Source organism: Geotrypetes seraphini, chromosome 10, assembly GCF_902459505.1.
Source record: "Geotrypetes seraphini chromosome 10, aGeoSer1.1, whole genome shotgun sequence".
Classification (NCBI taxonomy): Eukaryota; Metazoa; Chordata; class Amphibia; order Gymnophiona; family Dermophiidae; genus Geotrypetes; species Geotrypetes seraphini.
Genome location: NC_047093.1, coordinates 122,719,684 through 122,791,772, shown reverse-complemented (window position 1 = coordinate 122,791,772; position 72,089 = coordinate 122,719,684). Strand labels below are relative to the sequence as shown.

Sequence of the window (72,089 nt, the reverse complement as noted above, 5' to 3'; positions counted from 1 at the left end):
CAGCCAATCAGTCATGGTCTTGGTTGTAATCTTGAAACTCAGATTCACAGATCTGTTCTTCATCGATCATGAGGTTAAGATCAACAGCGCATACTACCAGGATGTCTCCATCAGATGTCGGGAGAATACTTTATCTTCCAACAGGACGATGCCCCAGCACATCAGACAAAGGACACCATAGAACTGCTACATTGGGAGACCCCAGACCTCTGGCCTGCATATTCACCAAAAAACCTAGCTGACTATCGGATTTGGGGGGCTGATACAGGAACCTGCCTACCTAACAGCAATATCTGATGTTGAAGACCTTAAACAGCACCTCACCTCTGGGCTGAGCTGAAGCAAAGTTTTGTTGACAAGTCTATAGATCAGTAGCTGTGAAGGCTGAGAGTGTGCCTTCGTGCAAAGGGAGCGCATTTTGAACATCTGCTTAATTGAAACATTTCTTTTTGACCTTACATTTTTCTGCGAGATACACCCAAGAACCTTTTGATAAGGTAGTGGTGTGGTGTGAAATATTTATGTTTTACATCAATTTCATTCAGGACACGATATACTACTACATTTCATAAGAATCAACCAAGTTTTGTGGAAGATACAACAAAAAATATTTTGGTGTGGGTTTTTTAATTTGGGGGGGGTTAACAGTGTATTTAGGTTTCTGCCAGGTACTTGTGACCTGGATTCATCACTGTTGGAAACATGGTTTAATCCAGCATTGATGTTCTCATGTGTTACTTTTGGTCTTACTATTGGGTTAAAGCAGGGATCTCAAAGTCTCTCCTCGAGGGCCGCAATTCAGTCGGGTTTTCAGGATTTCCCCAATGAATCTGCACTGAAAGCAGTGCATGTACATAGATCTCATGCATATTCATTGAGGAAATCCTGAAAACCCGACTGGATTGCGGCCCTCAAGGAGAGACTTTGAGACCCCTGGGTTAAAGACTACTTATATGACATCAAAAGACACATAAACTTAGGGCCTGTTTTACAAAGCCGCGCTAGCGGCTGCAGTGTGGTAACGGCCCGAAGCCCATAGAGATTTAAAGGGCTTCGGGGCTGTTGCCGCACGGCTTTGTAAAACAGGCCCTTAATTTAATGGAGCTTTGACTGGGACATTCTTTCATTTGCCAAAAACAACAACCCCTGATCAGCTGCTGTTTTGGCCAAATATCTCTATTCTGTGCTACAGGTAAAGTGAGTTGAATTCATAAGTAAGCAGATGTACTCAATTAGATAGTTACATGCTGGTCTTGGTTAGATTAATTGATTAGGTAGTTAATTATTAATTTTCCTGAAGTCGTTTAATCAGCATTCGCTAATGTGTAAAACATTAATCATTAAAACAGGGCTTTTCTGTACAGAGTTACAGCCATTTGGATTTCATGACTGCATATATAATTTTTATTTTCTTCGAGCATTCAGATTAGAAAATAATGAGGGCAATTTTTGAACCGACAAGATAAATGGATAAAGCCAACCTACTAGGTGTGTAATAATGAGAGTTGTGCGTTAACTTTCTTTTTACAAATTGCCTCTGACATAAGTTTCTAATGGTCGTGTGCACACATATTTTTGACCACCAACTCTCACCCACACATGCTCAGGGTTTTTGAGAAGGTGAAGGCACAGAAAATGACCTACTGTGCCTGAATGTACACTGTTTCTGTTTCTTTCAGGCTTGCAGGTGAAAAGAAAAATTAGGGTTGATAAAGATCATATGGCCTATCCAGTCTACCCATCCATACCATCTACTATCCATTCCTCTCCCTTAGATATCCTATGTATTTATTCCAAGCTTTCTTGACTTCAGATCCAGTCTTCATCTCAACCACCTCCACCAGAAGGCTACTTCACACATCCACCATCCTTTCTATGAAGAACTATGGTATTTCCTGAGCCTAATACCTGTCACCTTCATTTAATTCCTCCCTCCTCACATCTCACAGGGTGGTTTCCACCACCTCCTACTATCTGTGCCAATTAAGAAGGATCAAACCATACATCTCTAGACCAGACCTGACCTGACTCAACTCCTCTACGCCTACATACTCTCCAGGATGGATTAACCTAACTCCATATTGAATGGAATAACCACCAAAGAACTCGTACGTCTCCAGTGAGTCCAAAACTCTGCAATCCACTTCCTATATGATCTCAACTACCACGACCCCATCTCCCCAGCCCTTCACGTAGAACACTGGCTACCTGTCAACAAACGCTGCACATTCAAAGCCCTTGTAATGGCATACAAAAGATTCCACGCCATCACCCCCCCCCCCCCGCCTACATCACATCCAAGATATATTAGCACACCCCCACCCACCCTCTCCGCTCCGAAGCTGAAAGTCGATTATGCACCCCCCAGGAAGATCTCTCCAACTGGAGTGAGTTTTTGCGGAGATTCCAGTAGATGGAACCTATGCACAGTAGCGCACAAAGCTCTGGGTTTCTGGCCCAGAAATATCTAAGAAAAGGACATTTTAAATTAAATCATTAATTTATAGAGCATGTACAGTTGGGCAGACTGGATGGACCATTCGGGTCTTTATCTGCAGTCATTCACTATGGCCTAGATTCAGTAAGCAAACCAATTATGTACCGATCGGTTTGTGACCCCTTTGTGACCCGATTTTACTCTTGCCCGATTCACTTACCTTTCTGCCGATCTGATTCTGATCTGCGCATGCAACTGAGCGGAACGGCATGCAAAGTAGGCAGGAATGCGATTCATAAAACAAATTTTGCAAACCGGCTGGGCTGGCCGATCAACCCAAGAAGCGACTGCTGGGAACCAGTCGCAAACATCCTTTCCGACTCTATATTCATTGGGGAAATCCTGAAAACCCAACTGGATTGCAGCCCTCAAGGAGGGACTTTGAGATCCCTGATCTACAGGGAAAGGAGATGGTCTGCGCATGCGTCTGGATTGCACACTAGCAATCCATGTCGGCGCATGGGGGCATTCCTCCAGTCACCCCCATTAGAAAATTGTTGATTGAAGAATCCATCGGACCTGCCCGGATCGGACACGGATCGGTCACAATCGGGCAGGTTAGTGAATCTAGCCCTATGGTACTATGTGCTTTTTGGCTTTGTCCACATTGTAGTACTGGGATATATATAGTTAAGCAAACAAGTTAGCTTTGCATTCATTTCTTCTTGCCTTTGAAGTCTGCTAAGCAAAAAGGAAATGGAAATGTAGAATGATTGCTGTTATTTCTGCCTCAGGATGAAAGAGAATGATGTTTGATACCCTTGTAGGAGGTGATAATTAAGTATTTGTGCTGTTGTCCTTTCTTAGCAGTTCTGTGGTTGTCAGCTCAGCTTTTTAACCTGCAAGAACATGTACCACAGTAAGAACAATATAAAAAATGGAGGAGCCTAAGCTATCAAATTCAATGCGCGTGTTAAGACAATTTAGAATGTGATAAATATAGCATGCTATGAAGTACGGTTCTAAAGGGCATATGACGATGACTTCCCATCACTTTCTTTTATAAGCACTAAGTTTAGCAGTGATGTACCTCTAGAGGTTTCACTTGCTAGTAGCTTCAGTAGAGCTTAGATGTTTCTTCCCTCCCTTTCCACAATTCTGTCCCTGCAGACGGATGCACAAGATGCAGGCAAAGTTTATTTTAAACAAATGGACCACTTTATATAAAATATGGGACCCAACACGGTCCGTGTTTCGAACAACACGTCTTCTTCAGCGGTCCCAAAAAGTGGTGGTAACAAAGGACACACAACAAATGCCATGTGACCCATGACATCTGACCCCCATGACATCTGCAAACGTTCACCTTTATAGCCACACATTTTTAGGCTCCCTGCCTTCTACTGCTTCAGTTCTTCAGCAGTATATCATCCCCGCCTAAGTACACACAACACAGATCAGGCATTTGTTGTGAGACAATCCCTGCTCAATAGAGTTTACAATCTAATTAAAAGAAACTGGACAAATAAGGGTTAGGGAATTACAGAGAGAATGGGAGTTAAGAGTTAAAAGTAGCCTCAAAAAAGTGGGCTTTTAGCCTCGATTTGAATGCTGCCAAAGATGGAGCTTGACATAGGAGAGACTTACCCAATGAACAGAGTTCACAAGGAAGAGTATGAGGAAATATACTGTAAGAGAGGAGATATATTGAGGAGTGCAGAGTAAATGCACTTGTAAGTCAATAAAATGAGTTTTAACTATATGCGGAAATAGAAGGGGAGCCAGTGAAGTGACTTCAGAGGAGGGGTAATATGAGCATAGTGACTCTGGTGGAAAACAAAAGTCTTTCTGTAGAATTTTGAACAGATTGAAGGGTAGAGAGATGTCTTATAGAAAGACACGGGAGAAGCCACTGTTTGCCCTGGATTGGTGGCATGGAATGTTGCTACTTCTTGGGTTTTGGCCAGGTACTGGGGACCTGGATTGGCCACCGTGAGAACAAGCTAATGGGCTTGATGGACCATTGGTCTGACCCAGTAAGGCTATTCTTAAGTGGAAGACCTTTTGAGAAACAAGTTGCCATAGTCTAGACAAGAGGTAATAAGGGTATCAATAAGGTTTTTGGTAGTGTGCTCAGAAAGGAAAGGTTGGATTTTGGTGATATTATAGAGAAATAAACAACAGGTATTGGTAGGTTGTTAGATTGTGCAGATAATGAGAGAGAAGTGTCAAAAATGGCCTATGAAGTTGTGAGCTGATAAGACAGGGAGGATGAGAGTAGTATCCACTGTGATAGAGAAGGGGTGAGAGGAGAGGTAGGTTTAGGTGGAAGGATAAGTATCTCAGTTTTGGCTATGTTCATTATTAAGTGGCGGTGAGACATCCAGGCAAGCTGAGACTCGTGCCTGGATTCCTGTAGAGATTTAGGGTGTAGATAGGGAGATCTGGGAGTCATCAGCATAGCTATGACACTGAAAACCATGGGAGGAGATCAGAACACCAAGGAATGAGTACAGATGGAGAAAAGAAGAGGTCACAGGACAGAGCCCTGGGGTACACCAACAGATAGTGGGATAGCAGTGGAGGAAGATCCACCACTGCATACATTAAAGGTGCGATGTGAGAGAAAAGAAGCAAACCAAGAAAGAACAGAGCCCTGAAATTCAAGTGAGGACAGCGTATTAAAGAGAAGGTGGTGGTCTACAGTGTCAAAAGCAGAAAATAGATCAAGAAGCATGAGGAAAGAATAGAGACCTATGGATTTGGCCAAGAACAGGTCATTGGAGTCTTTAGCAAGGGCACTTTCTATGGAGTGCAAGGGGCAAAAGCCTGATTGAAGTGAGTCAAGATTAGCTAGGGATGACAAAGTCAAGGCAATGGTGGTGAACTACACATTCAAGTAGCTTGGATAAGAAAGGGAGAAGGAAGATGGGGCAATAGTTGGAGGGGTAGGTAGGATTCAGTGAAGGATTTTGGTGCAATTAAAGGCATGTTTGAAGACTTCAGGGACAGTTGCAGTGGAAAGTGGTAGATTGAGGATGTGACAGATGGGATGACAGTAGGAGAGACAGTCCTGAGTAGATGGGTGGAAACAAGATCAGAAGAGCAGGTAGTTAGCTTGGAGGAGGAAATAAAATGTGCAGTTTCCTCTTCAGTGATTTTAGGAAAGGGAAGCAGGGGTTGAAGGAAGGTTGACAGAGTGGGTTGGGGAGGAAAAACTGGAGGTGCATAAGAACAGCCTTACTGGCTCAGACCAATAGTCCATCAAGCCCAGTAGCCCGTTCTCATGGTTGCCAATCCAGGTCACTAGTACCTGGCCAAAACCCAAGGAGTAGCAATATTCCATACAGAATCCCCAAAGAGTAGCAAGATTCCGGAATCCCAGAGAGTAACAAGATTCTAGAATCCCAAGGAGTAGCAACATTCCATGCTACCAATCCAGGGCAAGCAGAGGATTCCCCCATGTCTTTCTCAATAACAGAACTATGGACTTTTCCTCCAGGAACTTGTCCAAACCTTTCTTAAAACCAGCTACGCTATCCGCTCTTACCACATCCTCTGAGCTATGTGCAGGGAGTTCAGCTGCACAGGGCACAAAGGAGGCAGGGGACTCCAAATTGTGTCTTGTCCATTTCTTTGTTGTGATGCAGTGGGTAGGATCGGAGCTCCAAGGGGTGTGTCGCATGGGGTATGTTTTCGATTTGGGACGGTCCTGCAATTTTGACATTGTTTAATTGTCTTATTTTGTTTCTTGCTTTTACTTTGTTATAGGGTTTGTTTTGATAAGTATGAAGGTTGTTAAACTCGTTCCAAACTATTTATAGTAGTCCCTTCCCTACTTTTAAAATGTAAACCATTTAGACTTTTCAGCTGGATTTGGCAGAATAGGAAATTTTAGCAAAATCTAAACGATAATGCCATTATAAACAGTTATTCTCAGTGCTGTGAAGACAGCTTTATTTCATGGCATTTTACATAGGCCCAGTAAAGCCACATTTCTCTCTCCGCCCTTTTTTCTAAGCTCAATGCTCGATGCTGCTCCAATGCTCATAGAATTCCTCAGAGAATAGGAGCATTTAGTGCCATGGGCCGCAGTAGAAACCTCTACTATGGTTTAATAAAAGAGGGCCTTAATTCTGATGTAGGTAATTTCTATTTTTAGCATTTACATGATATGATTGCAAACCATCTTAACATGCATTGTAAAGCCATACTGCACAGCACACTAATTTTTTGCACGTGTAAATGGTCTTTGCACACATTTATTAAATAGGCCTCTGTATTTCATATTTTGCAATGTCATCTGTAGCTTTTGTAATTTTTATTCTTCAAGATGTAAATTTATCGTAGTTTAAAGATCCCCAAATGCTTCCAACAGCACAAAAGAGAGATGTGATGTATAAAAATACATTTTATGATCCGTATTCAGCTGACAGCGGTCAGTGTTTCTTATGTGCTGACTGTAGTATAATCGATGTTAGTCAATATATACCCATAAGAGTAGTGGGAAATCAATATGCTTATCAATTTAGAGGGAAACTGAAGAACCATGGGGTGGACGTAGATGTACTTAGATGGATCAGAAACTGTTTGGCGGGTAGGAAACAGAAGGTAGGAGTGAAGGTCCACTACTCGGACTGGAGGAGGCTCACGAGTGGGGTCCCGCAGGGCTCGGTGCTCAGGCCGCTACTATTTAATATATTCATAAATGATCTAGAAACAGGGACGACATGTGAGATAATAAAATTTGTGGATGACACCAAACTATTTAGTGGAGCTCGGACTAAAGAGGACTGCGAAGAATTGCAAAGAGACCGGAACAAACTAGGGGAATGGGCAACGAGATGGCAGATGAAGTTCAACGTTGAGAAATGTAAAGTATTGCATATGGGAAGCAGAAACCCGAGGTACAACTATACGATGGGAGGGATTCTATTGAATGAGAGTACTCAAGAGAGAGACTTGGGAGTAATGGTGGACACGTCAATGAAGCCGACTGCACAGTGCGCAGCGGCCGCTAAGAGAGAAAATAGAATGCTAGGTATAATCAAGAAGGGTATTACAACCAGGACGAAAGAAGTTATCCTGCCGTTGTATCGGGCGATGGTGCGCCTGTATCTGGAATACTGCGTCCAATATTGGTCGCCATACCTTAAGAAGGATATGGCGTTACTCAAGAGGGTTCAGATGAGAGCGACACGTCTGATAAAAGGGATGGAAAACCTTTCATATGCTGAGAGATTGGATAAATTGGGTCTCTTTTCCCTGGAGAAGAGGAGACTTAGAGGGGATATGATAGAAACTTATAAGATCATGAAGGGCATAGAGAGCGTAGAGAAGGAAAGATTCTTCAAACTTTCAAATAATAAAAGAATAAGAGGGCATTCGGAAAAGTTGAAAGGGGACAGATTCAAAACAAATGCTAGGAAGTTCTTCTTTACCCAACGTGTGCCAGAGAACGTCAGGGTACGGTACTGGGGTTTAAGAAAGGATTGGACAGTTTCCTGCTGGAAAAGGGGATAGAGGGGTATAGATAGAGGATTACTGCACAGTTCCTGGACCTGTTGGGCTGCCGCATGAGTGGACTGCTGGGCATGATGGACCTCAGGTCTGACCCGGCAGAGGCATTGCTTATATTCTTATGTTATTTTCATCTCTTAGATTGTTCTGATTTGTAACGTGCTATCCCTACTATTCAGGGTAATGGCAAGTATAAACGCTTCACTAGATCTCCCTCTGCAAGTAAAAAAGCTATATCGTATTCTTATGCCATAGTTATGAACTTAGGAGAGTTTTCCTATACATCTATACTGTGTTATTATATGAATTGTTCTTCACTTATCAACAAAACAGATATTATTAGGGAGTTTTTAGCAGAACATCAGCCAGGTTTTATATACAGCAACATTGCAAGTAACTTGGTTTGCAGGTGTTTTGCAAGACAAGCAAAACATTTTATTAAATTTTAACTTGATATACAAGCAATGTCTTGCAATACAAGTATATACAGTATACACACGTCACATCATCAGAACTGAGCCGATGGTTCCTCTGTCTCTGACGCTGCGGGAGTGTCATGACTGTTCAAAAATAAAAGATAGACAATGGTATTGAAACTACTGGTCATTAATTTGTGACATCTTGCATCTTTTGTTTTTGATTTTTTATTAATGGAGTCAGTATTATATTCCCCAATAACACTGATTCCAATAATAAAAAATTAAAGTTGTTTAAAAAGATGCCGCGGCCATCTTTACACAAAAGGTATGAAGGGGAATGAACCGTGGAGGCAAGAGAGAGTTATTTAAAGATTATTCAAACAGGTTGAGAATAGAACAAAATTTAAATCTTGAAGTCAAGGAGGAATTGAACTCATTGGTTTACTTGCCTTTAATCGATACAATGATTGATTGTGTCATTTAAAAGCAATTAAAATGTCATTAAAAAAGATGGTGCCTCCACAAGGTGCTGGAACCATGACTACAGAGGCATCTACCGGCACCTAAGCATAAAATAAGCATGCGTAATGCTGGAAGTACCCGCCCAATGTGCGGCAGTGGCCAAGGTGGCAAACAGAATGCTAGCAATTATTAGAAAAGGGATGGCTAACAAGACTAGGAATGTTATAATGCCTCTGTATTGCTCAATGGTGCGACCTCACCTTGAGTATTGCGTTCAGTTCTGGTCTCCTTATCTGAAAAAAGATATAGCGGCACTAGAAAAAGTTCAAAGAAGAGCGACCAAGATGATAAAGGGGATGAGACTCGTCTCGTATGAAGAAAGACTAAAAAGGTTAGAACTCTTCAGCTTGGAAAAGAGACAGTTGAGAGGAGATAAGATTAAGGTTTGTTACCAGATAAGAACATAAGAAATGCCAAACTGGGACAAACCGAAAGTCCATCAAGCCCAGGCTCCACCTTGGGGGACAGCGCCCATGAAAATGATCTGGATGACATTGTAGACAATAAACTGAAACCTTTCATCCAATATGCGATAGTGGCCAAAAAAGCAAACAAGATGCTAAGAAATATTAGACAAAGAATGGTAAGCAAGACTAAAGAATGTTATAATGCCTCACTTTGAGTATTGTATTCAGTTCTGATAGACTTATCTCAAAAAAGAATTAGAAAAGATTCAAAGAAGAGCGACCAAGATGATAAAGGTGATGGAACTCCTCTCATATGAGGAAAGATTAAAGAGGTTAGGGCTTTTCACTTGGTAAAGAGTCAGCTGAGGGGAGATATGATTGAACTGAAAACCTGGCTTTTCTCAAAAATGTAACACTCCCTCCTCCTTTGATATCCTAGTCCTCTAAACATTCTTCTTTCCTCCGATCTTCATCCTTTCCTTGGAGTTCCTTTCTCATCCCAATTCCTGTAAACCGTGCCGAGCTCTACGATTGTGGAGATGGTGCAGTATACAAACCTAAGGTTTAGTTTAGTTTAGTTTAGTTTAGTTTAACTCTACAAAATCCTGACTAGTATGGAATGGGTACAAGTGGATCGATTATTATTATTTTTTTTTAACTGCATCAAGATTTACAAAGACTAGGGGACACTCAATTAAGTTACAGAGCAATACTTTTAAAACCAATTATAGGAAATATTGTTTCACTCAGAAAATAGTTAAGCTCTGGAACGCATTGCCAGAGGATGTGTTAAGAACAGTTAATATAGCTGGTTTTAAAAAAGGCTTGGACAAATTTCTGGAGGAAAAGTCCATAGTCTGCTGTGGAGACTGACCTGGGACAGTAGCATGGAATGCTGCTACTATTTGGATTTTTGCCAGGTACTTGTGACTTGTATTGGCCTCCACGAAGAAGGGATATTGGTCTGACTGAGTAAGGCTATTCTTATGTTCTTCCCCTTAGGTGTCAATAGGCACCTTCTTAGTCACAATTCTTATCACTGATAGGCAACGGAAATATAGGCCTTAAAAACCCTGAACTAAATTTCCAATGCCAATCAGTTATGTAGCTGCAATTCTATAAATGGCACTGTGATTGGCCATTTTTGTGGGCAGCTGCTGATCACAGCATCATTTGTAGAATCTGGGCCTTAATGTCTAGTTTTGGTTCAAAAAATTTATGTTTATAAAATTTGCATACTAAATCAAATTTATGCACATAAAATCATTGACTTCTTATATGTAACATTGGTTTACATCAGTGGTCTCAAACTCGCGGCCCGGGGGCACATGCGGCCCGCCAGGTACTATTTTGAGGCCCTCAGTATGTTTATCATAATCACAAAAGCAAAATAAAAGTTTCTTGATCCTATGTCTCTAGCTATAAATTACAATATTATTATTAGGACTTAGCCAAAAGGAAAGATTTATAAACTATAAACCTTGTAACCCATTCTGAGCTACTGGGAGAATGGGATAGAAATTGAATTAAATAAAATAAAGAGTTTTACCTCATGCAAAATTGTCATTTCTTTAATAAGACATTAACTATTTTTTTTCTGAGGCCCTCCAAGTACCTACAAATCCAAAATGTGGCCCTGCAAAGGGTTTGAGTTTGAGACCACTGGTTTACATATATTTAAAACATTTTACTTACAGTAATTACATTTTACACTTGTTAATTTGTACAATAAACTGACAAATGTCTAAAATTCTTCCAAGATATTCTGAAAACAAGCTGAACACTTTTCCAAGCATATCTCTAAGCCTTGGAAGAGGTCTTGCAATCTGTGTGTATGCGCTACAGTATTTGCATTTGAGTTAGCACCATCTTGGACTAACTCTGACAGCACTCCAGTCTTTCTACGTTTAATCATTGCATACTAGAAACAGATTACTATATTGGGGGGAGGGTTGCCTTTAACTGCATCCACTCAGTTCTGCTTCTATCATTGCAAAGTGCTGTGTGGATGCTGCTGAAAACAAGTCATTGAACAAATGCATCACTTATTTGGGTTCATCAGAAATTGCACGATAGGCAATTTAGTGATCCACCAATGTAGTTCCTCATTGACACAATGATATTATTGATTGCTTGGCTAAAGGTCAGATCTATCATAAATACATGCTTGAATTTATGAAATATTTAAGAGTGCTTTCCTCCATATTAAAGATGTGACATTTCTCTCCCAAACAGCTGCTCAATAGAAGCAGATATTAGATGAGCCAGCTCTGCTGTTTAATTTTAATTTTTTTTTTTTGAGATTAAGGGCTCCTTATACTTAAGCTTTGCTAGCGTTTTTAGCGCACACTACAATGCCACGTGCTAGACGCTAACGCCTCCATTAAGCTGGCATTAGTTTTTCTGCGTAGCGTGGGAGTTAGAGCGCGCTAATTGCAGCGTGTGCTAAAAACGCTACTTAGTAAAAGGAGCCCTAAGTCACACTAATTGGGAGCTTGTGAATGTATAATCAGAGCAAAATGGCTCGTTAGCATGGTTTTCCTTTTGCAACAAAAACTGTAGAACTTAAATAGATGTGTTATAGCATCCCACAAATAATTATGGTAGGCACAAACAAATACTGTAATAGGTTCTTTAAGAAATAAAAATCCCTACTGTTTGATGCATTTTTCCTCAGTGATTTTGATCTCATTTTTCAAAAGTGTATTTCTTTTCTCAGAATGGTTCTATGAATTACACTTATCTTGGATGCTACACCACACATCATCCCAAAGTCTTTTGAAGTTGGAACATTTATAAAACATTCGAGACAGTGTGCCTTTAACTGAGGAAAGTTGGCCAATTCTAAAAAGCTTGACAGGCGTACAAATTGCCCAGTGAACAATACAAAACAGTGTCTAGGCCAATGATGTTGACATGGACCCTTGAAGGCCTTGTTTCAGTATTTGTCCTATATATCTTGTGATTATGTACAAACCTCATTTTCCAATCAAATCTATGTATTTAAATTCTGCCAAATTCCCTCAATAGTTTCAAAGAGGCTTACAATTTTTGCAGCTACAAAAGAACAAAGGCAGTTAGATTAATGGGGGAGTCAGTTGAAACCCTATGAAACTGTGCAGTCAGTGTCCTGGACACCTGTTCCCATGTTGGACACTGTTAGGCCCTTTACCACTTAAAAGGTGATCCTGTTCACGGAACGCGGGCATGTGCCTTAAAGGGCTTGATCAAAAGGGCAGATCCCACCCTTTCATAGCTCCTTTCATAGCTATTGAGGAGCGAGGAGTGTGGGATTCTTCTCCGTTCCTAAGGAGAAGCGTAAAGCTGGAAGAAGGGACCAATGGTGGTTCCTGTGATTAGAGGTCCAATGGATCACCTGGTTCTAACTACACCATCAGCTCCTATATCGGAAGCAAATTTATCATGAACACCAGAGATATTATTTTCATCAGTGGGTTCTTACCCTCCCCCTCAACCTGGCAATGAACTTGGAGAACAATACTCTCTTTCAGTTGGAGTAACTGCAACATGAGTTTGTGTTTCTCCTGATACTACTGCAACTCGCGACTCTTCACTGAATTCAGCTTCTGAAAAAGTACTTTCACCAATCTCTTTGTCCTGCACTCCTCTGATTAACATATCCAAATCAAGAGATATTTCAATAAAAGATGTTTATGAAGAAATTATAACGGTTGGATAAAAATCAAGGATAATTTTCAGTAATTTGGTAAATATATGGAGGAAGTTGCTGCTAAAGTGACTTATCATGACTCAAGGTTGATTAAGTGGAAAAAAAATTGGAAGCTTGAAGATGTTAAATTTTTGTATTACCTTCCTAGAGCTGTTAGACAATCTAATCAGGAAGGGGAGATGGATAATATGAGCTCCCCAGACAGTTTGGATATAACAAAATTTTTAGAGACCTCCAAGGAAGGAATTTCAAAATGAGCCATTTTATTAATAACATTGTGTTTGGTGGGAAAAAAACATCATTAATGAAGAAAGAATTTTTCAGAAGAAAAGTACTCTTTTTTTGGTCAGAAAGTGTTAATGTTTCCAGATGTTGCTCGGGCAACTCGATTTCATCGAAAAGCATTCCTTTCTTCAAAATATACCATTATTTTCTGGGAAAGCAATTTTCATTCCCTCCTATGATTAACTGGAATTAATAGAACATCCTGTTAACTGAATCTTATGTATGTTTAACACATAACCTGTTCTGAGCTAATAGAGATAGAACTTGTGTCTTGTTCTTTAGAATTTAGTATACTATGGTCTGTCTGCTTCTACTGAGCAGGTTTGTATTGTGTCAATTATAATAGAACTATGTCTATTCAAACCTGCTCAATAGAAGCAAACTGTTACAATACATACAACAGGTTATACTGTATGGATAGAAAATATATAGGTGTTATTTACTGCCATCACTTCTTTTGAAAGCAGGTCTTTTCAAGTGTTCTGGGAACAGCACAGAGTTTCCAGCAACCTTTTGCCCACAGAATTTAATTGACTCATTTTGCAGTGAGGGTATCAAAAGGTTCAGGTTTCTATGGACCTAATACACAATTTGCTCTGTAGATATTATATGGAGTATTGGATTGCACTTAAAAAAAAAGTGGCCTTTAGTTTTACTAGTCAACTTGCCAGTGGATCACTTAAGTTGTACAAACATTAGACTGGACTTTAAGAAATAGATTTGCTTTGCAATTATTACATAAACTCCATTGATTTCATTTCCTATTCAGTCATAATTATTTCCATTAACCTTGAATTATTTGCTACTTCTGATAGCTTGCTGTTAAACTCGCAGAGACAAGCATCTAGATGTTTTAAGCTCTAGTCCATTTATTAAAAACAAAAATCTATTGTAATGTTGATTGGTAATGTTATATAGCCCAGTGCAGTACAAAATAGCTCCGAAGGAAAAACCGCTACATGAAAGAAGTAGAGGTGGATCAAAAGACTTCCAGCAGCCAGGCATGAATAAATCAAAAGTTAATTTCCAAAGGATTCAAAATTGAAAATATCCTACACAGGGCTGTGTTTCAATGCGCTTGACTTACCTGTCAGAGTTAGAAGCAGTTGCATTTTCGAGTATTCCTTTGTGGCTTTCCATCATTGGAACTGCATGTTTCTTCGTTGAAGATATAGTCATAAAATCCACATAATAAAATGTCTAGGAACCATAAGATGGGAACTGTGGACCCAACACGGTCCGTGTTTTGACGACCCTGTCTTCCTCAAGGGTCCCTAAGAGTCCTAAGGCAAAGAGCTCTCGAGCAGGACTGTTCTCAGCCTTTGATCCATGTTCTTTGACGTAAGGACTCTTGAGGAAAACAGGGCGTCAAAACACGGACCGTGTTGGGTCCACAGTTCCCATCTTATGGGTCCTAGACATTTTATTATGTGGATTTTATGACTGTATCTTCTATAAAGCCTGCATCTTGGACATCTTCTCCACAGCGTTTTTGTTTTTGGTTGCTCTTTGATTCTGTGGAGAACCAGGGTCAATTTCTGTTTGGTTGTACTGTAGGTTTCCTCAGCATTTCCCTTTACAGTTTTACAGAGTTCCTGAAGCAGGCAGCTCACTGCTGAAACACAGCCCCATGTCGGGTCCTTTCAATTTTGAGTGCTTTGGAATGGCTGCTGGAAGTCTTTTGGTTCACCTCTTCTTTCAAATATAGCCCAGTTCTTCATTCATGGATCTGGAAAACTTTTGAGATTTGTATTTCCAGGGACCAGGTTTCCTTGAATCTACAATTCATGTAGTTGAAGTAGGGTTCACATTTGGGTTGGGTTTTTTAAAACATTTTTTTCCAAGTGCCTGCATTAAAGTGCTACAAATATTCCAAGTACCCAGAAAATAGTAAGGTCAATCAGATGAATGAGCTGTATATTATCTACGTAGGCAAAAGATGTAAAGCCTTTCGATTGGCAAAGTATCAAGAGGGGAGTATTGTTAAACAACAAAGGTGAGAGTATTGACCCTTGAGGAATGCCGAAAAGACTGGAGTAGGGATTCGGTATAGAGTCATTGTAGGTCACAGTAGAGGTGCAATTTATAAAGTAGGAACGAAACCAGTCTGGTACCTGGTTTTTGATCCCGATTGAAGATAGTCTGTTCAAGAGCAGAGCATGGTCGACAGTATCAAAAGCTGCGGATAGATCCAAAGAGATTAGGATGACAGATTTATGATGATCTAAGAAGTACTGGACTGAGGTGGTCAGGCTAAAAAGGAATGTTCTGTGGAATGATGCTGTTGAAAGCCAATTTGATTGGGGTGTAAAATATTGGTTTTTTCCCACAAAATTTGATAGTTGATTGTAGACCACTTTTCCTGTCAATTGGGCCAAAAATGGAAGGTTAGCAATGGGACAGAAATTATTACAGTCTTGTAATGGTAATTTATGATTTTTTTTTTTTTTAAATTATTGGGTGAATGATAGAGTGTTTCTAAGACATAGGCATGGTAGATGTATTTAGACTTTGGATGACAAATTTAGAGATAAAGGGAACAAAACTATGGAAGAATTTTTTAAGAATGAACGTAGGAATTGAATCAGTATTTGACCCTTTGGGGTTGAGGGAATGAATGAGTCGTTATAGCTCATTGTCAAAAGGAACTCATCAACTCAAACTGGCCTTTCTTTCTCCCCAACAAGTTCAATGGAAAAAGCTACCTTTGAATTTAAAGGACCTACAGTCTGGAATAGCTTACCACTAGGTCTGCGCCAGCTCCCCACCTACTTCACTGTCAGGAAAAGACTAAAGTTGTATTTCTTCTCTCTGTAATTAACATGAACCCTACACATATAAGATTCAAAAAATCTTACTATAATTCCAACCCAATGTTTTTGTAATTTTATTGTGAACCACAATGATTCCTAGTAGAAAATTGTGGGATATAAGAAATTATATGCTTTGGGTTTTAACCTTATCCTCTGTTTTCTGTCTGATAACCAAGTCCTAATCCATAACTGAACATTGCCTCCTATCCCATGACTTTTTAAAATTGTTTTCAGGAACCTCTCATGAATAACTTTATCAACAATTTTCTGAAAATCTAGATACACTACATCAACAGGCTCACCTTTATCTATATATTTATTCACACCTTGAAAGAAGTCAAGCAAATTGGTGAAGCAAGACCTCCCTTGGCTGTACCTATGTTGACTCTGACCCTATAAATCATGCTTGCCTATGTGTTTCACAATTTTATTTTTTATAATTGTTTCCACTGAAGTCAGGCTTATTGGTCTATAATTTCCTGAACCTCTGAATACCACTAAAGCTTCTGACTTCACTGTTGTTGGAACTTTTGAACTCTAGCTGGGGGTGGGGGGGGTCAAAAATCATAATGCAGTCAAGGCTGAACAGTTTAGATCAGTGATTTTCAACCGCTGTTCCGCGGCACACTAGTGTGCCGCGAGATGTTGCCTGGTGTGCCGCAGGGCCGCCATCAGGGCAGTACTACCAGTCCTGCATTCAGGGGCCCGGAGCTGACAGGGGGCCCGAGGCAGGGGCGCCAGTAGCTCGCCAAGGCAAAGTGAGTCGATCACCCAGGACTCACTTTGTCTTGGCGATCTAATCTATCGAGCCGATAAGTCTTCTTCTCCCCGACGTCAATTCTGCAGTCGGAGAGGAAGTTCGGGCCAGCCAATCGCTGCCTGGCTGGGCGGAACTTCCTCTCCGATTGCAGAATTGACGTCAGGGAGAGCATGCGTCGGCGTCGGCTTTGGGGCCTGTTATCCATTGGTGGGTCCTGTTCCCCGATGGCAGCGGCAGTGGCAGTAGCTTGGGGAACGGCAGGGAGAAAGAAAGAAAGGGGGCAGGCAGGGAAACAGAAGGAAAGAAGAGAAACAGAAAAAAAGAAAGAAAGGTCAGGGAGAGAGGAAGAAAAAGTTGGGGGAGGGAATGAGGTATGGAGGAGAGAAAGCATACAGGCTGATAGAAGGGAAGAAAGATTGGATGCACAGTCAGAAGAAGAAAGTGCAACCAGAAATCACCAGACAAGGTAGGAAAAATGATTTTATTTTAAATTTAGCAAAGTGGAGGCAGTATTACCACAGTTTTCAAAGGAATTTGCCCAAATAACTTAATAGTTAACTGGGTAAATTCCCAGAGATGAAAACTTCCCTTCACTTACTATGCACAGTTCTGAATTTATATCTGCTGTCTATATTTTACAATATGGTCACCTTTTACTAAACCGCAATAGTGGTTTTTAGCGCAGGGAGCCTATGAGCGTCAAGAGCAGCGCTGGGCATTCAGCGCAGCTCCCTGCGCTAAAAACTGCTATTGTGGTTTAATAAAAAGGATGGAGGGTATATTTGTCTATTTTTGTATGCTATAAAAACCAAATACAGAGAGAGACTGAGAGCTGTTGATGAAGAGCTACGTGTGTGTCTTTCTTCGATTCCAGCCAGAATATCAGCTTTGTGTTCAGTCAAACAGGCCCAGGTTTCGCACTGAATAAAGTATTTTATAATTTTTATAATTTTTATTTCGTAATAAAGTAATTATAAAATACTTTCTTTGTGTTTATTTGATTCCTATTCAAGAGAATTACTTTATATATAGTCAATATAGGCACAGAGTTAAATTTTTTAACATTTTCTAATGGTGGTGTGCCTCGTGATTTTTTTCATGAAACAAGTGTGCCTTTGCCCAAAAAAGGTTGAAAAACACTGGTTTAGATGACTTGATCTGAGAAACTGGCCCTGAATTCACTGCCAGTAAGTATCCTTAACTTGAACTCAGGATATTTTTGGTGACTCCATTCTGAATCATGAAAGAAATAAGTTCTAATGTAATGATTTTCTCCAAAGCTGACACTGGACAACAGGAGGGCAGTAACTAATGACAGCTGCTCCTTAAAGGATTATACGACATTCTAATTTGTTTCTAGCAAAGAGTAACTGAATAAGTAGAAGAAAAAGAAATCAATTTTTAACCAATAAACTGAGCAGGTCTGTGCTGGAAGGCACAACAGTTTCAAGTAAACATCATAGGGTTTGCTTCCTGTGAAATGACTTAGCTCCAAATATTTACTTTGCACCTCCTTGGATGTTTAGTCTTGCTTAAAGTCATATCCAGCAATTCCCTTTGGTCTGCAAAAGCTTTTCATAACTATAAGCCAAGCAGATGTTTGTGAACCCTAATTCTGTCAACAGATGTGTGACCTTCTGGTGCTAAATGTTTTGTAAGTACAGGGCTCTTCATATGGGCTCTGTGACATTACTATGACTAACCCCCTCTTTTACAAAGGTGCGCTATGCTTTTTAATGCGCACTAAATATTAGCATGCTAAAATGCTTAGTGCACCTTTGTATAAGAAGGCCTAAGTAATCCCTTCAAGGTAGATTTGAATTAGAGATGTGCCAACTTTCCCACAGTAAAAGTGGAGTTCTTTTCTGTGAGCAATTTCTGGACATTTTGATTTATTAGGAGTTCATCTATTGTCTTTTTGAAGAAATTCACACAAGTAGTATAAATTCAATGTTGCTGCATCACATGCAATCCTCCGCCTCCAATACTGCCCATCTGTTGCTGCCCAGATGGGTGGTGCATCGTTAGTCTGACATATCCACTGAAACCTGTCCAACTTGGGAGGCCCTGCTGGTAGTGAAACTACCGAAGGCATAGCTTTCAACTTCTCAGATGTGTGCAAGCCCCAGTGGCACAACAAGCCCATGTACCATGACTGGGAAAGGACAGAGAATCCCTGTATATGACCTGGAAACGGGGACAAAATGTGAAGTTATAAAATTTGCGGATGACACTAAACTCTGTAGAAGGGTCAGAACTATGGAAGAGTGTGAGGACCTACAAAGGGACCTAAGCAAACTGGAAGAGTGGGCGAATAAATGGCAGATGAAATTCAATGTAGGGAAATGCAAGGTCATGCATATAGGGAGAAAGAACCCGATGTTCAGCTACCAAATGGGGGGACTAGTATTAGAGGGAAGTAACCTTGAAAGAGATTTGGGTGTACTGGTGGATACAACAATGAAGTCAACGACGCAATGCGCAGCAGCCGCGAAGAAGGCGAACAGAATGTTGGGTATTATTAAAAATGGTATTACGACCAGAACAAAAGAAGTCATCCTGCCGTTGTATCGGGCAATGGTGCGCCCGCACCTGGAGTACTGTGTTCAGTATTGGTTACCGCACCTTAAGAAGGATATGGCAATACTTGAGAGGGTCCAGAGGAGAGCAACACGAATGATTAAGGGCATGGAAAACCTTTCATACACTAAAAGATTGGAGAAGCTGGAGCTCTTCTCCCTGGAAAAGCGGAGACTCAGAGGAGACATGATAGAGACCTACAAGATCATGAAGGGCATAGAGAAAGTGGAGAGAGACAGATTCTTCAAACTTTCAAAACATAAAAGAACAAGAGGGCACTCGGAAAAATTAGAAGGGGATAGATTCAAAACAAATGCTAGGAAGTTTTTCTTTACTCAGCGGGTGGTGGACACCTGGAATGCGCTTCCAGAGGATGTAATAGGGCAGAGTACGGTACTGGGGTTTAAGAAAGGATTGGACAATTTCCTGTTGGAAAAGGGGATAGAGGGGTATAGATAGAGGATTATTACGCAGGTTCTGGACCTGTTGGGCCGCCGCGTGAGCGGACTGCTGGGCACGATGGACCTCAGGTCTGACCCGGCAGAGGCATTGCTTATGTGCTTATGTGCTTATATAATAAATGTAAACCACTTTGGTTGTACCACAGAATGATGGTATATCAAATCCACGACCCTTTACCATATTTTTACTGTTCTGTTTCCCTAGTGTTTTTATAAACATGATACTTGAATTTCTGTGATTCTCAAATTAGAAAAGTTACCAAATAATCTTATCTTTTGTCTTAGATTTAAGACAAACTGCCCTACCACGTCCTCTCCCCATGATATTTGCTACTGTGTCCTCAAATTCCACTACTTATTCAATCACTGAAGAATTTCCATAGTCACTGTCCTATCTATTACCCCATGCACCATAGTCAGTCCAGATCTTACTGCTATCCCTTTATGGCTCATGTTGCCAGTCATTTGACTTTGTTCACTTGCTAGGAGCTGTATTGCCTTGCAGTATCTCCTTTCTCACAAATATGTTTGTGACAGAACAGCTCTAAATTGGCAAACAAAGCCGTTTAGCCAAGCTGTGCCGGCGCTAGGGGTTCAAGCATTAGGGAAGGGAAAAACTAGTGGCGGGTGAGAGATCTTGGGAGACTATAGCAGATGCTATGGGGAGGGGGATATGTCACAGAAGTTAGATGTCAGATGTTAAGTAATCTACGCTGATCTTCTGAGCCCCACACACAATACAAGATTTATTTAATTTTGACCTGCCCCTAACCCCACCCATGCTCTGTCCACAATCTCCAGCATCTCCCCTTTCCTTTTCTATCATCCCATTGTCACCCCCTACTATGGCGTCCAGTATCCTTGCCTCTGAACCCCCCAACTATGGTGTTCAACATTTCTCTCCTCCCCTCTCCCATAGTCATCAGCACTTCACTCCCTCCCTAAGCCCCCATGGTTTCCAGTACTTCTCTCCACCACCAGGCCCCCTTACCCCTTTGGAGCCATACTTACCTTCCATGGGACAATGACACTCCAGCCAGCACAGCACCAAAACTATAGAGGGTGACGATCATGGGTTTTTGAGCATGCTCAATGCCTGTTCGCTCCCTTCCACTCCCAAATTCCTATTTCAGAGGGCAGAACTGGCAGGCCTTGAGAATTCACAGATGCTCGAGGCCCTAGGTCTGCCAGCCTCTATGCTTTTGATTCTGTGTCGGCTGAAGTATTGCTGCCCTGGAGGAGATAGGTAAGATACTAAACTCATTGTGGGGGGTAGGGAAGGTGAATAGAAGGAGAATTTGGAACAATGTTCCCTCCAAGGACTGAATTTGATTGAATTTTGATGGTTTAGCACATATTTTCTTTGATCCCAAGCAGCTCTTAGATTTTCTGGCTGTAATGAAGGTGGTGAGAAATTGAGGCTTAGCTATTCAGAATTGAATTGATCTGTATTACTGGCTGCAGATTACTTTCTGGATGTTTAAATGTTTATTTTCCTTTTTTGTATTTTCTGAATTTAGGCCTTTCATTTGTTTACCTGTGGAAGAAAGTTGTTCATATGTTTTCCTTTGTTATTAGCCTTTGACTTCCTATTTTCTTGTCAATGCCACATGCTGAGATGTATAAAAACCCAAATGCAAAGAAAAATAAAATTAAAAAAATAATTGCTGTGTTAAATTTGCTGTTAATGTGTAGGAATATCCTGCATTAAGCCACATTAATCACAAATCTTAAAACATTTTAGTAAAAGGGCCCGAAAGCTAGGGTTACCATATGGCTCCAGAAAAAAGAGGACGGATTGAGACATCTGGGTTTTCTTTTCATTGAAAGCAATGGAAGTAATGTAAATCATGTTTATTAAATTTCAAATACAAACAAAATAGTAAAAAAAAAAAAATCATTTCAAATACAACAAGAAGAAAACCAAAGCAATGGACGTAAAACCCAGATGTTTCAATCTATCCTCCTTTTTCTGGAATCATATAATAATAATAACTTTATTTTTCTATACCGCCAACACCCAAAGAGTTCTAGGTGGTTTACAAAATAAGAGGACTGAACAATTCAGTGAAGAAAACAGAACACATTAGAAACCACAGTACAATATACCATTTTATAAAACTATAGTATAGTATGAATACTATGACATAATCATCGATCAAGTAACAAATTTTTTGAACAAATAAGTCTTAACTAATTTCCTGAAAGTGCAATAAGTAGTCTGTCGAATCCTATCATCTAACCAGACTTGAACTTTACCTGCTTGATAGGCCAAGGTTTTATCAAAAAACTTTTTATAACGGCACTTTTTGGGATTAGGAAAAGTAAATAAACCAGAGTGCTGAGTAGACTTAATCGGACTATACAGTTCAAAATGAGAAAAAAAGGTAAGAAGGGGATAATCCAGATAGCAATTTATAACAAATACAACCAAATTTGAAAAGTGTTCTAGCCTCTATTGGCAACCAGTGCAGTTGATGGTAATAAGGGCTGACATGTTCCTGTTTTTTTCAACCCAAAGATTAAACGGACAGCTGTATTTTGAATTAGCCTTAGTCTTCCTAGGATTGTTTTAAAGGATCCCAAATAGATTATATTGTAGTAATCGAGAATAGACAAGATTAATGCCTGAACTAATATTCTGAAAGAAACAGGGTCAAAATATTTTTTAATGGTACGCAATTTCCATAATGCGAAAAATAATTTCTTAACAAGCATATCGGTATGTTCCACCAGAGTTAAATGACGATCTAATATAACCCTACCGAAAGCTAATAGCCCTCAGTGGATCTACCTGATAGTTAGGTGCTAATGATTCTTGTTTGAGATCTAAAAAGAGATCGGTTTTGTGCTAGTCCAGTAATATCCTCCAGGGTTATCCCCATGGTTGTTTTCAACATGTCCTGTCATCTGATTGCAGGTCCCCTTCTTCACTTGGTTCCATTGATCTTCCCAAACATAATGTCCTTCTCCAATGGTCTTTTTCTTCTGGCAGTGTGACCAAAATATGACAGTCGTAATTTCTTCATGAGGAAGGGTTGTGGTTCACTGGTTGAGTTGCTGCCTTTGCACCCAGAGGTTGTGAGATCGAATCCCAGTGCTGCTCATTGCGACCCTGGGCAAGTCACTTAATCCTCCAGTGCCCACTGCTTTGAATGTCAACACTGAAATGCCAAAGCAAGTAAAAGGCCGTATACAAGTCCCCATTCCTTTTCCCTTTCAAGTGACATAGCCAGTTTGATCTTTTCTAGAATTGATTTGTTAGGTCTTTTGGCAGTCCACGGCAAGCATAAAATCCTTCTCCAGCACCAAAGCTCATAAGATCCTTCTCCTTCTACATGATGCTATGGGGCAATTCTTCAATTTTCTGTACCTGAATGTGATTAATCCATTGTGTTGTATTGGGCCCTTCTGAGACTTTTCTATCCTCTCTCCTTTGAAAACAAGAATATAGAAAGCTTGTGGGATGAGCAGAAACCATTCAGTTAATTTATACTCTATTAGTAGCACATTAATAGCTTCAGGTAAAATATTTCATTATATCTTGAATGCCTCAGATATATTATTTATTACAATTTTCTCTAATACAATATTCTTTACATTCATAATGCTGTCCTCTGGGTAAGGAAGTATTTTTCACTTTTTCTTCTAAAGGAAGAATGATATATTGAGGTATATGTGCTAATACAAGAAAAATTGCATGTATTATTTGTGACACAGCACATATAATTTATATATGAGACCTGTGTGCATATAAATCCAGAAAAACTGAACAGAAAACTTTTAACAGGAATTTTTGCACAGAAAGAAAAAACAAAACAATAACAACAACATAATTCCCTAAGTGGCTTTTGAGAATCGCACACGGCATCCTATATAGAATTGCGTCTATCATAATGGACAGACACCTAACCCTGCCTTACCACCCCGATTCTCTAACTGGCATCCATGTCACTGACACTGTTTAGAGAATTGTGTTGCCGCTGAGCTGATCGCAGCAAGGGAATCTCCCTGCCACAATCAGCTGAGTGGCAGCAGCAGGGAACCCCCAAACCCCACCACAAGTCAGCTGGCAGGAGGGATGGTCACTTTCTCCCACCATCACCCCTGACCCCCAATGCACCGGGAAGGGGAAGGCCTGCCATTTTGAAGAGGTGGGGCTGCCTGCCAGAGGGAGTAGGCAGCCCTCCAACTGGCCTTCCTGTTAAAGGTGCGGGGGGGGGGGGGGGAGGGGGTCCAGGTGAGATTTGGGGAGGAGGGTTGGGGGGCCGGCAGGGGGAGTGGGTATCCTTCCTGCCAGGGATTGTTTAGGGGTTTGTGGCAGGAGGGATTGGGCATCCCTTCTGCTGGGGATATAGGTGGGTGCCAGTAGGAGGGAAAGAGCATCTCTTCTGCCAGGGATGTTGTGTGTGAGGAGGGGGGTGCTGGCAGGAGGGAGTGGGCATTCATCTTACCGATTTCGCAATGCATATATGTGTCGGGGGGTGTCTTCTGCCACAGCCAGCTCAGCTGATCATGGCATTGTTATCCCCCCTCCCCCCAATCAGTTCAGCCTGCAGGACTTCACAAAGCCACGGCTCCAGGGAGGCCTGCTGGCTCAGCTGATTGGGGATTCTCTTGCCTACATTTCAGACATCTGTCATGGCCCTAGGAAGATGCCAAGGGCTGCTTAAGCTTGTCCATGGCCTCTTCCAGGCAAAACCACGCTCATGCCCAGCCTTGGGCATGCTTAAGTGTCCCTAAGAGTTCCCCTAGACCTGTCACAATGCCTACAGAGTAGGCACCCTGGCTTGGATTGTTTTTTTTAACTTGCATCCCGATTGGCTGTCAGATGACGGTAGGACACCTACAATTGGGACCCCCGTTTATAGAATCTGTCCCTAGGTGTGGAAGTAGTAGCCAGTCCACGCTTGCACATTAACATGCACTGATTACCACAGGAATCCTTACCATTTCCTAAGGAGGAGGCAGTAAGGGCCAGATTCTGTAAAACGGCACCTAAATCAGTCAGGGCCTAGAAAATTGGTGCTAGCGGCGTGTCAGTCATGCATAGCACTTATGAACTTTAACAAGCTTATAATTGAAAAAAAGAAATAATAATTGGCTAATAGGCAGCTACCCAATTCTAAAAAAAAAAGGTAGGCGCTGATCACATTGTGCTTAGTGGCATCTAATGCATAAGTAGGCGTGTTTTGGGGCAGAGACAGACATAGGTACCACTAGGTATGAATCTCTAAAGAACTTAGATGCCTACAATGTAAACAGCACTTGTTTACAGAATTGTGCCTAACGGGACCTAACAAAAAACTTACGCACCAGTAATGTAGGCCAAGGTTTTCCTAGCCTACATTGTAGGCATCTAAGTTCTTTAGAGATTCATACCTAGTGGTACCTATGTCTGTCTCTGCCCCAAAACACGCCTACTTATGCATTAGATGCCACTAAGCACAATGTGATCAGCGCCTACCTTTTTTTTTAGAATTGGGTAGCTGCCTATTAGCCAATTATTATTTCTTTTTTTCAATTATAAGCTTGTTAAAGTTCATAACTGAAGCTACGAGGGGGTGCGGAAAAGTTCTCAAACCAGCCTAGAAGAGAACGACATGGATATTGTTCAATCAATAATGTGAAACAATGTCAAATCATAGAATTTTGTTTCTTCAAATTGGCACTTACCCCCCCTTATACAAAACCGTAGCATGGTTTTTAGCGTCGGCCAAGGTGCTAACAGCTCTGACATTCATAGAATTTGTATAAGCATCGGAGCTGTTACTGCCACAGCCGGTGCTAAAAACCATGCTACAGTGTCAAAATAATACTCAGAATTTAGAAAGTTGATTGGTTGGGCAAAGAACCTTCTAACACCCCTCATATTAAGGTTGTTTTGGTAATTAAGTTACAGTGCCTAAATTGGCAATTTAGGCATTGGACTTTAGGTGCCTCTTATAGAATCTAACCCTAAGTGCTTCCGTGTTTAATTTTTTAAAATGGCCGCTCGCTAATGGTAACATTAGTGCATGCTGGAGAGGAAAGCCAGAGAGGCCTCCACGACGGGGAGAACAATCCAGGTACAAGAGTCGTGAGGGAAAGATGTCAACCTCACAGCAGTGGGCGATCCAAAACAAACTTTATTTAGTCTCGACACTGACTGACTATTGCCAGGGGATTTTCTTCCTTCAATTTCTCTATAACCGCCGAATATGAATTGCAAACTAAGGAGCCACACGCATTTATTTTGACGAGAGACTCTTGACAAAGGCAGAATGGCTGAAACACTGTTATTGTCGAGTCTATGCTGCTGTCTAAATAAAGTTTGCTTTGGATCGCCCACTGCTATATGGTTGACAGACATCTTTTCCTCATGACTGTTGTATCTGAACATTAGTGCATGGCCAGAAATGAACCAAATTGAAAAAGGCTTTTTTTTTTTTTTTAATGGCTGCAATAAAAATGGCCTTAGTCTGCAGAAAAGACCTGTGTAAGGGCATACTAAGGCCAGTTCTTACCACAGCTTAGTAAATGCACCCCCTGTGTTAGCCATCTTTGGCTGGGAGTGGTGTGTGCTCAATAGGAGTTTCCGGAAGGAGCTTTTCTGAAGGGTTTGTCACTTGTGTTTGAATTAGCATTAAAATATTATGAATATCTGAGTGATACACAGATATTATTTAAATGAAGAAATAAGAGTGAAGGTATTTACATGAAATAATTATTGAAGGGATCTTTGAATCTACTTCAAGGAGGTTTTTCCATATTGATGTCTTAAGTTTCATTTCTCAAGAAGCCTAGCCAAGGGATTTATTGTGAGGTCTTTTCCTACTTTGAGAGTAATTTAAAATGTAAAAATCATGCACTGGCAGAAAGATATTTAAATAAAAAGAAATATAATTAAAGTAGATAAATCATATTCAGAATATATTTAACACAGGAGATTTGCTTGAGAGAAAAGTTTTGAATGGAAGAGAAATAATATATTTGTGTTGGGTTCATTAACCTGATTTTTCAAAAATATGGTATAATACAAAATCATTTCTAAGACAGTTGATATCCACTACACATTTCAGATAAAATGTTTCCAGACATGATAGAGAGAATAACAGGAGGAATTTATTTCTAAATCTGACTGGGGATTTGGGAAAGATTATGAGATTTAGGTGGCTAAAATGAGGAGACAGTGGAACAAAGCTCTCTTAATCTGCCTTTGTAATGGAAACTTCTCCTGATGAGCTAAAAGTAAGAGACAATTGTTTGAAGGATCAGGTTGATTGCTTCAACAAATTGAGATGGATTCTTTTTTTCTCTCTCTCACTGTTTTCAGTTCACTGGGGACCAGATTTGCTTTCTTTTGAAGTTTCTAGGCATAAATTCATAACTAAATATTCAACTATATTATAAAAATACAACTAGATAACTAAACAGCTATGTATTTTGATGCAAAATGTCAACAATCAACATTGTTGTTGTGTTGCATATTTCTGTAATATTCCAAACTTTGTAGAATATGCCCAGAGCACAGTTTAGATGTTTGAAGCAAGACCTGTTACCATAATGAATACTGTAAGTGCCAAAAAGGTAACCAAACTGACCAGACGACCACTGTTTGAATGAAGGTATGGCTTCAGCTAGCTCCCTCAGTGGTCTCTGACTCCCCCCAAGATGTCAATGAAACAATATTTCTTGTGCAAAGGACATACAAGTCCTGACAATAGGTGATATTCCTTTACTCACAAGTTGATTGTAGAAGGATAAAATTTACATTCTTTAGCTCTGCCTCCTTCTCCAGTGCTTTAGTGTCCCCTTCAGGTTTTTTTATTTTTCCTTCTGCAAGCGAGTTGAGACTGTGTGATTCTGATCTGCTCCGATATTCTTTTTTATTTTCAGTTTTTTTTATCAGAGTTTTCAGTGCTAGAGAGGTTCCTGGTGACAGCTGGGCAGTTTTGCCTGGGAGAAGACGCAGACTGTGGGTCAGATGTCTGAGACTGGCAAGGCAACTCTTGGGGAACTCTTGGGGTTCCTGTCCAGCTGACCTGCATTGGAGTTTGTGGAACTCAGGGTTCATTCCCCTTGAACTAGCTCACATTTTGATTTATTAGGAGCTTGAGTGCAGGCTGTTTGGCCCTGGTTTTGGTCCATCAGTGCATGGCCATTAGTGTGTGAGCCCTGTAGGCAGTAAGGGCCAGAGTCTTTAAAAAGTCACTCAAAGTTAGGTGTCAGTAGGCACCTAAATCACGCCTACCAGTGCCTAACTTAAGTATTTTAATTGGTTTTAAGTGGTGTGATAATTGCTTGTGCCATTAAAAACCAATTAAGGAGAGCCTCACAATGATTAAAGCATGCTCTTTTATATGCTGAACTTACTACTTGTTCTTGTTGAAATACATCCTTGATAATTCTTTTGTGATCCGCCTTGAACTGCAAGGTAATGGCGGAATAGAAATCCCTAATGTAATGTAAAGGATATCCTATTTTAAAAAATTTTTCTTTAAGCTCTTTAGCCTGTTTTTTTTAAAAACTGTTGTAGATGAGCAGATTCTTCTAATCCTCAGAAACTGAGAATAGGGGAGGCTCCTTTTTAATGAAGATGGGTGAGCACTTGAGAAGTGAAGAGAGGAGTTGCAGTCCGTTGGTGTTCTACAAACCTCTGTGTGACCATTTGAAGAGATACCTCAGAAAATGAGACACCACCACCTTGGGACATTCAGGGTAAGATTACAGCATGATGAGAGACATTCAACAATGAGATATTAGTATCTTGAGACACCGAAAGCATCTGCAATTTAAGATCTTGACACTGATTTATCAAGCATTAATTAATGATGTGGGCAGAAGATTTATATCTTCCCAGATATGGTCAGATCTCCTCAATTATGTGGAAAGACCTTCTTGGCTTTGAAAACTTGTGTCCTCTTCTGGAGGTCATACGTTTTCCGTAAATGTCCTTGTAAGTGTCTGGTCATTCTGTGAGGACTGTGGCATTTTTTATAGATCTTTCTCAGCTGGACAACAATCGGATACTGAAGTACCTGGCAATAATTCGTGATTGGAATAAAGTATGGATTGATTGAGGGAACTGGACCAATTATGTGCCAGCCAGTTTCTCTTTTTTCCTTATTTTATAAGATTTCTTAATGACTAATATTTTTTTTTTCTTTTTTATGATTACTTTCATTTGTTGAATGTTTCTTATAACTAATCTTATCCAACCTTTGAAAATAGTAACAGATTATTTGTCAGATAAATCTCTTTGTATGCTGGTTCCAAAGGGAAGGTAGAATATAAGAAAAAGCTTGTTTCATCTGTTGTTTGCAACCTTAGTTCTTTCATAGACCCTAGTGAGGGTAATGGGGCTTAACTTCCTAATTTGTCCTTCAGCGTGTACAGACATTTTATCATGCGACACATCATCACCAACAGTTCATTGCCTAGGTACTTCATCACCAAGCCACTTCATCATGTATTCAAGCTAAATGTATTCAAATTATACACTGTACATGGAAAACTTGCAGCAAATTTTTTTTGGGGGGACGGGACATGCAGCACACATCAGCACTTGCTGTTTTGAGCTTAAATATGAACCTCACTAAAATTTCTTGGCCCCCTTTTACTAAGTGGCGTTAGTGAGTGCCATGTGGTGACCGCACCAAAGTGCTTAGGGATTTAAAGGGCTTCAGTGTGGTTACTGCGCCAGCCCACGCCAATCATCTTAGTAAAAGGGGGCCTTGTCCTTTGCATAAGTAGAGGTGACAATAAAGAACCCCAATTCAAAACATTTTTTCAATGTATATGGTTACATACTTGACTAAAAAGGCTTTTGGAAATTCTTTGAGTTATGCAAGTAAAATGTATGCAAAATTTTCCATAACTCATGTAGTTTTACCTGTGTAAGGTTGAAATCTTCAGGTGGCCCTTCCTCCTCTCTCCAATTCCAACAGAGAGTGGAAGAAGGGAGTCAGCTGATTGTCCCTCCTCTCGCCACCTGAGGATTCTCCACTGAACTGAGGCCCCACCTGCTGGAGACCAAGGTGGGGAAGCCTGATGGAGATTGGGCAAGGAGAGAAATGCTAGACCCTAAAACTTTGCTCTGACTTGAGTATAAACAGACACTCAATTTTTGATGTTATTTTCATTTCTCAGTTTATATCAGTAATTTGTGAGAGATTTTTTGAAACCTGTTTTTCAAATGCCCCCTCCCCCCCCCCGAACTACAGAGTAATGTAAAACCACAAATTCTAATCTCATCTAAATGGCGTAATGGAATTTCATGATCACTTATGCCAAACAGTGCAGTAGGATTTTAATAGTGAATTGATCCCTCATCCAAATCCTTAATAAATGATTCTTGAAGAAAATTTTATGTTTTGAAAGATATACAATTTTACATTACATTGGTGTCTTCTATTCCGCCAATACCTTTCAGTTCTAGGCGGTTTACAACAAGAGTTGGCCTGGGCATTTCCAGGGAGAATATATGGTTAATAAATGAAGTATGCGTCAGGATCTGTGGAGGGTCGATCAGGTTTAGTTGAGTAGAAAGGTTTTTAAGTTTTTTCCTGAATGTTTTGTAGATGGGCGTCATAGTCAGCAGATTGGAGAGGTGGCGGTCTAGTTTCGCTGCTCTGGTGGCTAATAGTCCGTCGTATAATTTTTTGCTTTGTATACCTTTGATTAGGGGGTGGGTAAAGTATACATGAGTTCTCCTTGGTCTGGATGTGTTTTTCCTGATTAGGCGGTTGCTCTGATAGCTTGGTCCGCTTCCATTTAGGGCTTTGAATAGGATGCAGTAGAATTTGTATTGTATGTGTGCTTGTACTGGGAGCCAGTGTGAATCTCGGAAGGTGGAAATGTGGTCATATTTTTTCAGCGAGTAAATCAGTCTAAGAGCTGTATTTTGGACTATTTGTAATTGTTTTAGCATGTTGGTTGGGCATGATAGGTATAGGATGTACAGTAGTCCAGGAGTCCTAGGATTAGCACTTGTACCAAGAGTTTGAATTGTTTGTTGTTGAAGTATTTTCGGATTTGCCTTAAGTTGCGCATGATTGCAAATGCCTTCTGGATCGTTTTGCTGATTTGAAGTTGCATGGTGCAGCCTTTGTCTATCATTATTCCCAGCAGTTTTAGGTTGGGTTGCATGGGGTATGTGATGGAGTCTATTTCTAGCTTTGTTATGGTTGGGATTTTGTTTTTTTCTAGAAGTAAGAAATTGGTTTGTCTTGATTCAACTTTAATTTGTGGTTTCTCATCCATTTTGACACATTTTAAAGGGGAAGGCAATGGCAAACCACCCTAAGATGACAGTTGCCAAGAAACAATTATCCAAATGCCAGCCTCCGTAAATTGTTCACTGCTACTGGCACTACCAATTATTTAAATGGGGCTCTTTTTTACGAAGGTATGCTAGCGTTTTTAGTGCACGCACCGGATTAGCCAAAAAATTACCACCTGCTCAAGAGGAGGCAGTAGCTGCTAGTGTGCGTGGAATTTTAGCGCATGCTATTCCGCGCATTAAGGCCCTAACGTGCCTTCGTAAAAGGAGCCCATGGTGCTACTTGATGTATGCAGCACTGTATATATTCTGCCCGATATTCAGACCGTCAAAGATAGCTAGCTGCCTCCCTTTTTCCACTGGAAATCCAGAAATTCAATGCTATCACCATATCTGGTGGCTGGCATTGAATTGGGCCGGCCAAGACATAGCCAGCTAAGTCATTAGTCATTATAACAGTCTAAGATAGACTTGCTTTTAAGGTGGGTCCATCTGGCCACTGAACTAAATTTCATATTTGAGCTGTGCATTTTTGTTTCCTATTATTTAATTCAGGTTCTTGCTAGGGGAGCTTGTCTCTAAAATAGCTTAGCAAAATTCTGCAGGTTTTTTTTGGTCTGATTTGCAAATGCTTTGACAGTTGCAGTCACTCATAAAATAACCTGCATCTGATGGATCAAAGTATTTAAAAACAAAAGAACTCAATTCCACAGTGTGAAGGACAACCGAAGGACAACAAATAGAGATAACATGGTGGAATAAATGATCCTGATGAATATGTTTATTGAGATGCTGCAGATATAAGTCATCCAAGCAAAATGTATAAAAACAGTCAATCCTACAGACCCAACATGATTCATGTTTTGGCAAATGATGCCTTCCTCCAGGGGGTCCCAGTTTTTAAGGACACAAATGCAGATGTTAAAATTATATCAAATGAGCAAACCTGTGAAAAGGTCTAGTATGTGTGCAAGTAAGCACTTGGCAAGCAAAGTATTTTGCATGGTTTGTTTTTTTTATAATAGCTGAGTTTAGCAAAGATTTGTTAGCATTTTCTTTCGGAGAGTTTTTGGTTTTTTTAATGTCCAGCTTAGGTTTGCATGGAAACCATACTTAATCTGGTTACCAACTTTTTTCTGAAGTGGTACCAGGAACAACTTTTAGCAGGCTACTTAAATCACATTTAATTGTATTTGGGTGTAGGACTAGTGTTCTTGGGTGTATTGCATGGGCTGCATTGTCTAAAAAGCCAGTCACTGGGCTATCTGCTAAACAGAATATTCAGCAAGAAATAGCTGGCAAAATCCCACTGAATACTGGCGGATAGCCAGTTATGTGTTATTTAGCCACCTAGAAGCCATTCCCACCCAGCTAAATGGTCTTGAATCATTTCTAACAAAAAATTAATCTGATGTATACATATATCAAAAACATCTAATCAAGAAGAGCACTTGACAGCTACCCAGCCATTTGACTTCGAGGGCTCCTTTTACTAAGGTGCGCTAACGTTTTTAGCACACGCACGAAATTACCGCGTGGTACGCTTCTAGAATAACACCAGCTCAATGCTGGCATTAAGGCCCTAATGCACCTTAGTAAAAGGAGCCCCAAGTTTCCTCAGAAGAGTGAAGGGTTCCCCTCATGACTTAAATAAGCTGAGGTGCAAATGACTGAAGAGACACAGCCCCTGAGGAAACTTGGAGTGAAATGGCTGGGTAGCCATCGGGCTTAAGCCAAGTGCTCTTCTTTATTAGATATTTTTGATATATGTATACACCAGATTAATTTTTTTGTTGGAAATGATTCATGCCTATACAAGACCAGTGTTGAACACTTCACCCCTGTAAGGACATGAAAAACAATCAAGTAGTGTCTCAGGTGTTTGAGGTCTTTGGAAGAACTTATTTGGATTCTGCAACCGTTTGTTCTCTGCCAGTTGAGATTATTGTTGTTTTGAACAGATTGAAATTTTTCATACTTTATTTAAATAAGTTTTTAACATTTTCCTATAATGATCATAAGATACAGATGCTGGCTCATATTATAGGGCCTAGTTTTTTCTCCCAACTAGCAGCCTACAAAGTCAACATCTTTTCCACATATTTCAATTTAGAGCAGCCCCTTTCATAGAAACATGATGGCAGACAAAGGCCAAATGGCCCATCCAGTCTGTCCATCCGCACATCCACTATCTCCTACTCTCCCTAAGAGATCCTATAAAAAAGTAGATAAAATGTGAAGGGTGCCTCGATATATTGAAAGCAAATTGATCAGTCAGATAACATGGCAATAGACTACAAAGCACCTTATAACAAAAACAGTGTTATCTCTGCTGAATAATAATAATAATAATTTTATTCTTATATACCAAAGCCGTAGTAGTTCGAGGTGGTTTACAATAAAGAAGAGCTGGACAATCAGCGAATATAGGTACAATGTAAAGTCATTAACATACAGGTGGGCAGGATGCAGGAGGTAAAGAGAAATTGGGGAACAATTCGGTTTGTTGTAGAGATAAGGCTTAAGAGGTCTTAGGTTACAAATCGGTTAAACAAGTTTGTTTTTACTAATTTCTGAAATTTAGGTAGGATGAGGAATGCGTGATAATATTACTCAGCCAATCGTTCAGTTGACCTGCTTGGAAAGCAAGTGTTTTGTTTAGGAAACTTTTGTAACGGCAGGTCTTTAGTGTTGGATGGTTAAACAGATGGACTCTGCATGTGGGTTTGGATGAACAATCTAAGTTAAAATGGGGAACCAAGTACTTGGGGGCCGAACCAAGAATGGATTTGAAACAGAGACAGGCAAATTTGAACAGCACTCTTGCTTCAAGGAGCAGCCAGTGGAGGTTTTGGTAGTAGGGAGTTATGTGTTCTCATTTTTTTTAACCCAAAGATCAGCCGGATTGCTGAGTTTTGTTTGATTCAGAGTCTTTGAATGGTTTTTTTGAAAGACCCCAAATAAATGATGTTGCAGTAGTCGAGTAAGCTCAGAATGGAGGATTGGACCAGTAAGCGGAATGAGATAGCATCGAAGTACTTTCTGATGGTTTTTAGTTTCCATAATGTTGAGAAGCCTTTTCTGACCAGTGACCAGTGAGTCAGTGTGAGCTTCAAGGGTAAGGTAGCGGTCCAGAGTTACTCCCAGAATTTTTATGGAATCTGTAATAGGAAAGACTTGACCATTCCCATTTAGCAGCTAAAACTTGATTGGCAATGACCAGCCAGGTTTAGCAGCCAAATAAGGCCGTGTAAATAGCAATCCTATCTTTGGCAGATATAAATTTAACCAGCAAGTGCTGAATATTGACTTTGCCAGTTAGGTTTATGCCAACCATAAAAAACTGGATATTCAGTGCCGGTTACCAGAAAAGACCCAGTGTTGAATAGCCACAATCAGCACCTACTAAGGGAGTTACATAGCTGGCCTGCAAGCTGAATATTGGCCCCTTAGGGGCTGATTCTGTAAATGGCCCATGAATCGGCCGGCACCTAGAAAAATGGCACCGATCGCGTGGCAATCACACTTAAGCGCCGTTTACAGAATCTACTGGTAAGTTGAATTTCAATTTATACGGATGGTGACTATGAAATTTCAATAAGGTGTTTCTAGACACTGGCTTCCGATATAATGTAGTTTTTAAAAATATTCTGGTCAAACGTGATGGTCAGGTCCAGGAAATCTATACTACTAGCATCATATGTCAGAGTAAACTGTATATGAGTGTTTAGCTGGTTTAGGATACACACAAACTCTTTTAAAGCCTCCTCCGCACCACTCCAAATAAAAAAAACATCTGTTTATAGTTTCCTCCCTCCCACCCTTCTGGTATATTTTCAATGACTCGCTAACGTAAGTCACCTATTGTATGAGCATATGAAAGCCAATGTTGTGTTAACGGAGCTTCACGTATTTCTATAAAAAGAGACTGAATTTTGCTGAGCAAAAGTGGATATATACTTTAAATATGGTAGAGCCTGGTGGGCTGAACCAGGAAATAGAAAGGATGTCCCTGGTGTAAAGTCCTGATTTGCTGCCGGTTTTGTGATGTCAGTGGGGAGGAGGTATTTAAAAGGTAACAAAAAATGTCGCGGCCATCTTATCTCAATAAGCATTATACAGATCGGGATGGCGCGAACAAGTTTGAAAAGGGGTAAGGGTTTATTTATATGTTTTTAAACCTGGTTGCTTCTTAAAAGAGATTTAAAACTTACATTTAAAACCAAATGCTGGAGTCTAATTACTTTTTCATGTTTTTAGGGGACTTTTCTTGAAACAGCAAGAAGGCGAAACATGTCGGAATGACAGGTCCCTTCCCGACGATAGGAAATGGCTGCCATGAGTTCCCGTAGTCTCTCGAGACTACGACGGGAACTCCCCACAGCCATTTCCTATTGGCGATCTACATGGGGCAGGAGCGTAGGAAGATTGCTCCTGCTCCGAAAGCCCGCTAGACCACCAGGTAAGGCTGGGACGCCGGGGGGAAGGCTAAACTATGGGTTTTTTTTTTCTTTTTTCCCCCTCCCCCAAAAATCGCGAATATGTGAAATCGCAATTGCTGAGACCGCGAATGGGGAGGGAGAAGTGTAGCCCTATATTTCTGGGTTAGCATGCATGATAATATTGTGTATATGCCAAGGATGTGTTTTTTTTCCTCCCGCATTCAAGCTAATATAATTAGGGAATCAGTTACCTGAATTATAAGACTCCTTTTACTTAGCTGTGATAGCGCTTTTAGCGCATGCAGATTTTTAGCATGCGCTAAACCCGCGCTACATGGCTAGAACTGGCGTTAGCGTCTAGCGCATGTGGCAATTCTGTGCGCGCTAAAACCGCTATCACAGCTTAGTAAAAGGAGCCCTTAATGTTCATGGGAGATACCATGATCTGAAAGGTGGTTCTTCCAGGGTGAGGTTCATCCATTCCACTTCGGGTGGGTTTGATTCTGCGATTTCCCCAAATGCGGGAAAGTCGACTACGTAATTTCTGGTAGTGGGGGACTGCGTTCATGCTTTCCCCTGGGAAAAAAAATAAAATTTCTAGCACTACACAAGTTAAACATTTTAATCTGAATTTAGCTCATAACCCAAGTGCCACAAATGTAACCTAATTAATTTTATCATTAGATAAAATTTGTTGTACAGTTTGGAAATAATATCCTCCCAAATGAATTAATATAATTTCACTAAACAATGAATTTCTGAACACACACAGCAGAGGTACAATCTGTACAAATTCATTCTGAAATACTATAGCTTTGAAAAACATTAGTAATACAAATGATTCAATGCTAATCTAATTTCAAGTCAGTCTTACTGGAAACTGGCCCTTGACACCACAGAGTAGAGCTGAAAACACCAGGTTCATCTTTTAATAGATTAGAAATGTAGAATGAAATTTGTTATTCTAATGTATTGTCATGCTGCCTTGTTTTTTTGTTTAAGTCCAGATTGTAATATGAAGCTCAATACTTGGCCTATGGTCAGTCATAGAGTTTATTTGGAGCTTTTGCAATAATGTCTTCCTTTATTGCACAGAAAGATGTTTGCAAAGGGTGAAATCAAAGCCTTTATCAGAGGAACCCGAAAAAAAGAAAATATTTGCTTGACAGAGCTAAAGAAAAGGGCAGAGATATTTTAATAAGATTGCTGAAATGTGAACTTCAATAGTCTGCAGCAGTAGCGATGCTCGTGTTTCGCTACCGTCCTCAATGTTCTTCCAGTACTGTTGGTCATTAGTATGCAGTGTTCTGGAAGATGAGTTGTCTACCTTTTCAGATTCATTCTGCTTTTTGCATCTCTTCTTTTCTTATTTCTGTCTAGCAATCTCTTTTTCTGGAACCTTGGTGCAAAATTGCTTTCCTTTCTTAGCTATAGGACTTGATCAGCTGCAGAGCAGATTTAACGTCCTTCACCTGCTTCAAGGATCAGCTCTGTTGTTTTGGGTACTTTGGCCTTTTCATGCCACTTTAACTACTGCAGACTCATCTGAACACCTCCTCTGTCATTCTCTTGTTTTCACGCAAGTGTTTTGTTTATTATGGGGGGACAGTAATGCCCTGGTGGTCCCATCTGTTTGTGAAATTCACCGCGAAGGATATAGGAATCTATATTCTAAATTATGGAACCAATTGCGAGGGCTTGGTGATGTTGATTGTTCAAGATTTTGTTGAAAACATTTTTGTTTAGGGAGGTACCACACCGCAGGTTGCTGAGCAAGATGAGTTCTATAGGATTGGGCGACACATTGATGAAATGGGTTGGGAACTGGCTTGGAGGTAGGCTTCAGAGGGTAGTGGTGAACAGCACCCCCTCCGAAATGACAGAGGTAATCAGTGAAGTGCCGCAGGGCTCTGTCCTGGGCCCGATCCTATTCAACATCTTTATAAGAGACTTGGCAGAAGGGCTACGAGGTAAAATAACATTATTCGCCGATGACGCCAAATTAAGCAATGTAGTGGGCAAAAGTACAACAGACATAAATTCAATGTCCAACAACATGATGCATGACTTACTCCTACTGGAGCGCTGGTCTAGGTCCTGGCAACTCAGCTTCAATGCCAAAAAATGCAAAGTCATGCACCTGGGCAGCCATAATCCATGCAAGACTTACACCCTTAATGGCGAGATCCTAACAAGAACTGAAGCAGAACGAGACTTAGGGGTGATCGTCAGTGAGGACATGAAGACTGCCAATCAAGTGGAGCAAGCTTCATCCAAGGCAAGGCAAATAATAGGTTGCATACGCAGGAGTTTCGTCAGCCTTAAGCCTGAAGTCATTATGCCATTGTATAGATCCATGGTGAGGCCCCACCTGGAATACTGTGTGCAATTCTGGAGGCCGCATTACCGTAAGGATGTGCTGAGACTGGAGTCGGTCCAGAGAATGGCCACCCGGATGGTCTCGGGACTCAAGGATTTCCCGTACGAGGAACGGCTTGATAAGTTGCAGCTGTACTCACTCGAGGAACGCAGAGAGAGGGGTGACATGATCAAGACATTCAAGTATCTCACGGGCCGCATCGAGGTAGAAGAAGATATCTTCTTTTTCAAGGGTCCCGCGGCAACAAGGGGGCATCCGTGGAAAATCAGGGGCGGGAAACTGCACGGGGAAACCAGGAAATTCTTTTTCACTGAAAGGGTGGTTGATCGCTGGAATAGTTTTCCACTTCAGGTTATTGAGGCCAGCAGCGTGCCTGATTTTAAGGCCAAATGGGATAGACACGTGGGATCTATTCACAGAGAAAGGTAGGGGAGGGTCATTGGGGTGGGCAGACTAGATGGGCCATGGCCCTTATCTGCCGTCTATTTCTATGTTACTGATTTCATACAAATTTTTTCGACATTTATTAAGTAATTGCTGTTTTAATGCATTTGTCTTTTATAAATTATGTATTGCCACCTTTTATGAAGCCGTTAGGCTTTTCTATCGCCAGCCATGGTAGTAAACACTCCGATACTTGTATTGGAGTGAGTTTTGGGATTGTTCAGGTTCTGTTAGCACAGGGTCTCATTGCATACAATGTGCTAAAATAACATAGCTTAAACATAGACCATGCCCCTTAATGCTCAAATTCTCAGTTCAGATGTCTAGGGGACTGGAAATTAATTGAGGATCAAAGACTGGGTTGAGAACTATTGCTGTAAAGAGAATTAATTAATGCTCCTTTTCAAGGCCTAGATTCTGTAACCGGCACTGGTGTCAATGGTCGCCTTAAAAGCAGCCGCCGATCATGTGCCAATCACACAATGGCACCGGGTATAGAATCTCACCTCCAGCAAAGGCAGGCGCTGGTGAGTTTAGGCTGCCTAACGCTACTTCCGGTGTTAGTCATACCCACAGTGGCATTAGACGGCCTAAGCACCAGAGGTGCGATTCCAGCGCTAATAAGTGCTTTGAAATTCAGTTAACACATCATTTCAATAGCATTTTTTAGTGACTTTGGACATCTACCAATGCCTGAATAATCGGCAGCGATTAGAGGATCTGGGCCTTAGTGTATCTTTACTGGATTAACGGGCCACCTGAATTCTCAAACTAGCTATACTTATTTTCTCCCTTTGTTGGAACTGTGCTGTTATTATCTTGTTTCAAACACCCTTTTTATCCTTTTCTTATATAGTAGAGTCTTGATTATTTGATATAAACAGTTTTAAGAAAGGTTTGGGCAAGTTCCTGGAGGAAAAGTCCATAGTCTGTTATTGAGAAAGACAGGGGGGAAGCCACTGCTTCCCTGGATTGGTAGCATGGAATATTGCTACTCCTTGGGTTTTGGCTAGATACTAGTGACCTGGATTGGCCATCGTGAGAACGGGCTACTGGGCTTGATGGACCATTGGTCTATTATTATGTTCTAACCCAGAGTCAGTTAACTGCAGTCAGAAACACATTGAAATTGCACAGAAGGGGGTAAAGGATTTGATAAGCTACCTTTCTGAGGGGACAATCAAAGCAGTTTACATAACTTTTTTCTGTCCCTAGAGGGATCACAGTCTAAGTTATGTAGCTGGAGCAATGGAGAATTAAGTGACTTACCCAGGGTCACAAGGAGCTGTAGTGGGAATAGAATTTTCCTCCTAAAGTCCTCCTCACTGGAATATCCCCAGCTGAAAAACTCCCCAACTAAAATAACCCTTTAACCAACCCCCCGCCCCAACTTACGCTGAAGATTACCATCACAGAAACTTGGAAAACTTAAGGCAGATATAGCCCATATGGTCTATCCAGCCTGCTCATCCATGCCTTCCTGTTCTATATAGATTCTATGTACTTGTCCTAAGCTTTATTGAAATCAGTTTCAGTCTTTGTCTTCACCATCTCCACTGGTAGGGTTATTATATTTTCTTCCACATGACCCCAAGCAGTTCAGCCTCCAGCTTCACCCCCACACTGCCTCCTCTCTTCCCCAGCGAGGGCATGGAGTATGTTTGAATGTGTGTGATGTCATTCACGCATGCTCAGAGGCCCTCTAGATGCAGCCGGAGCTCGTCAGGGCTTTCCAAAACCTAGACAAATGCTGAGTTTTGGAAAGTCCATCTGGGAGCCCAGACAATCTGTTCCTTGCCATTTTTTTAAATCATTTTAGCTTATTTTACATTATTCTGGACTATTTATATTTTGTTTTGGTCCTTCTTCCCCTCTCTTTCTCTTTACAAATTGTATTTCTCCCCTTCTCCATTAACTCCATCAGTAAGTTAATGTTTGTCAGTGTGTTTGTAATTGCTTTTAATGTCCGTTCTTATTATACTTTGTTTTTATATTATGTAAAACCGCTTTGAATTTTAATAAGGCGGTATATCAAATTATTAAAGAAACCTGAAACAGTCCTCTAAAAGAGGACATGTCTGGGTTTTCTTGGATGTCCTATCCACCGGGAGACCATTCCATGAATTCACCATCCTTTTCCTGAAAATGTATTTTGTTAGGTTACTCTTGAATCTGTCCCCTTTTAACCTTTATCTTTATTTAAAATATTTGATTAAACGCTTATCCAACAGTAGAAAGCGTTGAACGAAATTTAAAAATTACAGAAAAACAGACTTATCTAAAATATTAAACATATATGTATTAAATTGTTAGACAAACCAGGACTAATCTTTGAAACAATAGGGAAAGGGGCAGAAATACAATTTTACAGCAAAAGTATATTAGAGGGAAATACAATAGGAGGAGGAAATTAGGATTAGAAAATTGGAATACCAAACCCCCCTAAAAAACATTTGGATTTATTAAGATAGGTGCTACCTCATTAGCAATTATATGCATCCTTGAAGAGAAAACACTTTAAATCGCTCTTAAACTTCTGCAAATTGCTTTCAGCTCTTAGATATAAAGGAAGAGAGTTCCAGGTCAAAGGGGCTGTTACGGAAAAAATAAGGGAACGACGGGTGCCAATTATCTTCAGAGATGGGAGGCTGATCTTAAGGCTCTAGGGGGATCATAAGAGATCAAGAGTCTGTCCATAAATGCCGGGGAGTTTGTTTGTAGAGTTTTAAAAGTCAAGAGGGCGATTTTGTATGTTATTCTGTGTAAAATGGGCAGCCAATGTGCTTTTTGTAATAGCGGAGTGACATGATCAAATTTATTTGAACCCGTTATAATTTTTATGGCTGTATTTTGAATGAGTTGGAGACGTTTTATATCTTTTAGACATGTACCTTTTAATAGTGAATTACAATATCTATTTTAGATATTACGAGTGAGTGAATTAACACATTGAGAGATTTAGCGTCAAGAGAGGAGCTAAAGATCTAATAATAATAACAACAGTTTATATACTGCAATACCGTGAAGTTCTATGCGGTTTACAAAAGATTAAGAGAAGGTACAAAATGATTGAACATAGGAGAGGAGAGCGAGAGAGGGTAAAAGGTCTAGAAAACCGATACTGAGGAGAGGGAGAAGTACGGGTCAGTTGTCTAGATACAACAGGAACAGATATGTCTTTAGGCGCTTCCTGAATTCCATGTAAGTGGTGAGGGAGAGCAATTGTTCTAGATTTTTACCCCATAATGCTGCTTGGTGTGAGAGGAGATTTCATGGTGTTTTTTCAGTTTACAACCTCTAACTGGGGGGGGGGAAACGAAGTTCGAATGTGAGCTTCTCTTGTGTCTGTTGGTGGAGAAGGAATAAAGGTCCGTTAAGTATTTAGGGGCTAGTCCATACAGTACTTTAAAGCAGAGGAAGGCGAACTTAAACTTTACACGTGCTTCCATCGGTAGCCAGTGCAACTGCTGGTAATAAGGTGTCACATGATCGAATTTCTTCAGCCCAAAGATAAGTCTGACCGCTGCATTTTGCATTAGTTGTAAGCGTCGCATATTCTTTTGGGGGATAGCTAAGTAGGCAATGTTGCAGTAGTCAAGTTGACTTAGTATGAGGGATTGCACCAGGATTCTGAATGCTGACGTATCAAAATATGATTTAACAGATCTGAGTTTCCAGAGAGTGAAAAAACCTTTTCTGATTAAGGAGTCTACCTGGTCTTTCATGGTTAGGCATTGATCCAGAGTTATACCCAATATCTTCATGGTGGACTGAATAGGGTAACTAAGTTCATTGATGCATAGTGGAGTTTTGGTGTCAAGTGGGTGAGGAGAGGCAACGAAGAATTTAGTTTTTTCTGGATTAAGTTTGAGCTTGAAGTCTGTCATCCGTTGCTCCATCACTTTTATAGCTTCTGATGCATTGGGAATAGTTTCCGAGATAGAGTTAGCAAATGGGATGATGATCGTAAAGTCATCTGCGTAACTGAATAGTTTTATCCCCAGTTGGGTTAATTGTACAAACAATTTTTAACCAGTGCACTAATTTGAGGATGGAATAAAAGTTTATTATCAATTAAAATACCTAGTATTTTTATTGTGGTTTGTTTAAGAGGAACAGTATTAATGGAAATTGGGGCTATTAACTGTAACCCATCTTTCCATGGAAAGAGCACTATATTGGTTATGGTGATGCTTAAAGAAGCATGTTGTCATTTAGCCAATCATGGATTTTGGCTAATTTGTGATTAATGATGGAAATATCATTTTGGCAGGTGGGGGTCAAGGGTATGCAGAAGTTGTAGATCATCTGCGTAAGCATATACTGTAAATCCTATCGACTGACAGAGGGTTAAGAGAGGGGCTAAATAGACATTAAAAAGTAGGGGGGATAATATAGAACCTTGTGGAATTCCAAAATTCTAATTAAAAGACTTAGAGATTGAGTTGTTAAAATGTACGGAGGAACATGGGTCAGAAAAATACGATTTGAACCATTGAAGGACTTGATCTGATATACCAATGGATGTGAGTCGTTGAAGAAGGCGATGATGATCTATTGTGTCAAAAGCGGCAGCCAGATCCAATGAGATAAGTAGGACAGTCTTGTGCTGATCGAGGTAGTAGTGTATCGTTGTGGTTAATCCTAGTAGAGAGTGTTCTGTGGAATGGTTTATGCCAGAATTTACTTTCAGTTGAAAAAGAATTTCCTCCTACGAATTTATGTCACAGAGTTATACAAATCTCTATCATATGTCTGCTCTCACACTTTTTTTCCACAGTATGCATATTGCCATCTTTAAATCTGTCCCCAAAGACTTTATGATGAAGAGCACTGACTTTTAGTAACGGCCGTCTGAAGTAACTCAGTTCTGTTTATATCCTTTTGAAGGTGAATTGTACAAAGTATTCTAAATCTAGATCTCACCAGAGACTTAAATCGACAGAAAAAAAAAGAGTAGGTGTGGACAATAAATCTTCACACAAAAAATGCTTTAAATATAAGGTCCAAAGGTTTATTACAAAAAGCACCACAAAAGTCATGTATTTGTCCAGAAGACCCAACATGTTTTCAGTGGAATATGCTGCCTGCCTCACAGGTCAAGAAATCTGCAGGAAAAACAATTAAATACTGCCCAAACTGTTAAATTCTTTCAATATACTTCTGCTGCTGAGATCCAAATGATAATTGCAATATTCTAGAATCAAACACCACTTACAGTGTAGGATTTATTTTCCTGTTTGGGGTTTTCTCACCACAGACTTAAACATAATTTATAACAGACAAATGTATTAAAACAGCAATTACTTAATAAACTTCAAAACACTTAATAATTTTTTTTTTATTTTTTTTAAAAGATTGACAGCAATATTGGAACTTTCGGATATAGAAATGGCTACGCCGGCGACACTTTTGATTACAGTAGCCTTAGCACCAGATAAAAACTGGTTGCTTAGGCTTTTCTTCAAAAATAGACAAAAAAAGTTTATGGGACTTAAAATATTGATTTTTCCAGACCTGGCTCGAAATACGCAAAGAAGGAGATGTGAATTTCTTCTTTTAAAAGCAGGGGTTATAGCTTTGGGGGTGACCTTTTATCTTCGACATCCTTGTAAATGTGTGATACAATATCGTATGAAAATATATGTTTTCTTTGATCCAAGCCAGCTGACCACATTCTTGTATACAGCGCCTCAGGTTTAAGGGGAAATATGAGGGCGAAATTGATTATTTGTTTTCCTGGGTCAGTCTAAAGAAAGGGCCTTTTTCTTCTTTATATAGCAATTTAGTTTGATAATATTACTTTAATTCTCCGCTAAGTATACCTTGGATCCTTATTGTGGACTTGAGTTGAAGTTAAGCTATAATGATTTTCTTTTCACTGATGTTTGAGATGTTAGAGTGAATATATTATTGCCTTATCTTTATCTTTCTGTACAAGTGATACTTGATTTGTAATTTGAAAATGATAAATAAATAAAAAAAATAAAAAAAGATTGATCCATCTCTCTAAACAAAAATGTTTTGAACATAATCTTGAAACAGTCAACTACTTTTAAGAAATTTTTTTTGCCATTGCTTTTAAAGACTGTTTTATTGAAGCTTGGTAAATGATATTTGAGCCCCGTTGGAGGTTTGTGCTGACATTTTTCTCTTGTGTTTGTTCTCCATGTTCAGCGTCGGATTCTTCCTCTTGAAAAAGAACCATTGAAACACGATCTGTGTTGAGGAAGTTGACGGGAGCTTTCAGAAGCATTTGGATGTGGAGAGTGTATGGACTATTTTTTGGATGCAGTTTTGTTTTTGGCTTGATTTTAACTGAAGATTTGGGGACTGGGGAACGCAAGATTTTGTTTGCCAGATAGGACAGAACGCCTGGCACATTTAGCCTTCCTGATCAGGAGAGGACGTCAGAGACAACAGCTGAGGAAAGTCTTTTTCTTACCTTTTTACTCTGTTTATTCATAATTGGAGGTAGGGAGGGCGTGTTTAACATCTTTTTAGTCTGTCTATGGCATTTCTGATGTTGATTCAACTGAGTACACATTTATATTTACCATTTTTTTGTCATCATTTTTCTGTATGTGTTTTTGAATCTACTTGAATTCCCTTGTTCTGTGTAACAAGAATTCATTAGCATGCATGGAAAGCATAGGTACCAAGACTTGATGCAATGAGATGTGATAATGTAGTTACATAATAGAGCATGCATATTTGATCTGATTTTAAAAGGCCATTCTCTTTCTAAAGGCCTCTGTTCACATTCTACATTGCCTAATAACCTTTAGCCCCAAGGTTTTTGCAGATTTCCAAAATGTTCACTCCATAAGCAAGCAGTTTTCAGCCTAGTACAGGGCACAGAACAGTTGAACTGTAAGCATAACTTGATGCAAAATGCAGCGGTCAAACTGATCTTTGGGCTGAGGAAGTTTGACCACGTGACACCCTACTACCGGCAGCTGCATTGGCTGCCAATGGAGGCGCGCGTAAAGTTTAAATTTGCCTGCTTCTGCTTCAAAGCACTACACGGAATTGCTCCTAAATAGATAACTGACCTTTTCGTCTTCTCAGCCAACAGACACAAGAGAAGCTCACATTCCAACTTCGTTTCCCCCCCAGTGAGAGGTTGTAAACTGAAAAAACACCATGAACATCTTCTCTCGCACCAAGCAGCATCATGGGGTAAAGACTTTCACCCACTACTTATGAGGAATTTAGGAAACGTCTGAAAACACACCTGTTCCTAAAGTATCTAGACAACTGATCCTCTCTTCTCTCTCCCCTCTATATCAATTAACTTGTTCTATTGATCACTCTCTCCTCAAAAATGAATTTCCTGTCCTATTAACCCTCTTTCTTCCTCCCCTCTTAAAGTCAATCGATTTGTACCTTTGCTTAATCTTTGTAAACTGCATAGAACTTCATGGTATTGCGGTATATAAGCTGTTATTATTATTATTATTTCCATTGCCAAGGATAAAGTTCTGCTCTAACATTTCAGTGTACTATATGCAAAACTCTGCTGTTACAAATCTTCATATATATTTTCTCTGATTGTACCTAGTGGCCCAAACTGTGGCTTTTAAAAAATATGGTATATTGGTCTACATGTAAATAAATGTATGCTGCCTATTTGTAGCCAATGTACAGTAGACGCTAAATCCCCCAATTAGAAAAATTAGTTGACCATTTTGGAAGCGTAGAATCTATTTCAAGATCTTATTGCTGACATACAAAAATGTTCATCTTTCAGAACCGCAATATCTTGCCCTATTTAGGAGGATGTGAATATACATATATAATAATGCAAATGCAAACATGGTACCCTAACCAAGCGACAATCGCTGTGGAGTCCATCAGAATCTGGATTTAAAATCCATTACAGATGTCATTAGTAGTGGTATAGAAGCTTCCGATAAAGATAAAGGACTCCTTTTACGAAGCCGTGGTAGCGGTTTAATGCACATAATAGCACACGCTAAACCGCCGGACACGCTAGCTGTTACCGCCTCCTCTTGAGCAGGCGGTAGTTTTTGGGCTAGAGCAGGGGTAGCCCGTGATTAAAAGTGTCGCGCACTAAAGCGGCTTCGTAGATTTCTGTTTATGGTTCCCTTGTACATGGCCCAGTGTTTCTTTTAGCTCTTCTAAGAATAATGCATTCGCATTATATCAGACGGATTCTGAACTGCTTCTAGGCAGCATTGTGGAAATGTGGGGATGATTCACTGTTTCCGTTCAAGCTGAACTGCTTCCAAACCTCAAGCTCATGCTCGCAGATATGATATTTCACAGTGCATAAGAAATATATTTGTTTCAAATTCAAAGGGAGCAAAAAGCTTTCTTTTTATTTTGTTCTTTTGGTTGAGCTTCTGCAAATGAAAAAGTAAGGAGAGTGCGAAAGACAGCTTTGAACCAAAGACTGCATAAATTTAAATACTCTTAACATTTTATAAAAATCTCATGTTTTTCTATACAAATTTGACAGCGTAAACATGCTTTGGCATCATAGTGATTGTCTATGCATGAAGTGCCCATTATTTTTTTAAACAAGGTTACATCCATTCTGCATCTTCAATTGGATTTGAGCTAGCTCCTCTTCATTTTTCCTGTCATTGTGCTTATTGTATTTGATAATATTGCCTGCTCTCTATGCAAATCAAATCACACAACACCTCTATGGTCTCCGTTTTTAGTACAGCTATGGGGGATCCTGGAAAAGCAATTTCCCATAGAATGGCAGCTGGTTAAGGCTCCAACACCAAGTCAAGGGGATGTTATACGACAGTAGAAAAGTCCCATAACCCTGTCTTCGCTTATGTCTCATGGCTATGAATCATGCATATCCGCTGCCTGATTTGATTTTGCATAAAGATTATTATGATGAAATCATATCTGCAAGCCATTATTCAGAGAATGAAATGACAAGGCAGAATATAAAACTTCCATATACCTTAGGAAGGTTAAGAACATAAGTCAGACCAGTGGTCCATCGTGTCCAGCAGTCCGTTCACGCGGCGGCCCTTAGGTCAAAGACCAGTGCCCTAGTTGAGTCTAGCCTTACCTGCATATGTTCTGTTCCAGTAGGAACTTATCCAGTGTCGATAGCTAGTTTTGGTAAAGTCTGTCTGCCAAAACTTGAGCCTTATTTAATGTAATTGCTTCAAAAAAGTGGAATACTTCTTATTTCTCACAGCTGAAGTCCATTTTACGAAGCTGTTCTGCTTAGCAGTGCAGCGTTGCAAAAGCCTGCCTAAGTGACTTGGCCTCAGTCAGTGGCAGAAGAAACTATGGTGCAGTTATGGTGTTTGAAAAGATCATTAAAAAAAAAATCAGATAGGCAAGCGATCTGTAAGATATAAATGGATAAAATGGTGTCACCTGATAGTTTGAATGTATCACAGTTTTTAGAATTATCCAAAGACATAATAGATAAGCGAGCAACTCTTCTCGTGACCTTCAAGACAGAGTTGGAAAAGCAAGAGATGTTTTGTGGTCAACGAGTGATAATTTTTCCGGATGTCTCTAGACAAACTCAGTTTAAAAGGAAACGGTTCCTTCAGCTAAAGCCTAAGGTTTTGGCAGTTGGAGCTACTTTCTTTTTGAAATTTCCATGCAAATGCCTTATATCGTATGGAAGTGACAAATATGTATTTTATGATCCAGTCCAGTTGGAAGATTTTATTAAAGAGAAACCTTTGCTGAAAGTTTAATTTCTAATAATGATTCTTATTTTTGGAAGATGATGTATAATATATAAATGCCATTTGCCTCCCCCTAGATAGTAGACAGATAGATTTGATGTTTTATTTTAAAATACTGGCGACCATGATAATGTGGACTAGGACATGGTTGATTAATTGCCTTACATGCTTCATTGTTCTCTATATGGAGTTTGTATTTTTGTGGTCATTCATGAATATTTGTTATTAATGTATTGTAACGAATAATCAAATAAATAAATAAGATATAAATGGATGGAGTCAGTCCAGAGGAAGACTACAAAAATGGCGCGTGGTCCTTCATAATAAGGCATATGGGGACAGACTTAAAGATCTCAATATGGAGAAAAGGCGGGAAAGGGAAGATATTATAGAGACGTTTAAATAACTTTGTGGCATAAACGAACATGAGTCGAGTCTCTTTCATTTGAAAAGAAGCTCTGGAATGAGAGGGCATAGGATGAAGTTAAGAGGTGATAGGCTCCGGAGTAATCTGAGGAAATACTTTTTTTTTAGAAAGGGTGGTAGATGCGTGGAACAGTCTCCCGGAAGAGGTGGTGGAGACAGAGACTGTGTCTGAATTAAAGAAGCTGTGGGATAGGCACGTGGGTGCAGTGAAAGACATAGGAGCCAACTTTTCAAAATGATTGGGGGTGCCCATGCAAACAAGATAGCGAATCAATCGCTGTTTTAAAATCGGCCAGGAATTGGCCAACAGCGACTGATTCGCTATCTTTTAATGCAGGGGTGCCCACACTTTATGGGCTTGCGAGCTACTTTTATAATGACTAAGTCAAAATGATCTACCAACAATAAAATTAAAAAAAAACACAAAGCACACTGAAAGGCAGAGAAAATGTTAATTATTCATATTCCGGGTTTTTTCAAAGAGGTCACGGCAGATGACTCTATGCAATGTCACCTCAGTAACAAAATACAAAAATAGACAAATACACCCCCTCCCTTTTTACTAAACCACAATAGTAGGTTTTAGCACAGGGAGTTACGCTGAATGCCTCGTGCTGCTCTCAATGCTTATAGGCTCCCTGCGCTAAAAAACGCTATTGTGGTTTAGTAAAAGGGAGCCATAGTGCAAAATATAGACAGCAGATATAAATTCTCAAAACCGACACATTTTGATCACTAAATTGAAAATAAAATCATTTTTCCTACCTTTGCTGTTTGGTGATTTCATGAGTCTCTGGTTGCACTTTCTTCTTCTGACTATGCGTCCAATCTTTCTTCCTTTCTTTCAACCTCCTGTATGTTTCCTCTCCTCCAGACCTCATTCTCTCCCCCAACTTTTTCTTTCTGTCTCCCTGTTCCCCCTTCTTTCTGTCTCCCTGTCTGCCCCCTTTCTTTCTTTCTCCGTGCCCTCCCCCAAGCCACTCAGTTTGCTGCCACCGCCATCGGGGAACAGCCCCCAAGCCACCGCCGTCCCAAGCTTTCCTTGCAGAAGCGTCGCGCTGACCAGCATTCCGCTCCCTGACGTCAATTCTGACGTAGGAGAGGAAGTTCTGGGCCAACAAGGCATTTCTCCTCATTCCATCCAGCCTGAGCCCCATCTCTCCTTGATCCAGCATTTCCCTTCTGTGTCTGTCAGAATTACCATTCCACCTATTTTCCAGCATCACCCTTCTTTGTGTCCATCTCACCTATATCCCTATCTCACCACTTTTTCAGAATCTTCATTTGTCTCTGTCCTTGTCTTTACCCCATGTTCACCATTTGCCCTTTCAATGTCTTTATCTCCCCCCACACACTTTTTCAGCATTACTTCTATGTCTCTATTTCACCTCCTCTTCATGTCCCCTCTGTATCTCTATCCTTATTCAGTAGGTCCTGCTTACTCTTTCTCTTCATTGTGTCACTATCTCCATTTTCAGCTTTCCCCCCTTTTCCTTTGTTAATGCACCCTGTAGCCAGAATCTTTCCACCCTCCCTCCACTCCGGCCCAGCCCAGTATGAAATATTTCCTTTTGTTTCCCTCCCCTCTCTCTTTCTCTCTCTCTTCTGCTCCCTCACCCATGAGTCCTGCATCTGGCCCTCTCCCTTCTACCTGCACCTGGCAAAACCCCCCTGCTTCGCGGCTCTCTTAAGCAACTTGTCAGCAGCGGTGATCAAGACAAGCTGCCGACATCGAGGCCTTCCCTCCACGAGTCCCGCCTTTGTGGAAAAAGGAAGTTGAAACAAGCGGGACTCGCAGAGGGTAGGCCCTGACGTCAGAAGCTTGTGTCGATCGCTGCTGCTGAGTTGCCGAAGAGAGCCGGGAATCAGAGGGTGTGGCCGGAAGCAGGTAGAAGAGAGAGGGCTGCTGGAAGAGGTAGAAGTTCCGGAGTATGACACCGACCCGGGCCAGGATGATTTCTTTTTCAGGCTGTTGCTGCTGCCGCCACCACGCACCCCCCCCCCCCCCGAAATGACAAAAACAGCCTAATGCCCGGTGTTGGCGTCTTGGATGTCGGGGAGAGGAAGGCTGACACGGGACGGCAACACGAGTCTATCACAGAGCCCGGGATGGGCTCTGCGATCGACTCACGTTGCCTTCCTGAGCTACTGGTCGATCGCGATCGACGCGTTGGGCACCCCTGTTTTAGTGAATCTGGGCCAAAGTCCTTTCAAGAAATCTTTTACATGTGGAAAAGTAAACAATGGGCTAGATTCACTTAGCTCATTGATCCTTTGCAATCCATGGCAGGCCGACTGATCCACAACGCGTCCTCATGGCACACCCCACCCCGACCACACGGATTGCTGCAGAGCGACCCCGACGCATGCGCAGATGGTCTGCGCATGCGCTGGCCCTTCGTGAACAAGCGCTGTAGTGTGAGCCTTCTAGCGCAAGCCCCGCAGAGAGCAAAAGTCTGGCAATGTAATTTTAGTGCAGCCATGCGGGTTAAAAACACGGGCTTGCAGAGAGACAGGGCGCCATAGAGCAGGGCGCTTTTTTGATGGTTTCAGGGCGAGGTCGTGAGTGACTGGTTCTCAGCAATCGCTTCTTTTTTGATCGGTCAGCCCAGTTCGTGTACCTTAATTTGTTTTGTGAATCGCTGCCCATCCCCTCATTTGCATGCATTGATCAGGATCGGATCGGGAGGAAGGTTAGGGCTCCTTTTACTAAGCTGCGATAGCGCGCGTAGAATTTTAGCGTGCGCTAAACCCATGCTAGAACTAACGCCAGCTCGCACGCACGCTAAAACTGCTAGCGCAGCTTAGTAAAAGGAGCCCTTAGTGAATCGGGCCTGGGTCGCAAAGTGGTCGGGACACGATCGGTGGGCTTAGTGAATCAGGTAAGACAAAATGTTTCAAAAGATAACTAGGATCAAAACCAAATATTATTTTATAACATAAATAAGGTTAAAGCTATACCTCAGCATCCTGAGGTTGTGGGTTCAAATCCCATGCTGCTCCTTGTGACTCTGGGCAAGTCACTTAATCCCCCATTGCCCCAGTTACATTGGATGGAGTGTGAGCCCTCTGGGACAAATACTTGAATAGCTGAATGTAAAACCACTTAGGCTATAAGTGGTATAGAAATACTAAACTAAATAATCATTTATTCTCTGTAGTGTTAGGCAGAAAACAACATTGACCTATAATGGAAAATGTTCTTGAAATTTCCCGTGTCATTTCAAACAAGCGCCTAGTTCTCATGCATTCGATGCTGAAATTAATTCCAGGCTAACTTACTGGCAACTTGATTCTAAGGGTTCAGCGTTCATAACCTGGATTCAAGTTCATTGGCAAATCCCTCCTATGATGAGGTACACGAGGCCCAGGCTCTGGCTCCGTGATACTCTTAAAGAAAAGTTTGCTGTCCTTACTTTCTGCTGCCTGAAATATTTATTTGTACAACATGTCATTGTTAAATGAATAGGAATAAACATTTTAAAACTGAAATCTTTCATATACAAATTATAGCAACATATTCAACACTGCTGAAAGAATGCATTTATTAGAGTCAGCTTCTGTAATAACATTTTCCTTGTTGAGTTAAGCAAGAACACAGCAGAGGGGATGCAAGGAGAAAGGAAAGGCAAAATTGGAACAATTTGGCAGCTTGATAGACAAGGTGGTGAATGGGATATGAAGCATATTGTAAACACAATTTCACTGTGGTGAGCAGACGTATTCCTTGGGCAGGGGTTTGGGAGGGAAAGAATTTCAAGTTTGTTGGGTTTTTTTTTGGGGGGAGGGGGTGCTCTGGATTAGGAGGAGATTAAGGAATTAGGAGATTCAAAAGAACATAAGAATTTGTCACTGCTGGATCAGACCAGTGGTCCATCATGCCCAGCAGTCCGCTGAGGCAGCGGCCCTTAGGTCAAAGACCAGTGCCCTGACTGAGACTAGCCTTACCTGTGTACTTTTTGGTTCAGCAGGAACTTGTCTAACTTTGTCTTGAATTCCTCAAGGGTGCTTTCCCCTATAACAGCCTCCGGAAGAGCGTTCCAGGTTTCTACCACTCTCTGAGTGAAGAAGAACTTCCTTACATTTGTACGGAATCTGTTCCCTTCTAACTTTAGCGAGTGCCCTCTCGTTCTCATCACCTCAGAGAGGGTGAACAATCTCTCTTTCTGTACTAAGTCAATTCCCTTCAATATCGTGAATGTTTCGATCATGTCCCCAGTTTCTCTAGCCTCTCATTGTACAGCAATTCCTCCAGTCCCTTATTCATTTTTGTCACTCTTCTCTGGACCCTTTCGAGTAGTACTATGTCCTTTTTCATGTATGGTGACCAGTGTTGGACGAGGTATTCCAGGTGGGAGTGTACCATGGCCCTGTACAGAGGCATGATGACCTTCTCAGATCTGTTTGTGATCCCCTTCTTGATTATTCCTAGCATTCTGTTCACCCTTTTCACCGCTTATTGCTTGCGAATTGTTATTAATGGCCCACAAAGGGTTAGTCCAAGTACTAGACAAGGTGAAACAACTTTTTTGAGATAGCAAAAACAGTTGCAGTCAAAGCAACAAATAGTTGTGTGATAATTATGATTACTGAGTACATCAAAATCTTGAGAGTTGTTGATTAAGATTTGAGGCACCCACCACCCTTACATCAGCTCTGGACCCACACTATGGGCAGTAATTCACATGTTAAACAGCTAATGCACATTTCCAACTATGCCCAATGATTCAATTCAATCACACTGTCATCATTTTATAAAGTGAATCTGAGATGGATGGTGAGCTAATCGAGTTGACACAGCAGAGGTGTAATCCTAGGCTATCCATAACTCTAAGTAAAAGTCTTGAAGCAATTCTTTCAACAGCACAAAAATGCAATAATTCAATTGAGAGATAACATCAGCCTTCATAAATTTTGCAAATCAAGAAATGACATGTATCAGCTCTTAACTTTTATCAAAAGTAAAGAATCTTGAATGCATGTTGGTGAGGGAGTATATATAAATCTTACATAGTCTGTTTATAAATTGATAGGATATAGATACATGTTAACCCCATGCTTATCTTAACTGCTGGGGAAATTATATTTTGCTTCTTAGTTTTGAACTCCTCAGTATACATTTGATTGAATTTCTTGGGACTCCTTTTACTAAGCTACAGGAAAAAGTATCGTTAGCAAGCCATTACGTAGGTCTTTCCTGCATGCCAGAAAATGGCCGATTTTTAATCTTCCTCAGCCGGACAGCTCTGATGAACAAGCAGCTGTGTCTGGCCCGGTGCGCTCGGGGCCTGGCTACAGATGCCGTTGGTATGGCGAGTTCTCCTGTCCTGGCAGGCAGCAGCATTGTATTCTGGTGCACAGAAAATAGTCCAGGTGATGTCAATTGATCAATGAAATTTGGATTATCTGTAGTAAGCTGTCACTTGGCATTCATATAAGGCTAAGAATACTTTAAGAAGATATTGTCTTGGGATGAATCTGAAAAGCATCTAGCAGTGAAGACAGAGCTGTCCGGCTGAGGAAGATTTCATCCTTTATTGTCCCCTGAGGAAAGCAACGCTGTCAGTGAAACTTGGATCCTAGTCGGATCCACTTTTATATTCCACTAGCTGATCCCCCGGCGTTGCCTGGATATTTATGTATCCCAATCTTCCGGTATCAATAGACTTGTATTCAGTGATTACGCCTGGAACTTGGACTTAAACAGCATTGGGAGTGTCAGTATTCATCTCAGCAAGCCCAAAAAGTACATTACATTACATTAGTGATTTCTATTCCGCCATTACCTTGCGGTTCAAGGCGGATTACATTATTATAGTTTACAGTATTACATATCAGGTATTAAGTCAATTGGAGATACATAACATAAGAAGTACAGTACTCCCCCGATATTCGCGGGGGTTCCATTCCAGGAACCCCTGCAAATCTTGAAAAACCGCAAATACGGTTTTTCATGGGGGAGACTGGAGAGGGCAGTGGGAGAGGCAGGAGAGAGTAGCCGGAACGCCAGCGAGTGCAGGAAATCACATATCTTGAATCCCTGGAGGGTGTTTTCCCTTATAACAGACTCCGGAAGAGCATTCCAGTTCTCTACCACTCTCTAGGTGAAGAAGAACTTCCTTACGTTTGTACGGAATCTATCCCCTTTTAACTTCAGAGAGTGCCCTCTCGTTCTCTCTACCTTGGAGAGGGTGAACAACTTGTCTTTATCTACTAAGTCTATTCCCTTCATTATCTTGAATGTTTTGATCATGTCCCCTCTCAGTCTCCTCTTTTCAAGGGAAAATAGGCCCAGCTTCTCTAATCTCTCACTGTACGGCAACTCCTCCACCCCTTAACCATTTTAGTCGCTCTTCTCTGGACCTTTTCGAGTACTACCGTGCCCTTCTTCATGTACGGCGACCAATGCTGGACACTGTATTCCAGGTGAGGGCGTACCATGGCCCGGTACAGCGGCTTGATAACCTTCTCCAATCTGTTTGTGATCCCCTTCTTAATCATTACTAGCATTCTGTTTGCCCTTTTCGCTGCCGCTGCGCATTGCGCAGATGGCTTCATTGACTTGTCGACCAGTACTCCCAAGTCTCTTTTCTGGGGGGTCTCTCCAAGTACCACCCTGGACACCTTGTATTCATGTATGGGATTTTTGATACCGACATGCATTACCTTACACTTATCCACATTGAACCTCATTTGCCATGTCGTTGCCCATTTCTTGAGTGTGGTTATGTCGCGTTGCAGATCTTCACAATTCTTAATAATTTCGTATCGTCTGCAAATTTAATCACCTCACTCGTCGTCGTACTCTTTTTAGAGGACATATCCGGGTGTCCGTATGACTTTTCAAAACCCGGCACTTTGGGTTTTAAAAAGCTTCCAGCTCAGGATCCCATTAATTACACTGGGTCAATCCATTGGTTTCTCCGTTTTCGCTTACACGGATGACATTCAGCAGACCCACCTGATTGATCTCGACAATACAGATGACATTATCATTATCAACCAAAAATTAGAGAAAGTTAACAATTGGCTCCGTTCTAATGTTATCACTTAACAAAACAAAAACCATTATTTTCCCCATTAAGGATGGTCTATCTTTGTCCACCCCATCAAACTTAAATCCATCCCAATACAGAATGTTCCAACTAATAAGTTACTGGGAGTCGTCTTCGATGGGAAATTATCTTTTCATGATCAAATCAGCTCTGTGGTTTGGAAATGTTTGTACAGTCTACATATGATACGTTCACTCACCAAGCTGCTTGATTCTTCTAAGCAAAACACCCTTGTTACATTACATTACGGATTTCTATTCCGCCATTACCTTGCAGTTCAAGGCGGATCACAAAAGTATTATCCAAGATGTATTACAACAAGAACTTACAAAAAAAAAAAAATTGGTCATTTTCAAAAAGAGTAAGAATTGGGTAAGGTTATTTGTTTGGGGTAGTTAGCTTTAGTGAGAGGTGGAGTTTGAGACTTGCGATATTATTTCTTTTTTCAGAGTTTTCTTGAAGAGTATGGTCTTTATTTCTTTTCTAAAAGTTTTGTAGTCGAGGGATGCCGTCAGTAGATTGGCGATTTGGTTGTCTAGTTTGGCTGCTTGAGTGGCCAGGAGACTATCATATAGTTTTTTCCGTTTGACCTCCTTAATTGGGGGGTATGAGAATGGGGTGTGAGTTTTCCTATGTCTGGTTGCGGTGTTGTGGATGAGGCGGTTATTCAGGTAGTTTGGACTGTCTCCGTATAAAGTCTTAAATAGTAGGCAGTAAAATTTAAATTGTATTCTTGCTGGGATCGGAAGCCAGTGCGATTGGAGATATGCTTCTGTAATGTGATCATGTTTCTTTAATGAGTAGATGAGTCTTAGTGCTGTGTTTTGGATAGTTTGTAGTTGTTTTGTTATAGTTGTAGGGCATGGGAGGTAGAGGATATTACAGTAGTCAAGTAGGCCTAGTATTAAGGACTGAACTATGAGCTGGAATTGAGTTTTCTCGAAGAATTTCCAAACTTGTCTTAAGTTTCTCATGACTAAGAATGACTTTTGTATTGTTTTATTGATTTGCGGTTGCATGGTGCAGCATCTTGTCGATAGTTATTCCTAGCAGTTTTAGGGTGGTTTGTATGGGGTAGTTGATTGCGTTGATTTCAATGTTGGTTATGGTTGGTATTTTGTTGTTTTCTAGGAGGATGAATTTCGTTTTATCTGGGTTCAATTTCAGTTTGTGATCTTTCATCCAGGTTGCTATTGATTTTAGTGTTTGGTATATTGTGTTCGTCATAGAGAGTTCAGGTTGATCGAAGGGTATGAGAATGGTAATGTCATTGGCATAGCTGTAGGAGGTTATGCCTTATTCATTCAGTCTGGACTATAGTAATGCCCTATACAAAGGAATCACCAAGAAAAAAATCAGACACTTACAAATTGTCCAGAATACTTCCATAAAAATTATATTTAATGCAAGAAAGTTTTATCATGTTACCCCTCTACTGATCAAAGCCCATTGGTTACCCATCGAACACCAAATAACATATAAGATACTACTGTTGACCTTCAAAACTAGAGTTGCTGGCCAGTCAGAATTTATTAACACTCTTAATTCCGCAGTTGTCTCAACGTTCTCTCCGATCTTCTAACCAAAACTTGCTCTCAATTCCCTCTCTAAGACACTTTAATACCATGAAAACTAACATCTTTTCCATCACTGCCTCCACACTTTGGAAGTCAGCTCGCAATCACTTAAGAGAGATTACATCTTTAGACGTTTTCAAATCTAGCCTAAAAAGATTCCTATTCAAAGATGCTGTTGAATTTTGACCGTCCTTTTAAGGATGTTCTACAATTATGTTAGTCCTACCCTTAACGAGTTCCTCTGTTTTCACTGCCTTTTGTTTTCTCCAGTTTTTGTTCTTTCTTATCTAAATTTTTGTAGTTCCTCCCCTTCTCCCTTCGTACCAGTCGGTCACTGTTTTTATTAAATGTCTTATGTTTGTCTGTTGTAGGATTTGATGTATTAGTCATTTTAATGTTTCCCCCATATTTTATCTTTGTAAAACCACCTTGAATACTGATAAGGCAGTATCAAATTTTAATAAACTTGAACTTGAAACTTGAGGGCATCTGCGCGTGCGTTCCTGACGTGGCTCCGAGCATGAGAGCAGGTTGGGGGCAGGGCTGGAGCTGGGGAGGAACAGGGCAGAACGAGTGGGGCTGGATTTTACAACAGTCATGCCTCCACTGTGGAGAAAGAAAATGTACTGCATGGTTTGTGTGCCCATTGCCAAATTCCTGCAAGATACATGAGCGTATCTTGGGTAAACCTTTTTAAACTGTGGTAAGCACATGCCAATGCTTACAATAGCGTAGTAAAGGGACCCCTTAGTATTTAAGCATTTTTCTTCTTGTTTCTGTTCACTTGACTTTGCCTTGACCTCATTACTTTGCAATTGAGGCTATGCAAATTTTCATTTCTACTTAAAGGGCTCCTTTTACCAATTAGCGGTATGTTGAATATGAAGAAGCCCACCGAATCCCCGTGGGCTTCCTAGCATTCAGCGCATGCTAATCAGGAATGGCGCTTTGTAAATGAGTCCAAAGTTTCTTTATTATATTAATGAATCTTAGATTTTTGTTAAAAGAAGGGTATTTTTCTCAGTAGATGAGAAAATATATATAAAATAACAAAGATATAGTTAGTGCTTATTTTTCTGGCATTTGCCCCATTTTGATCAGATGAGAGTCCAGTGCTTTCCTCTCTTTCCAGCAAATAGATGATAGCTGGCTGCTTTTCATGTTATTATACAGAAGATCTTGGAGCCCACAGAATCTGTAGAGTTTCAGGGCCAGGCAGAGCAATCACTACTACTACTACTTATTATTTCTATAGCGCTACCAGCTGCAGACAGCATTATACATGAAACACGCATGAGATGGTTCCTGTTCAAAAAAAAGCTTACAATCTAAATTATGACAGACACACAAGACACAGGGTGGATCAATATATGGTGCTCATGAACGGATATACAAAGGGATGACGAGGTAGAGAGGGTAGGGGCTACAGAGGGAACGAGAAACAAATGTAGTATATTACAAGTAGGAAGTGTTAGGACGTAAATTCAGCTGTGAAAAAGTGGGCTTTGAGCCTGGATTTGATTACCACCTGAGACGGAACCTGGCATATTGATTCAGGCAGGTTATTCCAGGTGTATGGCACGGCAATGCAGAAGGGGCGGAGTCAGGAGTAGGCAGTAGAGGAGAAGGAGACAGACAAGAGAGACTTACTTGAAGAACAAAGTTCCCAGGGCAGGATGTAGGGAGAGATAGGAGAGGAGACATAGGAGTCGCAGAGTGGGTACACTTCTAGGTCATTAAGAGGATTTTGAACTGTTTTTGGAAGCGCTCAGGGAGCCAATGAAGTGACTTGAGGAGAGGGGTAACATGAGCATATCAACCTTGGCTGAATACAAGGCATGCAGCAGAATTCTGAACAGACTGAAGGGAGGAGAGATGGGTTAGCGGGAGACCTGTTGGAAGAACATTGCAGTAATCCAGGTGAGAGGTAATGTCACCTCTCACCCCTCATCCTTCCCTGGTAAAACCAAGCTCCACCACCTTCTTTTTCCCATGAAGCTAAATCTCCCACTCTCTCTCACCCCTTATCCATGCAGGATACAACCTGCCAGGCCCACCTGAAGTTCCTAGTACCCCCATCATTCATTGTACAGGGGCAGTGAGGGCAAGAGCAGAGCCCATTCACCCTTGCCCTAGTGGCTGCAACTCCAAAATGACTGCTGCATTCTGTAGCTGCAGCTTCACAGTACTTCCGTACACGAGAGGTCAGGGTAGCCAAGTCCCAAACACCCAGAACATGACCTTTTGGATGTGGGAGGGGCCAGCAATGTGATGGACTGGCCACCCAGATAGATAATATGGAGTAACAGATGGTTCAGCATTTGAAATTACTGGACTTCCTTAGCAATCAAATATTCCAGAAGTTATTTTGACTCCAGAAACAAATATGAATCACTGTATATACTCTAATATAAACCGATCCAAATATAAACTGAGGTGAGCCTTTTTTCTCCTCAAAAAGGAGGAAAAAAGGTTGACTCAAATATAAACCGAGATTTGAAACGTGGGCGATCCTGGTGAGCCAGTCTTCAAAGACCAGTCATCCTTGTTATAAGTTTATTAGTGCAAAATCCCTGAGGAAGGGGATTTTGATCTCCAAAAGTTAGTAAAAAATGTATTAAAATTAGTCCAACAAAAAGATTACCTTATTTCCATGTTTATTCACCAGTATGAATGTTTATCAATACAGCTACAATACTACTTTATTCTAAAGCAACAAACAAAAATTTTTTTGCTATTTTTTTTATAAGTTCTGCTTTCCTCTTCTTTTCACTCCCCATTCCATCCAGTGTCTGCCCTCTTTCTCTGTTCCTTCCTTTTTTCTGTCTCCACTCCCTCCCCATGCTCTGGTATCTCTCCCTCCTCATTTCCTTCCTTCCCACCCCAACTCACCCCATGGTCTGGCATCTGCTTCCCTTCCCCCATGCCCTGGGATCTCTCTTATCTTCTTTGTCCATATCTCCCTCTTCCTCCATGCTCTGGCATCTGCTTTCTGGTCCCTCCTGATGGTTTGGCATCTCAGTTTCCTTCCCTCCCCCCCCCCCCCCCCAATGCCCTGGCACCTCTTCCTCTCTCTCCATGGCCTGGCATCTCCTTCCCTTCCCTCTATCCTGGATGCCACATAAAGATCTCACCAGAACTCCCTTATAGGTCATGGTGAGCCCCCCCAAACCTACTATACCCATCTGTCTACAACCCCAATAGCCCTTATGGCTGCAGGTGGCAGTACAGTAGGGTTTGGGGAGGTTTTCATGGACTCACATTTTTCACCATGAATGCACTGGTTAGAGTGGCTTAAGGGCCTGGGTCTTCCTTTCTATGGTTCACTAGCCCATCCCCCCAGACTACTTAAGCCATCTCTGTGCAACTCTTCCAGGCTTTCCTACGCCAGGTGCAGAGGTACTGGAAGCAGGTATGTATGTTTTTATTCTGAGATAGATGACAGGAGCCTATGGGAGACTTTTACAGGTTGTGAGACCTATTCCTACATTTTGCTGAAGTCACGGGCTTGTGCAAACTGGTTTCAGTTCAGATGCTGAGATGCTAATGTGTGGCATGTTGAGTGTGTGTATTTCTTGCTTTGAAATTTCTCAAAGACACCAACCAGTGTTGGAAATACAATGAGCTTTTTAACAACAGAACACTCCATCCGGGAACTTAAGAACTGATAAAGTGATGCTGTACCCGTGTGAAGAATGGAACCTTCAAGAAGAAGAAAGTTCTAGAAGCTATGCCTGTCCAGGGCCCCCCAGGGAAGAATAGAGGCGTGGACTAGGAGAGAGTTAGATAGGCATTTGGTTTATCCAATAGGGCGATACATATTCCCAGCCAGGGGAAGGGTCTGAGAAAAAGTAACTTTCTGTATAAAAAACCCCCATGCTGTGGCAGAGTTTCCTTAGAGAGACTACGCCATGACGGCACTGTTCGTGTGAGGTTTTTTCTCTCCATTGTATATGTCCAAACTGATTTATTTCTGATTTGACAAATGCTGCTATAATACTAATTACTAGAATAAAAAGTTATTTGCTTTGTAATCTTGTGGAGTTTTATTTTTGGTTTTTTTAAAAATCACATCGGATCTCCAGTGAAGTAAAATAAGCAGCCTTTCACTTCAATTCCAAATTTTATGGCAGTGTGGGAGGGTCAGTGATCACTGGGAGAGTGTGTGGGAGTCTGTACATTGTAAAATAAATAAATCAAATTTTGGATATCTTCTGGGCACTTAGACCTGTTTTTAGATCGCCTAAGTCACAATGTATAAGTTCCATCTAGGCAGTCTCATCAAACTTTTGATTATCTCTGCAGTAGACTAACTCTAGGTCCACCCACATCCCGCCCTAACCACTTCTCCAAAAACGCCCCTTTCAGCTGTAGGTGTACAGCAGGATTCAGAGGCCTAAAAAGTCTCTGGATATGTCTAAAAACCCATTTTGATTATAGGCACTTAGATGACCTGTCTTTTAGGTTGTCCAAGTGCCAACTTGGATGGGGTTTTAGATGTATTTTTCTTTTGATTATGAGCCCCAGAGTCATCATATCAGACTTATTTTTCCCTTAGAGAAAGTACCCCCTCCCCCCACTTATTGGCTCTATCCTATACTCCTTCTGAGCCATAAGTCAGTAGTTTCAAGTTTTCAAGTTTATTTTTGATTTGATGAATCACTTATTTAAATTCACTAAGCGAAACACAATTTTAATAAAAAATAGACATGTATGTAAATATACTATTTAAATTTTAAAATAATGGGTAAGACCGACAGACCTACAGACTAACTGGTACACAAGGTAAAAAGGGGAAGAACAATTCAATATTTTAGGATAGCAAAGAGAACCATATAAGGAAAGAACATTAGGGGATCTGAGATCTGATTATAAGGGTTTGTCTTATGGAGGTAACACCTGATTCTCCAAGGATGAGTGCATACCTCAAACAATTTTTTTTTCTGCAGTGTAGTAAATATTTACCTATGAACGAACCATTTCATAAATATGGCATGAATGATTCACACTTCTCTGTCTGTGAAGAAAACATCTTAGTGGTACTCAGAGAAAATAGCTGATTGACAAATCTCGGTGAATTTTTGATAGGCATTTTACAATACATCAGTGTTGGTTAACAGATGCTTATTTTAAAATGTGTAAGCACATATCACCAGAAAACTGGGAATTATGAACCTGAACTTAGGGAGAATAATTTTAAGAGTGCTTTCAATGAAGGAAGCAGAACGGCTGTTTCTCTGCTGATGGGGAACATGGTGCTGGGCTAGACTCTGACCTTCCCCATCCAACCTTGGTTGGATTTAGGGCTTGTGGGGAGGGAAAGGGGGACTTTGATTTAATAGCAGTTTCCATTGCAGACAATTTGCTGAAGTATTCTGAAGGGATAACAGAGAGAAGAGGGGGCAGGGCTTTTGGTGGGATCTCTCCAGTTAGGCACACTTACCTGTCTGTCCCTTTATTGGTTTTTATTTACAGTGATGGATATGGAATTGATCCTCTTACCATCACCTGGTAGATATTGGTATGGAGCCACTTGGCTTTTATATCATTGGGCATGATAGTGTGCCAGACCTGGATGAAGTGTCTCCAGTTAGTGACAACACAGGGATCTAGAAAGGCATCATGGTGTAGAACTTATCAAGGTGCTTGCAGTGAGGAGGATCCTGAGAGTCATGGATAGATTTTGTGATACCCTGGTTTTTGCTAATCAGTGAGTAGTGTGGCAGTTGATTACCCTCAATTCACTGTGTGCATGTTGGGGGGGGGGGATATAGATTTTCAAATGTAATTGATTCAAGCTGGTGTGGGATATTGTATCAACTTTGTGGTCCCTAATGAAGCTGCAGCCAATTTGTTTGCCAATTAATTTTTGCTTAGTTGTAGACAGATTAATTGGGTTGGGGGAAGGGGATGCAGTCCCAGGTCACAGTTACCTCTATAAAGCTACTAAGCAATAAATGTAAATCAAATCAGAAAAAATATTTTTTCATTCAAATGTGTAATTGAACTCTGGAATTCCTTGCCAAACAATATGGTGATAGCCGTTAGTTTAGCAGGATTTTTAAAAGGTTTGGATAATTTCCTAAAAGAAATGTCCAAAAGCCATTACGAGATGGACTTGGTAGTATACAGTGGTGTTTCTAGGATAAGCAGCATAATCTCCGTTTTACTCTTTTGGGATCTGGAGTGGCCTAGTGGTTAGAACAGCTGTCTCAGTACCCTGAGGTTATGAGTTTGATTCCCACTTTAGCTCCTTGTGACTCTGAGCTAGTCATTTGCCCCAGGTACAAAATAAGTACTCAACTAGAATAAGTAAACTACTTTGATTGTATGAACCACACAGAAAAAACAGTATATCAAAGCCCCATACTTTTTGAAACATCCAAAAACCTGCCTATGCACTTGACCTCCTAATAGAAGGGACGTCCAATTGTCGATATTCAAAACCAACTTTCTGAGGGTGCAGCAGTACTTCTAAGCTGCTGTGAATCCAGAGCTCAAAGGAGCGTGTTGGGAGGTGTGTCTAGATTATTGCAATATTCTCTATCTACCATGCCCCATTAATATGATCAAACAGTTACAGACAGTTCAGAATACAGCTCTCAGGTTAATTTACTCGCTCAGAAAATTTGACCACATCACCAATGCCTACTTAGACTCACATTGGCTACCGATTAGAGCCAGAATTCAATTCAAACTATACTGTATATTCTTCAAAGTAATTTATGGTATGGCACCCACCTATCTCTACAATCGCCTAAATCGTCTTCTTCCAACAAGAATAAGAAGATCACAGAACATATTTTCCTATCCATCACTAAAAGGCACTCAGCGCAAAAAGCAATATGATAACCTCCTAGCTACACATGTAGCAAAACTAGAATCCTCTATCTCCAAATTGTTATCTACAACATCTGACATTAAAGTTTTCCGTATAGAAATCAAAACTTTCCTATTAAACTCCTCCTTCGCCTATTCTCTTTATAACATTATCATGTATAGTCTACTCCCTGGTATCATCCTCTCTATATCCTAATAAGCAACAGGTTTTTCAAATAATCAACTTAATCCATATTATCTTCCACTATAACCTTCTTCTTAACATTTTATGAAAATCAGATAAGCTTTTATGCAATGTAACCAGAATTAATTTTCCCATGAAATGTAATTTATTATGGTATGAAATTCTTATGTAACGTTATTTCTTATGAAATGTAATCAGAAAGAATTTCCTATGTAACATATCCAGAAACAATCTCTGATATATTGTATCTATGTCTTTATCTATTCTATCTGCTTTATCTAATAATTATTTTTCTTGGGTACTTTAGGACAGTTAGGGAATTTCTAAGTACCTTTTTTCATTTATTTCAATTTTTATTGCATATTTATGGCATCTATACTGTAAACCGCTTTGAACCTCACGATATAGCGGTATACAAGAAATACAATTATTATTATTATTATTATTATTATTATGGGTGGGAATTGGGCAGGCTTAAACCTGGATGTACTGCAGTGATAATTATCAATACCGTAATTGCTTATGGAGAAACCAGAAATGATCATCAAAGCTTTCCTAGAGGGTACTTAGATACCAGCAGTTACCCCAAAGTCGCCCAAATTGACCAGATGACTACTGGAGGGATTAAGGCATGATTCCCCCCTTACTGCCCCAGTGGTCACTGACCCCTTCCCACCACCCAGAGATGGGGGAATAAAACAGATATGTATGGTTTATGCCTAATTGTATGTTTTCATTATTTGATAGGCACTTATGGTGAGGATTTGATTGAAGTAGGCATACTGGAACATTTTTAGTTCTGACCCTTTAGAGCAGGGCTGCCCAAGTCCGGTCCTCGAGATCTAGTGGCAGGCCAGGTTTTCAGGATATCCACAATGAATATACATGAGAGAGATTTGCATACCAAGAAGGCAGTACAGGCAAATCTCTCTCATGCATATTCATTGTGGATATCCTGAAAACCTGGCTGGCCACTAGATCTCGAGGACCGGACTTGGGCAGCCCTGCTTTAGACTGATCCTCTGATGAAGCAGTGGGCGAAATAGGCCCGTCAGAATCAGCATTTACAACTTATGTTTTTCCAACCATAAGGTAAGTGGTTTAGAAGTTTTCACAAATTTATAAATTTTAAGCGCATATTTACAATTTATATATTTGAAGAATTAAGGAGATGGAAGGATACCTATGATTATAATTTGAGTCAATCTAGCTGAACAGCTAGATTGCTGGTTTGTAAAGACTAATAACCAGTCTGAGGTCTTTCTTTCCTCCTAACTATTATAAATGAATAGAAATGGAAGATAACCTTTCTGGGTATTTAATGGTAATAAACCATTATTTACTGAATTTGAGAATTCCACTTTTGGATCTAATTTGGTATTTTGTTCTGTGGAATTTTAAATCCATTTTTCTTTGTAATTAGAACCTTGAAGATTACTAAGAGTAATTTATATGTTATACAATGTTTGACCGGATGCCAATGGACTTCTTTCATAAATGGACTTATATGATCAAATTTCTGGAGGTTATATATTAATCTAATAGCTGTATTTGCATTATCTGTAATCTATGAATATTTTTTGGGCATAATTCCACATAAAATGAATTACAGTAGTCGAGTTGTTGAATAACTAATGAGTGGACCAATATATTTAATGCTTCTGGATACAGTAAGAGTGGGTGAATCAGATCAGATGCAGTTTATAAACCAATTCTTGACTACTTTTTTATATTTGTACATGAAAAGTTAGTTTTGGATCCAAATCACTCCCAAGATTTTTGTACTTGTTACTAATGGGGTCAGAGTGTCTTCAAGTTTTATCTGTGATTGTAGAACTATTTGTTCACGTGGAGAAAATAATATCACTGTAGACTTATCTGGGTTAAGCTTCAATCTGTGAGAATTTAACCAATTTGTAATAAGGTTTAAATTCTCATTCAGTAGTAGTATTTCTTGTGTCAAACCTGTTTCAAGAGTGTACAATATCTGGACGTCGTTGGCATAAACAAGCATAATAAGTCTTATTGAAGGTGCTAGATAAATTTTAAACGAGAGGCGACAAAATTGATCCTTATTGACAGGCCTACCTCTGTTTCCAAGGATTCAGATTCAGTATTTCCCATTTTGATTATATTTCTCCTATCGTGAAAGCAAGAGATAAACCATTCTATGACCATACCAGTAATACCTATATCCTGCAATTGGGAGATCATGAATAAATGATCTACAGTATCGAATGCTGACGATAAATCTAGTGAGACCATTACTACATTTTTAAAGTGGTCCATAGTTGTTATTCCTAATAGGGCTGTCTCTGTAAAATGGTGAGTTCGAAATGTCGTTTGATTGGGATGAAGAATGTTTGTTTTGTTCACAAAATCTTGTAATTGTTGGTGAACTGTTGCTTCTACAATTTTGGACATAAATGATATCTTTGCGATTGGGCGGTAATTACTTGGGTCTGAAGCACATCCATGTGCTTTAAAAATGTGTGCTACCTTCCCCCTCCAAAAAAAAAATATATATTGTAACTGTGTGGGTTCCTAGAGTACATAGGAATGTTGGTCTATAAAGGCTACATATTTGCAGAGATATTTTAACTGGAACCTAGTTTGCCAAAGAGATTGATAGAACAATCCTACGTATGTTACTCATGATGCCTTTTGTGTGGTTCCAGTAGTTGTGTCACTATAATGAGAAACTCTCTTTCAAATGGACCTGATGTATTAATGGATGTCCGGTAGAAAAAGGTTTGATGGATCGTTTTTTATACACCACTGCTGGAATACTGGAAAATGTGTTAGGGTCACAATCTGGGCAGACATCTTTGTTCTGCACTGCTAGGGGTTTGCACCCTTTCTGTAGCTGTGTCAATTAGAGGATTGGTGAAAAGTGGCTTACACTATACTGCGGAGTTCCTATATTTTAAAAAAGTGCAAATCTCTGCAGTTGCTCAGTGGACATTCACAAGAAATCTCAGTTGTCCCTGGTCATAGATTTCTGTGGACATTTTGCTTCCTTTCTGAAAGGAGCTGTTTTATATTCTCTTAGCACATGAATGCTTCAATAAAAATAGAAGAAAAAAAAAATGTCCAGATGGTGATGCATTAACTTGTACTGCATCTTGCTGTGTTTTCCCCTATATTTCCCTGTCTGTATCATGATGTATGCCACCTTTCATTTCTATGGACATATGCAGTATGTTTCTCAGTCTACTGAAAACCACTTCTCTTATGAAATATATTCAACATTTGACTCAAAATAAACATTGTTCTGTCCGATGTTACTTATTAACCCATATGCCACATAAAAGATCAAAGCAATATGCAGTGATTTATTTTTTCTCTGAACATATATGTAATTACCACAGGCCCATAAATATTAAATCAGCATTTTTATTAAGACCTTGTAGTATTTATCTTTCAGTTTTCATTCAGTCTCATAATGAAAGGAATATTCATCTGTAGTATACATTTATTGATTTATTATAGGAGACCTATAAACTAGGTATGAACAGTATTTGTCATTTTTCTAATGCTTGGAGGCATTTCCTTATTCACTCTTAACGAGAGAAGCATAAAACATGACGGCACATAAAGAACCCATGGTGCTCCAGTTTGCCCATCCATACATCCTACCATGCTTTACCTGACTCATTCTTTCTTAAATTCTGATACTAGATTCACATCACAAATAGTGGTGGATATTCAAAGCCATTTCATCTTTGCCTGGTTAAATCTTGCTCGCCGGCCCAAGAACAGATATTTAGGCCTCCTTTTATGAAGGCGCGGTAGTGGTTTAACGCACGTAATTCTGCGCGCTAGCCGCTACCACCTCCTCTTGAGCAGGCGGTAGTTTTAAGGCCAGCGCGGGGGTTAGCGTGTGATGAAAAGTCGTGCATGCGTAAAAGGAGCCCTTAGTATCACTTATTCAATGGCAGGATCTGTTATCTGCTGTGACCACCACAGTGCTTTTTAGTTAGTACTGGGGTGATTTGGGCTTAGAATCAGGGCAGAGCTATGTGGGCACCAGTAGTTTTCAGTGCACTGGACATACTGGACCATATAAAGAGCAGTCCTAGCTATGCAGGTAATATACTGAATACTGACTGTACCAGGATACATCTGGGCATTGCCAAAGACTCAGACATTCAATGCCAGTTTCCAGATAGGGCCCAGCACCGAATATCTGGGTCTAATTTACCTGGTGGCATTCAGGGATCCCTTTTCTAAGGTATGCTAATGGATTTAGCATGCACTGATTAGCACACTCTAAACTTTCTTCAGAAGAGATTTCAAAAGCAGCAGCTATGAGTATGTTAAGCTATAGAACATGTCTGAAAATAACCAATTCTTTGCAAGCTAAGACAAGCGAATGACTAGTGCCCCTGAACTATGGAAGAACTCCAGTTCTCGCACTCTTAGGGCTAGATTCACTAACCTGCCCGATTGTGACCGATCCATGTCTGATCCGGGCAGGTCCGATGGATTCTTCAACCAGTAATATTCACATGGGGGTGATCGGAGGAACGGCCCCATCTGCCGGCACGGATCGCTAGTGTGTGATCCTGAAGCATGTGCAGACCATCTGTAGATGGTCTGTGCATGTGTCTAAGACCTGTCCGAGCTGTGACTTAAAAAAAAAAACTTTTTAGCCCAGCAAGCCCATGGTTTTAACCCATTTTAAATTTGCAGGTTAAAACCACGGGCTCGCTGTGCAGGGAAGGGTAGGAGAGATTCGGGGGAGAGCAGGGCAGCAGGCAGGAGAGATTCGGGGCAGCAGAGAGCAAGGCGGCAATGTTGCTGGAGGATGGTAAAGGACGTTTGCGACTAGTCCCCAGCAGTCACTTCTTGGGTTGATTGGCCAGCCCAGTCGGATCGCGAAATTTGTGTTGAGAATTGCGTCCCTGCCTACTTTGCATGCCGTTCCCCTCATTTGCATACACGGATTGGAATCGGATTGGCAGAGAAGTAAGTGAATTGGGCTGGAGTAAAATCGGGTTGCAAAGGGGTCGCAAACCGATCGATACACGATCGGTTTGCTTAGTGAATCGAGCCCTCTGAGGTCCTCAGCTTCAGCGTCCAATGGCAATAAATTTGTTCCTTTTCAGGGCTTTAGCAGTACACAGAAAAACCCTTGATTAATATAAAATATAGTCCGAGTCCTTGCCCTACACAGGCAGTTGGATTCTCAGTCAGATAGAAACTTAAATAATCAACTCCTGAATTCTTCTTTGCACTGAATTTAGCACAGAAAAGTCACAGTTCATAGGCCCTACTGACAATTCAACCCATCTCCTCAGAGAGATGTGTATGCTACCAGGTAGCCTTCTCTTCTGATCCTCCAGTCCAAACTCCACCAAGCCCAGTGTTGGCTCTACCCTGATGGTCCACAGATGACAATAATAGACCAATTAAGAACTGTATACAACTGTCCATCTATATAGTCACTCATAATGAGGAGCCTATGGGCTTCCAGATGGTCCATGTTATCAGGAGTGGTACAGGATGCCTTACTAATGAGGTAGCTAATGAAGATGACCTCATTTCTGTGAAACCCTCTCCTCTGCAGCTTCACAGGAGATAAAATGGAATACTAGAGCACATAGACAGCATGTCCTTGAATGTGGTCAGCTAGCGCAGTGCTTCCAGGAAGCCATATAGAATCAATGATGACATTGTTCAGAAAAAAAGGATTTACGGCCTAATCCTAATTTTGAAGCAGTCCTTCACAATGAGACAAAGAACCCATTTTATGATGAAAATATTAGGTAAAAATGAAATCTTCAGGATCTGTGCCACAATTTTACAATTTCTTTTTGTCTCACTTAGGATAAGATAAAAATCTAATGAGAAGCTCAAGTAGCCATGTCAGCAGACATCATCATCGAAAGCAGCCAATTACTGCCCATGCCCTTGGGGACCATAGAGACAAGCATGATTTAACAGATAATAAGGCCACATCAAAATATCAAAGCAGACAAAATGCCAGGAAAATTAAAGATTAATTTAGTCTATTTCATGTGCCCCTTAAGTAATGCAAAATACACAGAAATATTTTTCAAAGTGCAGTGCTTATGTTCTAGGTTTGTCACTGTTCATTTCAGAAATGATTAATTTATGACACTTCTATATACCTAAGGATTTCAGTTATTATTGTGGAGGTGGGGAATTTTCAAAAGCTTATTTTGTAATTTCTATACATTAATAGTTATACATTGTACATTATTACATAAAAGGAGAAATGTGTGTGCTCTTAGGCCATAATGTGGGACAGTATTCGCCTTGATAAGGGTGCATTCTGCACAGGAATGGATGGCAAACATAAGTAAGCGCAGGACATACAAGTAGGCATGTTCCATTTTAGAAGGGATGGAGGCACACATTTTAAAACTTGCTCTAAATGATGCCTAAACCTAGATATGTGGAGTAGTATTTAATGCTGAAGACTATTTGGTGATAAAGTCCATTAGTGTTACTCTTAAATAATCATTGTCTGCATCCTTTTACTATTCTCTTTCCTCTAATACTCATTTCTTGCCCTACTGTCTGCACCCTCTCGCCCCTCTCTTTCTCTCTGATTTTTACCTCTCTGCCATTCTGTCTGTTGTTGCATTCTTCATAGCTCCCTGTCCGCCTTCTCTCTGACTGTGACTCTGTATCTCTTTTTATCTCTGGGTCTCTGTATATGATTATTTGTAGGGATGTTTGCTCTTTAGCATAAATTCAATTCATTTGTGCTCCTTAAAAAGTGATGTTCTATTTTATATAAAAGTAGAGATTGGAATTACTGGCCAGGGCATGCCCATTTCTCATGCTATTTTAGAAAAGTAGGGCATATTTATGCCAGCATATTCAATGAGAATAGTCCATAAATGGTGACAGCCCAGCCTACTTGAACAACTGCCCAATCCAAACTACCACAACCAGACACAGGAGAACCCACACACCATTCACATTCCCTCCAATCAGAGACATCAAATGGAAAAAAACTGTACGATGGCCTTCTAGCCACACAGGCAGCAAAACTAGACCACCAACTCTCCAATCTACTAATCGCAACCCCAGACTACTAAACTTTCAGAAAAGAAATAAAAACCATGCTATTCAAGAAATCCATGAAGACTAACTAACATCGGATGAAACATTTCAATCCTCTGAAGCAACCCGCTCTACTCTCTAACACCTCTGGATATGTCCAGAAATCTTCTTCTGTAATCCGCCTTGAACCACAAGGTAATGGCGGAATAAAAATCACTAATGTAATGTAATTTTGTAAATATACATGTTGAAAATATTAAATGGCATGAACCCAACAGCTTTCTCATGGAGGTATTGGAACTCACACCTGGAAGTGGTGACATCATAATTTCCACTTGTGACATCACTTCCATATGTATGTTCCTTATTTTGCAAACCTACATGTGTAAGTGCTGACAGTTATGTTAATGAGGCTGCAATTTAAACCTGGTTTCGTTTTGGAGGTGGACATAATCTACATAGTACTAATGAAATGAGCACTTTTACATAACCCAGTTCAAAGAGGGGAGCACAAGCTGAAAATGGTTGTTATATAGCAGCTGCGAATGAAACGTCACTATGACACTCACAACAAAGACCGCAAAGAAAACTGGGAAACTTTAAAGCCCACCCTCAGCAGGCAGATTGACCTATTCCAATTTGAACCATTCGATCTCTTGGTTTAACCCATCGGGGCTGAGAGTTTGCCATTCATAAATATATCTTAACTCATCCAAGAGTAATCTATGTGACTTGTCTCCACCTCTAAACAGATGTACTTGTTTTAAGACAGTATATCTAAATTCTGTCACTGAATGGTTTGCTTCAACCCCGTGTGATACAATGGGAGCCTGTAGTTGTT

General features: G+C 40.5%; 1 non-coding gene across 1 annotated transcript; it reads left to right on the top strand.

Annotated features, from left to right (window-relative positions):
- The first annotated feature begins 36,019 nt into the window (after nt 1–36,019).
- Nucleotides 36,020–36,179, top strand: LOC117368772. Its single transcript, XR_004541021.1, has one exon. It is a non-coding gene; the product is annotated as a U1 spliceosomal RNA (small nuclear RNA).
- The last annotated feature ends 35,910 nt before the right edge of the window (nt 36,180–72,089 follow it).